General features: G+C 46.0%; 2 protein-coding genes across 2 annotated transcripts in view; one reads left to right on the plus strand and one right to left on the minus strand.

Annotated features, from left to right (window-relative positions):
* Nucleotides 1–4,909, plus strand: part of LOC139402710 (nucleoporin NUP42-like) — a 5,018-nt gene extending 109 nt beyond the window's left edge. Inside the window, exons 1-6 of the mRNA XM_071146608.1 lie at nucleotides 1–56; nucleotides 199–287; nucleotides 1,092–1,168; nucleotides 1,732–1,818; nucleotides 2,850–2,952; nucleotides 3,858–4,909. The exon at nucleotides 1–56 is cut by the window's left edge and continues 109 nt beyond it. Coding sequence (XP_071002709.1) covers nucleotides 218–287; nucleotides 1,092–1,168; nucleotides 1,732–1,818; nucleotides 2,850–2,952; nucleotides 3,858–4,426 — 906 coding nt within the window. The 5' untranslated portion in view covers nucleotides 1–56; nucleotides 199–217 and the 3' untranslated portion in view covers nucleotides 4,427–4,909. The remainder of the gene's footprint in view (nucleotides 57–198; nucleotides 288–1,091; nucleotides 1,169–1,731; nucleotides 1,819–2,849; nucleotides 2,953–3,857) is intronic.
* Nucleotides 4,910–21,067: 16,158 nt separating this feature from the next.
* On the minus strand, nucleotides 21,068–31,619 carry LOC139402709 (sodium-dependent neutral amino acid transporter B(0)AT1-like). Its single transcript, XM_071146607.1, has 12 exons — nucleotides 31,302–31,619; nucleotides 29,573–29,713; nucleotides 27,743–27,880; nucleotides 26,661–26,842; nucleotides 26,251–26,361; nucleotides 26,054–26,166; nucleotides 25,751–25,879; nucleotides 25,009–25,165; nucleotides 24,716–24,917; nucleotides 24,304–24,463; nucleotides 22,813–22,975; nucleotides 21,068–21,280 (listed from the first exon to the last, which is right to left on the minus strand). The coding sequence occupies exons 1-12, from the start codon at nucleotides 31,501–31,503 to the stop codon at nucleotides 21,068–21,070; spliced, it is 1,911 nt and encodes a 636-aa protein (XP_071002708.1). The 5' UTR covers nucleotides 31,504–31,619.
* Nucleotides 31,620–70,840: the final 39,221 nt, after the last annotated feature.

Genomic DNA, 70,840 nt, shown 5'->3' on the forward strand with positions numbered 1-70,840 from the left:
ACACAGAGCAGCTTCGACAGGGGGGGGAGTGAAGGGGAGGACAATGAAAAACACTTGTAAGTCCAGTGATTGGTTGTGTGGATACAGTTTTCATTATGCTATTCAGAATTCACACACACACACACACACACACACACACACACACACTGTACAAAGTAGTCTGTAAATGTAATATCCATTGTCTTCTATCCTCACCAGAGAGACCATCCAGAAAGATATGGAGATCTGGGAGACTTCAGGCCAATGGCTTTTTTCCTGTTACTCTGTCCTCAAAGAAAGCATCTCAGGTAAGACAAACAGCTTAGCTTCGGTGTGTCCCACTATAGGATCGTCTGGTTGGAACAGATTGATTGTTGCAACCACACACTCACACATGAGGGTTGGATACAGCTGTTAACTATTACCCACTAGTCAGGGGAGGATTTAGAGGAAGTGGTTTTGGACAGACGAGTGGAGGGTTTGGGGGTTTGTTAGCAGGGACAGGGGTGACTGGGGGGGGGGGGGGGGGGGGCAGCAGACAGTCTCTTCTCCCCCCAGAGCCAGCTGAGTGAAGAGGAACTGAAGGAGTTTGGAGGGAAGAGGTTCACCCTGGGACAGATACCACTCAGACCTCCCCTTGTTGATATGCTGGTGGTCTGATCCCACCACTCAGACCCCCCCCCCTGTTAATATGCTGGTGGTCTGATCCCACCACTCAGACCTCCCCCTGTTGATATGCTGGTGGTCTGATCCCACCACTCAGATCCCACCCCCCCCCCCCCCCTGTTGATATGCTGGTGGTCTGATCCCACCATGGACATCTGCAAAATGGCTTGTCTCCTTTTCCCGTGTGTGTGTATGTGTGTGTGTATGCGTGTGTGTCTTACAGTCCCTACTGTTCCATGAGATGTTGTTTATTCGTTTGTTTTAAAAGGTAATTTTGCTGTTTGCTTGAGTAGTTGGGCATGGAAAGGAGTTTCTATGCGATCATGGCTCTCTGTATATTACTGTACGTTGTCATGAATTAGTTTTGGACTTGGGGGGGGTGATGTTAACTCCAGCATATTGAATGGATGTGGACGGCATTGAACCGGGTCTCCTCCTCTGTGCAGGGTTCACAGAGCTCTCTCCAGAGGAGCTGAGACTGGAGTACTACAACACCAAGCCGTCTGGAGACCTGCAGGGATATGTGAGTAGAATCACATGCATGTGTCCCTTTATCTGCAGCAACACTGTATAACGTGAAGCCATCTGTGCACTGGGATTCAATGTCATGAACACAGTATAACGTGAAGGTATCTGCACTGGGATTCAATGTCATGAACACAGTATAACGTGAAGGCGTCTCTGCACTAGGATTCAATGTCATGAACACAGTATAACGTGAAGGCGTCTGCACTAGGATTCAATGTCATGAACACAGTATAACGTGAAGGCGTCTGCACTGGGATTCAATGTCATGAACACAATATGTTATTGATCCATACGAGACAGACATTTGTCTCCTGCTTTTTTTTACGAACCATTCCGATACACACACACACACACACACACACACACACACACACACACACACCTTATGTAGAGGTGGCCGTAGTGCAGCGTCCAAGGAGCAGTTTAGGGGCGTTAACTTCCTTCGAACTTTAAGGACAGCGATTCCAGAGTGTACCGCCATTGGAGTACAATTTGATTTGATTTGATTTGATATGTGTCTGTATCGTCCAATCAATGCTACCTTCTGTGTGTCTGCAGGCTGACATCATCAATCAGCTGCTCAACCAATGGAGATGCAGAGTACAGGAGCTGAGGGCTATGAGCGGCAACACCAGAGTCGCTATGGTAACACACACACACTCACTACTTTCTGTAGTAATACGACAAGACAAAATAGGAAGTCTTATACACTAACTGTTCAAAAGGTCAAAAGGTCGGGTTCACTTAGAAATGTCCTTGTTTTTGAAAGAAATGCTCATTTTTTTTGTCCATTTTTAAAATAACAACAAATTGATCAGAAATGCAGTGTAGACATTGTTAATGTTGTAAATGACTATTGTAGCTGGAAACGGCTGATTTTTTATGGAATATCTACATAGGTGAACAGAGGTCCATTATCAGCAACCATCACTCCTGTGTTCCAATGGCACCTTGTGTTAGCTAATCCAAGTTTATCATTTTAAAAGGCTAATTGATCATTATAAAACCCTTTAGCAATTATGTTAGCACAGCTGAAAACTGTTGTCCTGATTTAAAGAAGCAATAAAACAGGCCTTCTTTAGACTTGTTGAGTATCTGGAGCATCAGTATTTGTGGGTTCGATTACAGGCTCAAAATAGACAGAAACAAAGAATTTTCTTCTGAAACTCGTCAGTCTATTCTTGTTCTGAGAAATGAAGGCTATTCCATGTGAGAAATTTCCTAGAAACTGAAGATCTCGTACAAAGCTGTGTAGTACTCCCTTCACAGAACAGCACAAACTGGCTCTAACCAGAATAGAAAGATAAGTGGGAGGCCCCAGTGCACAACTGAGCAATAGGACAAGTACATTAGAGTGTCTAGTTTGAGAAACAGACGCCTCACAAGTCCTCAACTGGCAGCTTCATTAAATAGTACCCGCAAAACACCAGTCTCAATGTCAATAGTGAAGATGCAACTCTGGGATGTTGGCCTTCTAGGCAGAGTTACAAAGAAAAAGCCATATCAGACTGGCCTATAAAAATAAAAGATTAAGATGGGCAAAAGAACACAGACACTGGACAGAGGAACTCTGCCTAGATGGACAGCATCCCGGAGTCGCCTCTTCACTGTTGACGTTGAGCCTGGTGAACGGTAGTGAATGTACAGGGTGAGTAATACTGTCTCTTCTCTCCCAGCTTGCAGAGCTAGGCAACCCAGCACCACGGGCAGCGTCTGGAGGTTTTGGGTCGACACCAGTGACCGGCTTTGGGTCCTCAGCACCATCTGGCTTCGGAACAGGTAAGATCTGCTGTAGCCTGTGTTCTTCATAGGAAGACAATACAAATGGAATACAGGCGTGGGGGCCTTCTGTAACTCCTAGGTTGACTGGCTAAGACCCTCTAACTCCTAGGTTGATTGGCTAAGACCCTCTAACTCCTATGTTGACTGGCTAAGACCCTCTAACTCCTATGTTGACTGGCTAAGACCCCCTTTGACTCCTATGTTGACTGGCTAAGACCCTCTGTAACTCCTATGTTGACTGGCTAAGACCCTCTGTAACTCCTATGTTGACTGGCCAATACCCTCTGTAACTCCTAGGTTGACTGGCCAATACCCTCTGTAACTCCTAGGTTGACTGGCCAAGACCCTCTGTAACTCCTATGTTGACTGGTCAAGACCCTCTGTAACTCCTATGTTGACTGGCTAAGACCCTCTGTAACTCCTATGTTGACTGGCCAAGACCCTCTGTAACTCCTATGTTGACTGGCGAAGACCCTGTAACTCCTATGTTGACTGGCTAAGACCCCCTCTAACTCCTATGTTGACTGGCTAAGACCCTGTAACTCCTAGGTTGACTGGCTAAGACCCTCTGTAACTCCTAGGTTGACTGGCTAAGACCCTCTAACTCCTATGTTGACTGGCTAAGACCCTCTAACTCCTATGTTGACTGGCTAAGACCCCCTCTAACTCCTATGTTGACTGGCTAAGACCCCCTCTAACTCCTATGTTGACTGGCTAAGAGCCTCTAACTCCTATGTTGACTGGCTAAGACCCTCTAACTCCTAGGTTGACTGGCCAAGACCCTCTGTAACTCCTATGTTGACTGGCTAAGACCCTCTAACTCCTATGTTGACTGGCTAAGACCCCCTGTAGGATGATATCTCTCTGGTACGTCTCTCAATCTAAAGCTCGACTCTCTCTAGGTTTTGGAGTGCCAGCCCAGGCTCCAGTCCAGGACACCGCAGGTGTCAGCAGTTTCAGCTTTGCTGCGCCGAGTGCAGGAGGCTTTGGTTCGGCTGCTCCAAAGCCTGCAGCGTCTGGTTTTGGCAGTGCTGTGGTAGGTGCCGCACCATCTCCCGCTGGGATCGGCTCTACGGCCGCCTCTGCTCCCTCGGCAGCCGGTTTCTCCTTTACCGCCCCTGCTGCCAACAAAGACCTAACTACTGCCGCTTTCGGAGCTTCTGCTTCAGGGTTTGGAGCTGCTGCCTCTGCTTCCGGGTTTAGCTTCACCTCGACGACCACTAGTGGAGGAGGGTTTAGAGGAAGTGGTTTCGGGAGTGCAGTCCCGGGGGCTGCAAGTGGTTTTGGACAGGCGAGTGGAGGGTTTGGGGGTTTGGTAGCAGGGGCAGGGGCGACTGGGGGGGCAGCAAACAGTCTCTTCTCCCCCCAGAGCCAGCTGAGTGAAGAGGAACTGAAGGAGTTTGGAGGGAAGAGGTTCACCCTGGGACAGATACCACTCAGACCTCCCCCTGTTGATATGCTGGTGGTCTGATCCCACCACTCAGACCTCCCCCTGTTGATATGCTGGTGGTCTGATCCCACCACTCAGACCTCCCCCTGTTGATATGCTGGTGGTCTGATCCCACCACTCAGACCTCCCCCTGTTGATATGCTGGTGGTCTGATCCCACCACTCAGACCTCCCCCCTGTTGATATGCTGGTGGTCTGATCTCACCATGGACATCTGCAAAATGGCTTGTCTCCTTTTCTTTAACTGACCTGATGGGGAAAGAGCTGGACAGAATGAGTAAAAACCCTTGATCTGACTAGATTCTACTGATCACATGGATTCTGAATGATGTCATGTTTCAACCAAGAGGGTGTTCCTGGTAATAGTGCCTTGCCAGTTGGTTGAAATGTTTTCTTTTTAAAATGAAGGTGGAGCAGAATGTAATGCAGATATCATTATCACAGGCTACTTACTGGTTGTCTGCAGGGACTTAATGTTTCAACATTAAATTCACTTTTAATTATGGTTGGTGGTATTTGTTTTCCTTTACATAGATGTATTTTTCAAACCAAATTGTTGTGTGCTTTCATCTAAGCCCCCCCCCCCCCCCCCCCCGCCCCCCAGGTGTATGTTGTATGAACGATACTTTTTGACAAGTAACAAAACGCGGACAGTCACACACACATTTAAAATACCATGTACAAATAATACAACAGAAACCAACTGTGGCGTGTGTGTGTATGTGTGTATGTGTGTGTGTGTGTGTGTGTGTGTGTGTGTGTGTGTGTGTGTGTGTGTGTGTGTGTGTGTGTGTGTGTGTGTGTGTGTGTCCTCTTGCAGTCCCAGCACTTCCATGAGATGTTGTTTGTTTTGTTCATTTTGCTGTTTGCTTGTAGTTGTTGGAGATGTGCGATCATGACTCTGTATATTACTGCGTTGCCGTAAATTATTTTTGGAGCCCTGTTGGCTTGTCTTGTGGGGTGTGTATTGGGTGTCTGAAGAGACCCATGGTGGCTTGTCTTGTGGGGTGTGTATTGGGTGTCTGAAGAGACCCCTGGTGGCTTGTCTTGTGGGGTGTGTATTGGGTGTCTGAAGAGACCCCTGGTGGCTTGTCTTGTGGGGTGTGTATTGGGTGTCTGAAGAGACCCATGGTGGCTTGTCTTGTGGGGTGTGTATTGGGTGTCTGAAGAGACCCCTGGTGGCTGGTCTTGTGGGGTGTGTATTGGGTGTCTGAAGAGACCCCTGGTGGCTTGTCTTGTGGGGTGTGTATTGGGTGTCTGAAGAGACCCATGGTGGCTTGTCTTGTGGGGTGTGTATTGGGTGTCTGAAGAGACCCCTGGTGGCTTGTCTTGTGGGGTGTGTATTGGGTGTCTGAAGAGACCCATGGTGGCTTGTCTTGTGGGGTGTGTATTGGGTGTCTGAAGAGACCCCTGGTGGCTGGTCTTGTGGGGTATGTATTGGGTGCCTGAAGAGACCCCTGGTGGCTTGTCTTGTGGGGTGTGTATTGGGTGTCTGAAGAGACCCCTGGTGGCTGGTCTTGTGGGGTATGTATTGGGTGTCTGAAGAGACCCATGGTGGCTGGTCTTGTGGGGCGTGTATTGGGTGTCTGAAGAGACCCCTGGTGGCTGGTCTTGTGTGGTATGTATTGGGTGTCTGAAAAGACCCCTGGTGGCTTGTCTTGTTGGGTGTGTATTGGGTGTCCGAACTGAATGTTATTTGATTATGCAAACAATCTGGTATATATTACAGTAAATATTCCCATAACTAGTAGAGAAGGAGCTAATCTCTCGTCAACATGAAGGACTGTCACGCGTGTTGTTGATGTTTTAGTTCTGTATGTGCAGTTAACGGGAAAGGCTTCCTGCTCTGTTCTGTGCTGCAGCTTTTCCAGGTCTTTATTTAGCTACACTTGACCATATTACCGGACAGTAATCAACATTGGACCACAGTCTGATACTACTGCTACTGTTGATTTATGTGTAAAAAAAATAAATAATTTAAACACAAAAAACAATACAGAACATGTTTTAATAACAGACCTTCCCGTCTTCACAGCAACTTAGTCAATATGTCGTGACGTTGTATTAGTTAATGTGACGACTGTTGTTTATCGAATTATAAAAAAATTCTAATTGCGTGATTAACTGAATCAAGCAATTTTTAACTCCTTAACCTGTTAACCAATTATTAACTCATTAACCTGTTAACCAATTATTAAGTCATTAACCTGTTAACCAATTATTAAGTCATTAACCTGTTAACCAATTATTAACTCATTAACCTGTTAACTCATTAACCTGTTAACCAATTATTAACTCATTAACCTGTTAACTCATTAACCTGGGGCACCATGGGAAAACTAGTTTTTATTGAGTTTCTATTTCCAAAATTAACTCAAAGAATATCAGAATATCGATTTTACAACAGCCGCTAATTAACCAGTTTCCTCTACCAATCTGGTTCTGAACGTCGTGTAGCCCGTGAATCTGCACAGACCCGGGTCTCACCAATGAGTTCGGACCCGGGTCTCACCAATGAGTTCGGACCCGGGTCTCACCAATGAGTTCGGACCCGGGTCTCACCAATGAGTTCGTACCACACCAATCTTAGTTTACTATTTATTTACTAAAAAGCTAAAATGATGAAAAAAGGTACACATAGACAAAACACATAGGCTATTGATTAGAACATAGGCTATTGATTAGATGTTACAATGTTTTTGTAATAACATCATCTATTAACCTCTAATAACAAAACAAAAATGACATACATGTTCATATTCCATCTATCGTCATGACCACCATTGTGGCTGACGGAAACCATTGTCCCAAAGTCCCTTCATTTCATGTTTAATGTTCTGAGGCTGATTTTTCATAGTAACAGGACAAAGGAATGTGTCTGTGGCCTGAGATTTACAAGGGGCGTGAGGGGTCATAAAACCCCCAGATCTCTCCTCCTCTGTTGGGGTTGAGAGATAATCTGTAGGGTTGTGGTCTCCTGTAACCTGACCTGATCAGGACAGTCATGACAGTCTTAACCATGATAACTGACCCTCCAATGTTAAACCAAGGAGATTAATTTCCTCAACAGGCTCAGTGGTCACATTCTTTATGTTCTCCAATTGAGGTCTTAGAGAGTGTTTTTAATCAAATGAAATACTTTTAGTTGCAGATGTATTTCAGACCTGTTTGTTATTAATCGCCCATTCTGTAACTAACTCATTATTTAGAGGTTCAGTGAGCTCAAACTGGCTTTGGAATCATCTGAATCATTCTAGCTTTGTGTTTAAGACCAGTGGCAAATAACTTGTACAAATAGAGAAGAGTAATGGCCCAAGGCAACTGCCCTGAGGGCCACCCCCATTACACATCTGATGTTAGAGAATCTTCCATTGAAGAACACACTCTGGGTTCTATTGGTTAAGTAACTCTCCAACCAACCATATGATGGCAGGTGATGTAAAATCATATATAGTGAGTTTCTTCAATTTATAATCAATAACATTAAAGGCTGCACTGAAATCTAACAACACAGTTCCAACTATCATCTTATCCTTGTCTTTTAACCAATCATCCTTTATCTGAGTTAGTTGTGAAGAGAGCACGACAAAGCCTATTCCCCCTCAGGAAACTAAAAAGATTTGGCATGGGTTCTGAGATCCTCAAAAGGTTCTACAGCTGCCTGGTATGGCAACTGCTCGGTCTCCGACCGCAAGGCACTACAGAGGGTAGTGAGGCTAAGCTTCCTGCCATCCAGGACCTCTATACCAGGCGGTGTCAGAGGAAGGCCCTAAAAATGGTCAAAGACCACAGCCACCCCAGTCATAGACTGTTCTCTCTGCTCTCTGCCACGGACAAAAAGGCTTCTCAACAGCTTTTACCCCCAAGCCGTAAGACTCCTGAACAAGTAATCAAATGGCTACCCGGACTATTTGCATTGTGCCCCCCCTCCCTTTTACGCTGCTGCTACTCTCTTTTCATCATAAATGCACAGTCACTTTAACTACACCTACATGTACATATTACCTCAATTAGCATGACTAACCAGTGCTTGTATATAGCCTCTCTACTGTATATAGCCTCTCTACTGTATATAGCCTCTACTGTATATAACCTCTACTGCATATAGCCTCTCTACTGTATATAACTTCTCTACTGTATATAGTATCTCTACTGTATATAGCCTCGCTACTGTATATATCCTCTACTGTATATAGCCTCTACTGTATATAGCCTCTCTACTGTATATAACCTCTCTACTGTATATAGCCTCTCTACTGTATATAGTCTCTACTGTATATAGCCTCTACTGTATATAGCCTCGCTACTGTATATAGTCTCTACTGTATATAGCCTCTACTGTTTATAGCCTCTCTACTGTATATAACCTCTCTACTGTATATAGCCTCTCTACTGTATATAGCCTCTCTACTGTATATAGCCTCTCTACTGTATATAGCCTCTCTACTGTATATAGCCTCTCTACTGTTATATAGCCTCTCCACTGTTATATAGCCTCTACTGTATATAGCCTCTACTGTCTATACCCTCTCTACTGTATATAGCCTCTCTACTGTATATAGCCTCTACTGTCTATACCCTCTCTACTGTATATAGCCTCTCTACTGTATATAGCCTCTCTACTGTATAAAGCCTCTCTACTGTATATAGCCTCTCTACTGTATATAGCCTCTCCACTGTATATAGCCTCTACTGTATATAGCCTCTACTGTCTATACCCTCTCTACTGTATATAGCCTCTCTACTGTATATAGCCTCTCTACTGTATATAGCCTCTACTGTATATAACCTCTACTGCATATAGCCTCTCTACTGTATATAACTTCTCTACTGTATATAGTATCTCTACTGTATATAGCCTCGCTACTGTATATATCCTCTACTGTATATAGCCTCTACTGTATATAGCCTCTCTACTGTATATAACCTCTCTACTGTATATAGCCTCTCTACTGTATATAGTCTCTACTGTATATAGCCTCTACTGTATATAGCCTCGCTACTGTATATAGTCTCTACTGTATATAGCCTCTACTGTTTATAGCCTCTCTACTGTATATAACCTCTCTACTGTATATAGCCTCTCTACTGTATATAGCCTCTCTACTGTATATAGCCTCTCTACTGTATATAGCCTCTCTACTGTATATAGCCTCTCTACTGTTATATAGCCTCTCCACTGTTATATAGCCTCTACTGTATATAGCCTCTACTGTCTATACCCTCTCTACTGTATATAGCCTCTCTACTGTATATAGCCTCTACTGTCTATACCCTCTCTACTGTATATAGCCTCTCTACTGTATATAGCCTCTCTACTGTATAAAGCCTCTCTACTGTATATAGCCTCTCTACTGTATATAGCCTCTCCACTGTATATAGCCTCTACTGTATATAGCCTCTACTGTCTATACCCTCTCTACTGTATATAGCCTCTCTACTGTATATAGCCTCTCTACTGTATATAGCCTCTCTACTGTATAAAGCCTCTCTACTGTATATAGCCTCTCTACTGTATATAGCCTCTCTACTGTATATAGCCTTTACTGTATATAGCCTCTCTACTGTAAATAACCTCTCTACTGTATATAGCCTCTCTACTGTACATAGCCTCTCTACTGTATAGCCTCTCTACTGTATATAGCCTCTCTACTGTATATAGCCTCTACTGTATAAAGCCTCTCTACTGTATATAGCCTCGCTACTATATATAGCCTCTCTACTGTATATAGCCTCTCTACTGTATATAGCCTCTCTACTGTATATAGCCTCTCTACTGTATATAGCCTCTACTGTATATAGCCTCTCTACTGAATATAACCTCTCTACTGTATATAGCCTCTCTACTGAATATAACCTCTCTACTGTATATAGCCTCTCTACTGTATATAGCCTCTCTACTGTATATAACCTCTCTACTGTATATAGCCTCTCTACTGTATATAGCCTCTCTACTGTATATAGCCTCTCTACTGTATATAGCCTCTCTACTGTATATAGGCTCTATACTGTATATAGCCTCTCTACTGTATATAGCCCCTCTACTGTATATAGCCTCTCTACTGTATATAGCCTCTACTGTATATAGCCTCTCTACTGTATATAGCCTCTCTACTGTATATAGCCTCTACTGTATAAAGCCTCTACTGTATAAAGCCTCTCTACTGTATATAGCCTCTCTACTGTATATAGCCTCTCTACTGTATATAGCCTCTACTGTATATAGCCTCACTACTGTATATAGCCTCTCTACTGTATATAGCCTCTCTACTGTATATAGCCTCTCTACTGTATAAAGCCTCTACTGTATATAGCCTCTCTACTGTATAAAGCCTCTACTGTATATAGCCTCTCTACTGTATATAGCCTCTCTACTGTATATAGGCTCTATACTGTATATAGCCTCTCTACTGTATATAGCCTCTACTGTATATAGCCTCTCTACTGTATATAGCCTCTCTACTGTATATAGCCTCTCTACTGTTATATAGCCTCTCCACTGTTATATAGCCTCTACTGTATATAGCCTCTACTGTCTATACCCTCTCTACTGTATATAGCCTCTCTACTGTATATAGCCTCTACTGTCTATACCCTCTCTACTGTATATAGCCTCTCTACTGTATATAGCCTCTCTACTGTATAAAGCCTCTCTACTGTATATAGCCTCTCTACTGTATATAGCCTCTCCACTGTATATAGCCTCTACTGTATATAGCCTCTACTGTATATAGCCTCTCTACTGTATATAGCCTCTCTACTGTATATAGCCTCTCTACTGTATATAGCCTCTCTACTGTATAAAGCCTCTCTACTGTATATAGCCTCTCTACTGTATATAGCCTCTCTACTGTAAATAACCTCTCTACTGTAAATAACCTCTCTACTGTATATAGCCTCTCTACTGTATAAAGCCTCTCTACTGTATAAAGCCTCTCTACTGTATATAGCCTCTCTACTGTATATAGCCTCTCTACTGTATAAAGCCTCTCTACTGTATATAGCCTCTCTACTGTATATAGCCTCTCCACTGTATATAGCCTCTACTGTATATAGCCTCTACTGTCTATACCCTCTCTACTGTATATAGCCTCTCTACTGTATATAGCCTCTCTACTGTATATAGCCTCTCTACTGTATAAAGCCTCTCTACTGTATATAGCCTCTCTACTGTATATAGCCTCTCTACTGTAAATAACCTCTCTACTGTATATAGCCTCTCTACTGTATATAGCCTCTCTACTGTATAAAGCCTCTCTACTGTATATAGCCTCTCTACTGTATATAGCCTCTCTACTGTATAAAGCCTCTCTACTGTATAAAGCCTCTCTACTGTATAGAGCCTCTCTACTGTATATAGCCTCTCTACTGTATATAGCCTCTACTGTATATAGCCTCTCTACTGTATATAGCCTCTCTACTGTATATACCCTCTCTACTGTATATAGCCTCTCTACTGTATATAGCCTCTCTACTGTATATAGCCTCTCTACTGTATATAACCTCTCTACTGTATATAGCCTCTCTACTGTATATAGCCTCTCTACTGTATATAGCCTCTCTACTGTATATAGCCTCTCTACTGTATATAGCCTCTCTACTGTATATAGCCTCTCTACTGTATAGAGCCTCTCTACTGTATATAGCCTCTCTACTGTATATAGCCTCTCTACTGTATAAAGCCTCTCTACTGTATATAGCCTCTCTACTGTATATAGCCTCTCTACTGTATATAGCCTCTCTACTGTATAAAGCCTCTCTACTGTATATACCCTCTCTACTGTATATAGCCTCTCTACTGTATAAAGCCTCTCTACTGTATAGCCTCTCTACTGTATAGAGCCTCTCTACTGTATATAGCCTCTCTACTGTATATAGCCTCTCTACTGTATAAAGCCTCTCTACTGTATATAGCCTCTCTACTGTATATAGCCTCTCTACTGTATATAGCCTCTCTACTGTATAGAGCCTCTCTACTGTATAAAGCCTCTCTACTGTATAGAGCCTCTCTACTGTATAGAGCCTCTCTACTGTATAAAGCCTCTCTACTGTATATAGCCTCTCTACTGTATAAAGCCTCTACTGTATATAGCCTCTCTACTGTATAAAGCCTCTCTACTGTATAGAGCCTCTCTACTGTATAAAGCCTCTCTACTGTATATAGCCTCTCTACTGTATAAAGCCTCTCTACTGTATAAAGCCTCTCTACTGTATATAGCCTCTCTACTGTATATAGCCTCTCTACTGTATATAGCCTCTCTACTGTATATAGCCTCTCTACTGTATATAGCCTCTCTACTGTATATAGCCTCTCTACTGTATATAGCCTCTCTACTGTATAGAGCCTCTCTACTGTATATAGCCTCTCTACTGTATAAAGCCTCTCTACTGTATAAAGCCTCTCTACTGTATATAGCCTCTCTACTGTATATAGCCTCTCTACTGTATATAGCCTCTCTACTGTATATAGCCTCTCTACTGTATATAGCCTCTCTACTGTATATAGCCTCTCTACTGTATATAGCCTCTCTACTGTTATATAGCCTCTCCACTGTTATATAGCCTCTACTGTATATAGCCTCTACTGTCTATACCCTCTCTACTGTATATAGCCTCTCTACTGTATATAGCCTCTACTGTCTATACCCTCTCTACTGTATATAGCCTCTCTACTGTATATAGCCTCTCTACTGTATAAAGCCTCTCTACTGTATATAGCCTCTCTACTGTATATAGCCTCTCCACTGTATATAGCCTCTACTGTATATAGCCTCTACTGTATATAGCCTCTCTACTGTATATAGCCTCTCTACTGTATATAGCCTCTCTACTGTATATAGCCTCTCTACTGTATAAAGCCTCTCTACTGTATATAGCCTCTCTACTGTATATAGCCTCTCTACTGTAAATAACCTCTCTACTGTAAATAACCTCTCTACTGTATATAGCCTCTCTACTGTATAAAGCCTCTCTACTGTATAAAGCCTCTCTACTGTATATAGCCTCTCTACTGTATATAGCCTCTCTACTGTATAAAGCCTCTCTACTGTATATAGCCTCTCTACTGTATATAGCCTCTCCACTGTATATAGCCTCTACTGTATATAGCCTCTACTGTCTATACCCTCTCTACTGTATATAGCCTCTCTACTGTATATAGCCTCTCTACTGTATATAGCCTCTCTACTGTATAAAGCCTCTCTACTGTATATAGCCTCTCTACTGTATATAGCCTCTCTACTGTAAATAACCTCTCTACTGTATATAGCCTCTCTACTGTATATAGCCTCTCTACTGTATAAAGCCTCTCTACTGTATATAGCCTCTCTACTGTATATAGCCTCTCTACTGTATAAAGCCTCTCTACTGTATAAAGCCTCTCTACTGTATAGAGCCTCTCTACTGTATATAGCCTCTCTACTGTATATAGCCTCTACTGTATATAGCCTCTCTACTGTATATAGCCTCTCTACTGTATATACCCTCTCTACTGTATATAGCCTCTCTACTGTATATAGCCTCTCTACTGTATATAGCCTCTCTACTGTATATAACCTCTCTACTGTATATAGCCTCTCTACTGTATATAGCCTCTCTACTGTATATAGCCTCTCTACTGTATATAGCCTCTCTACTGTATATAGCCTCTCTACTGTATATAGCCTCTCTACTGTATAGAGCCTCTCTACTGTATATAGCCTCTCTACTGTATATAGCCTCTCTACTGTATAAAGCCTCTCTACTGTATATAGCCTCTCTACTGTATATAGCCTCTCTACTGTATATAGCCTCTCTACTGTATAAAGCCTCTCTACTGTATATACCCTCTCTACTGTATATAGCCTCTCTACTGTATAAAGCCTCTCTACTGTATAGCCTCTCTACTGTATAGAGCCTCTCTACTGTATATAGCCTCTCTACTGTATATAGCCTCTCTACTGTATAAAGCCTCTCTACTGTATATAGCCTCTCTACTGTATATAGCCTCTCTACTGTATATAGCCTCTCTACTGTATAGAGCCTCTCTACTGTATAAAGCCTCTCTACTGTATAGAGCCTCTCTACTGTATAGAGCCTCTCTACTGTATAAAGCCTCTCTACTGTATATAGCCTCTCTACTGTATAAAGCCTCTACTGTATATAGCCTCTCTACTGTATAAAGCCTCTCTACTGTATATAGCCTCTCTACTGTATATAGCCTCTCTACTGTATAGAGCCTCTCTACTGTATAAAGCCTCTCTACTGTATAGAGCCTCTCTACTGTATAGAGCCTCTCTACTGTATAAAGCCTCTCTACTGTATATACCCTCTCTACTGTATATAGCCTCTCTACTGTATAAAGCCTCTCTACTGTATAGCCTCTCTACTGTATAGAGCCTCTCTACTGTATATAGCCTCTCTACTGTATATAGCCTCTCTACTGTATAAAGCCTCTCTACTGTATATAGCCTCTCTACTGTATATAGCCTCTCTACTGTATAGAGCCTCTCTACTGTATAAAGCCTCTCTACTGTATAGAGCCTCTCTACTGTATAAAGCCTCTCTACTGTATAAAGCCTCTCTACTGTATATAGCCTCTCTACTGTATATAGCCTCTCTACTGTATATAGCCTCTCTACTGTATATAGCCTCTCTACTGTATATAGCCTCTCTACTGTATATAGCCTCTCTACTGTATATAGCCTCTCTACTGTATATAACCTCTCTACTGTATATAGCCTCTCTACTGTATATAACCTCTCTACTGTATATAACCTCTCTACTGTATAAAGCCTCTACTGTATAAAGCCTCTCTACTGTATATAGCCTCTCTACTGTATAGAGCCTCTCTACTGTATATAGCCTCTCTACTGTATATAGCCTCTACTGTATATAACCTCTACTGTATAAAGCCTCTCTACTGTATATAGCCTCTACTGTATATAACCTCTCTACTGTATAAAGCCTCTACTGTATAAAGCCTCTCTACTGTATATAGCCTCTCTACTGTATAGAGCCTCTCTACTGTATATAGCCTCTCTACTGTATATAGCCTCTACTGTTTTTCACTGTCTTTTTACAGTTGTATTTATTTCTTTACTAATCTATTTTTCACCTACTACCTTTTTTTTTTTTTACTTAAAAATGATGCTGTTGATTAGGTCCTGTCAGTAAGCATTTCACTGTAAGGTCCACCTACACCTGTTGTATTCGGCACACGCGACATTAATGTTGATTTGATTTGCAGTAGAAGTTGAGTGTCTCTATATGCTGAAAGTCTCTAGTTTAAGACGTACAGTGCAGAAATCGCTCTGCCATTTCCTGGTCACTCTGCCATTTCCCGGTCGCTCTGCCATTTCCCGGTCGCTCTGCCATTTCCCGGTCGCTCTGCCATTTACCTGGTCGCTCTGCCATTTCCTGGTTGCTCTGCCATTTCCCTGGTCGCTCTGCCATTTACCTGGTCGCTCTGCCATTTACCTGGTCGCTCTGCCATTTACCTGGTCGCTCTGCCATTTACCTGGTCGCTCTGCCATTTCCTGGTTGCTCTGCCATTTCCTGGTCGCTCTGCCATTTCCTGGTCGCTCTGCCATTTCCTGGTTGCTCTGCCATTTCCTGGTTGCTCTGCCATTTCCTGGTTGCTCTGCCATTTCCTGGTTGCTCTGCCATTTCCTGGTCGCTCTGCCATTTCCTGGTCGCTCTGCCATTTCCTGGTCGCTCTGCCATTTCCTGGTCGCTCTGCCATTTCCTGGTTGCTCTGCCATTTACCTGGTCGCTCTGCCATTTACCTGGTTGCTCTGCCATTTCCTGGTCGCTCTGCCATTTCCTGGTCGCTCTGCCATTTCCTGGTCGCTCTGCCATTTACCTGGTCGCTCTGCCATTTCCTGGTCGCTCTGCCATTTCCTGGTCGCTCTGCCATTTCCTGGTTGCTCTGCCATTTACCTGGTCGCTCTGCCATTTACCTGGTCGCTCTGCCATTTCCTGGTCGCTCTGCCATTTCCTGGTCGCTCTGCCATTTCCTGGTTGCTCTGCCATTTACCTGGTCGCTCTGCCATTTACCTGGTTGCTCTGCCATTTCCTGGTCGCTCTGCCATTTCCTGGTCGCTCTGCCATTTACCTGGTTGCTCTGCCATTTCCTGGTCGCTCTGCCATTTACCTGGTCGCTCTGCCATTTCCTGGTCCCTCTGCCATTTCCTGGTTGCTCTGCCATTTCCTGGTTGCTCTGCCATTTACCTGGTCGCTCTGCCATTTCCTGGTTGCTCTGCCATTTCCTGGTCGCTCTGCCATTTACCTGGTTGCTCTGCCATTTACCTGGTTGCTCTGCCATTTCCTGGTTGCTCTGCCATTTCCTGGTTGCTCTGCCATTTCCTGGTTGCTCTGCCATTTCCTGGTTGCTCTGCCATTTCCTGGTTGCTCTGCCATTTCCTGGTTGCTCTGCCATTTCCTGGTTGCTCTGCCATTTCCTGGTCGCTCTGCCATTTCCTGGTCGCTCTGCCATTTCCCGGTCGCTCTGCCATTTCCTGGTTGCTCTGCCATTTCCTGGTTGCTGCATTTTTATATATTTTTTCGTTCTTACTAATTTCAGTTTATGACAAAACAAGTCGTTTAAAGAATCATTGTATCTATTCTATTATTATATATATATATATATTATATAACCATCTAATCTAATGTGAAATATGTTTTCCATAAAGAAATATTAAATAATTAAATACTTTCAGCTGTTGGAAGTTGGTGAACAAAACCGAAAGTAAAAAAAGACGCATTAACAACATTTTAAAGAACGGAATGCGTAGAATTAGCGCACATAGAACATATCTACTACTGCTTCTTAGACTTGTTTTCAATGAAAATGACAGATCTGTAACCCACATTTCTATGTTAATTTGGTCACGGTCTCCCAAAAACGTTACATATTGCAGCTTTGAAATCAAAATCAAAAATCAGATCAAATGTATTTATATAGCCCTTCGTACATCAGCTGATATCTCAAAGTGCTGTACAGAAACCCAGCCTAAAACCCCAAACAGCAAGCAATGCAGGTGTAGAAGCACGATGGCTAGGAAAAACTCCCTAGAAAGACCAGAACCTAGGAAGAAACCTAGAGAGGAACCAGGCTATGAGGGGTGGCCAGTCCTCTTCTGGCAATGCCGGGTGGAGATTATAACAGAACATGGCCAAGATGTTCAAATGTTCATAAATAACCAGCATGGTCAAATAATAATAATCACAGGCAGAACAGTTGAAACTGGAGCAGCAGCACGGCCAGGTGGACTGGGGACAGCAAAGGCACGCTGACTGCAGAAATATCCACGTGAGCCGTTGTGTTGTTGTCTGTCGAACTGCTTTGCTTTATCTTGGCCAGGTCGCAGTTGTAAATGAGAACTGGTTCTCACCTGGCCTACCTGGTTATATATAGGTGAAATAACTAAATAAATCCCTGAGCTACAGTCTGACTCTAGGCTCCGCCCACTGTGACGCGCAGCAAATGATGAGGAAGCTCATGTCCATCCTCGGACTCAAGTGCCACGCCCTCTTCCTGGACTTTAAAGTCAGTCGGGCTCTGCTATTGGCTATGACCACCTGTCAATCAACTGTCTGTCCACTCTCTCCACGGCCTACATGAAATGTGTGACCACAAACAGCCACAGTAAACAAAGGAGAGGGACTTTAGCCTCTCTGTCTGAAAGAAACCCAGATAGACACACCAGCAGATTGATGGTTAACTAGCTAACCACTAACATAGTTTATAGATACTGTAATAAATCTTAGCAGCTATGATATAGTAATGGTCATTTCTCTATGGTTAATGTTTTCCTGGGTTTTATGAATGAATTTTTGTAGGGATTACATTTTATCTGTAACGGAATCAATCATTTATTTTCTTGTTCACCTTTATTCCAAGAGTGGACACATTCCATTTCATTCAGTAACCTCCTTTACTTCTAATCAGCGATACTTTCTGTGGTTTTGGGGCATTAGGTTCCATGCCTATGCCCAGAGTTTGCCCTTTGGTCAGAATGTGGACTGAAACCACGCTTACTTCCTCAATCTGATCTGGGACATGTCAGAGTACACCAACCTACTAGTCAAACTCTGAAACAAAGGCAAGCCTGAGCTTTTTGTTACATAATATAGGACTCTCCATACTTCTGTCGTTTTAGCTTCCATCTGCCTTTCACATCCTCCATCTCTATCCACTCATTGTCACTGTTGTCTTCATTAGCTAAATGTGCTGATGACTGTGCTGATAATGAAAGTATCTTTCTCACTGGTGCCCCTTGCCCAGGTCTGTCTTTAGGCTGTGAAAGGCTCTCCATCGTGATTTCACAGTCTACGCCAACTCATCTACAGAGCTCCGTTTGCGTTTTGCGTTCCCATATTTCAGCTGCACAAATACGTCTCCTTTGAGTAGAACCTAACAGGTGTTCCCTCCAGTATGAGACAGTAGAACTAATGTACTGGTTGAATTCACTTCTCAATTCATTTTACACATACAGTGGCAATGCAGAAGGATTCATAGCCCTTGGCGGTTTTTCTATTTTGTTGCATCGCAACCTATAATTTAAATAGATTTTCATTTGGATTTCATGTAATGGACATACACAAAAAAATTACAAATTGGTGAAGTGAAATGAAATAAATAATTTGTTTCAGAAAATTGTAAATAATTAAAAAAGGAAATGTGGTGTGTGTATATGTATTCACCCCCTTTGCTGTGAAGCCCCTAAATAATATCTGGTGCAACCAATTACCTTCAGGAGTCACATAATTGGTTAAATAAAGTCCACCTGTGTGCAATCTAAGTGTCACATGATCTGTCACATGATCTGTCACATGATCTCAGTATATATACACCTGTTCTGAAAGGCCCCAGAGTCTGCAACACCACTAAGCAAGGGGCACCATGAAGACCAAGGAGCTCTCCAAACAAGTCAGGGACAAAGTTGTGGAGAAGTACAGATCAGGGTTGGGGTATAAAAAAGTATCTGAAACTTTGAAAATCCCACAGAGCACCATTAAATCCATTATTAAAAAATGGAAAGAATATGGCACCACAACAAACCTGCCAAAAGATGGCCCCCGAAACTCACAGACCAGGCAAGGAGGGCGTTAATCATAGAAGCAACAAGGAGATCAAAGATAACTCTGAAGGAGCTGCAAAGGTCCACAGCAGAGATTGGAGTATGTGTCCATAGGACCATTTTAAGCCACACACTCCACAGAGCTGGGCTTTACGGAAGAGTGGTCAGAAAAAAAGCAAACACATTTGGTGTTCGCCAAAAGGCATGTGGGAGACTCCCCAATCATATGGAAGAAGGTATTCTGGTCAGATGTAGTTTTTTGGAAGATGCTTTGTCTGTCACAAACCCAACACCTCTCATCACCCAAATAACACCATCCCCACAGTGAAGCATGGTGGTGGCAGCATCATGCTATGGGGGACGTTCTTCATCGGCCGGAACTGGGGAAATGGTCTGAATTGAAGGAATGATGGATGGTGCTAAATACAGGGAAATTATTGAGGGAAAACTGTTTCAGTCTTCCTGAGATTTGAGACTGGGACGGAGGTTCACCTTCCAGCAGGACAATGACCCTAAGCATACTGCTAAAGCAACACTCAAGTGGTTTAAGGGGAAACATTTAAATGTCTTGGAATGGCCTAGTCAAAGCCCAGACCTCAATCCAATTGAGAATCTGTGGTATGACCTAAAGATTGATGTACACCACCAGAACCCAACCAACTTGAAAGAGCTGGATCAGTTTTGCATTGAAGGATGGGCAAAAGTCCCTGTGGCTAGATGTGCCAAGCTTATAGAGACATACCCCAAGAGACTTGCAAAAGATGTCTCTACAAAGTATTGACTTTGGGGGGGGGGGGGGGGCGGGGGGGGGGGACGACAGTTATGCATGCTCAAGTTGTCAGTTTTTTTGTCTTATTTCTTGTTTGCTTCACAATAAAAAAGTATTTTACATCTTCAAAGTGGTAGGCATGTTGTGTAAATCAAATGATACAAACCACCAAAATATCAATTTTAATTCCAGGTTGTAAAGGCAACAAAATAGGAAAAAAGCCAAGGGGGGTGAATACTTTCGCAAGCCACTGTATGTTTACATTGCCAAAGCAAGTAAAATGCAGAGCATTCGGAAAGTATTCAGACCCCTTGACTTTTTCCACATTTTGTTAAGTTACAGCTGTCAGAGTCTATCTAAAAGATAGCGAAGGAGTCAGGTGCAGGACACACATAAGAGTAACAATCACTGATTTACTCAATCCAAAACGTAACAAAATCCCGTTCCAAACAAGGACAAAACAGGACTCAAAATACATCACACCGGAATACAACGAAAGACAATCACACACAAAACAGAAAGGGAAACCAGAGGGTTAAATAAGGAACATAATTTTGAGATGGGAACCAGGTGTGTAAAGAGACAAAACAAAAGGAAAAATGAAACATGGATCGGTGGCGGCTAGAAAGCCGGTGACGTCGACCGCCGAACGCCGCCCGAACAAGGAGAGGGAACAACTTCGGTGGAAGTCGTGAAAGTAACCACCCCCCCACCCCGTTGACACGCGGCTCCAGCAGCGTGCCGACACCGACCTCGGGGACGAATCCCCCGAGCTGACAAGGTAAAAACAACTTTTCATTGAAAACCAGAACTGAAGGTGAACCTGTTACTTTTAGTCCATCGGTTTTTCTATCATCTGTATTTTAGCAGAGACAGAGTTGATGGTGTCTTCTCTGAAGCCGTTGTCTTTCTGGCAGCAGCGGTTGTAGGTGAATTTGAATATGGCGACTCCAGGGACAGCCAGACTGGGAATGCCAGCCAAAATAAATATGATGAAGTAGATCCAGTCGGGATACTGACGGTCTGCCAGAGTAGGGAACTCCTCCTAGAACCAGATGAAGGAAATCAGGGAACAACAAAATAACGTATTATTTTATTAAATTAACTTGGTTTATCCTCAATAGTGTTTTCATTTGTTGATAATTGATTCATCTTGGATAATCCAGAACTAAAGTTTTGCGTAATTAGTTTAGATTCTGGATTAAGTTCCGGGTCCATACTGTGTTAAGAGAACCGGAACGAACTCTTCAATACGGGCCATTCTACTGCCATTGCTTGTCTATGGAGATCGCATGACGGCGGGCTCGATTTTATACACCCGTCAGCAATGGGTGTGGCTGAAATGGACGAATCCACTCATTTGATTGGGTGTCCACATACGGCTATATATCCTGTATAATGTATCAACTTCAAAAAACTGTTGACAACTTTAGATACATTTCCAATCTAGATACTAAAGAGTTGTTGTGGCATAAGAGCAACAAATGGTTTAAACTTCAACAAGTGAAAGTCTTTACTTAGAATAAGGGAGAAAATGCATACAAGTCCATGTCTGCATCATCTATGGGCCCTGGTCTAAAGTAGTGCACTACTACCCTATAGACCCTGGTCTAAAGTAGGGCACTACTACCCTATAGACCCTGGTCTAAAGTAGGGCACTACTACCCTATAGACCCTGGTCTAAAGTAGGGCACTACTACCCTATAGACCCTGGTCTAAAGTAGGGCACTACTACCCTATAGACCCTGGTCTAAAGTAGGGCACTACTACCCTATAGACCCTGGTCTAAAGTAGTGCACTACTACCCTATAGACCCTGGTCTAAAGTAGTGCACTACTACCCTATAGACCCTGGTCTAAAGTAGGGCACTACTACCCTATAGACCCTGGTCTAAAGTAGTGAACTACAACCCTATAGACCCTGGTCTAAAGTAGGGCACTACTACCCTATAGACCCTGGTCTAAAGTAGTGCACTACTACCCTATAGACCCTGGTCTAAAGTAGTGCACTACTACCCTATAGACCCTGGTCTAAAGTAGGGCACTACTACCCTATAGACCCTGGTCTAAAGTAGGGCACTACTACCCTATAGACCCTGGTCTAAAGTAGTGCACTACTACCCTATAGACCCTGGTCTAAAGTAGTGCACTACTACCCTATAGACCCTGGTCTAAAGTAGGGCACTACTACCCTATAGACCCTGGTCTAAAGTAGGGCACTACTACCCTATAGACCCTGGTCTAAAGTAGGGCACTACTACCCTATAGACCCTGGTCTAAAGTAGTGCACTACTACCCTATAGACCCTGGTCTAAAGTAGTGCACTACTACCCTATAGACCCTGGTCTAAAGTAGTGCACTACTACCCTATAGACCCTGGTCTAAAGTAGTGCACTACTACCCTATAGTGGTCTAAAGTAGTGCACTACTACCCTATAGACCTTGGTCTAAAGTAGTGCACTACTACCCTATAGACCCTGGTCTAAAGTAGTGCCCTACACAGCGAATATGGTGCCATTTGGGATGCAGATATGATATCAACAACATTCATGAACTATTTCCTGTCAACAAGGCTTACCGCTTCCTGGTCCCATACGAGGTAGGTCAGCTCTCCGCTGACCTGGGTGACGAAGTAGAAGATGAAAATCACCAGCATGATGACTGGACTGACGAACCTCCAGGTCACCTGCCAGAACAGGTTGGGCTTGTGTCCAATCATGAACTCTATGTCTGCGTTAAACCTGTCGGAGAAGGAGAGTGAATTAACTGGGATTTCGATGTTCCAATGGCTGGTTATCAGAGTGAAAGTTCCCCATGATATCCAATGAAGAGGAATATGCACACTGTGATACATGTTTGATGTAACCCAACAGGTCTAATGAAGACCTAAGGTGTACTCAGGCGCGCAACATTCACTGGGGACATGTCCCCCCCACATCCTGAAATTGCATTTTTGAGGCTTCTAATGTTAATATGCATGAAACCAAGGCTTTTACGGTTACAGAAGTTAACAAATGAGAGCACCTGGGGAGTGGGAGTGGAGCTAGGCACTGCAGGGCCTGGATTAACCTCTACATCACCAGAGGAACAGAGAGTAAAAGGAGCAGGTTTCTGGGCACGAAAGCATAGGTTCAAGGCATAGTGTACAGACAAAGATAAGGTAGGATGTGAGTACATTGGAGGTAAACTTAGGCATTGAGTAATGAAGAGAGAGATATAGTCTCTAGAGACTTTTAAACCAGGTGATGTCATCGCATATGTAGGAGGTGGAACAACATGGTTGGTTAAGGCAAATTGAGCAGGGCTAGAGGCTCTACAGTGAAATAAGACAGTAAAATAAACCCACTACAATAAGACAGTATTAGGTCCAGTGAGTGGTTGGGCTGACTGGGGACAAGGCGATTCAGACAGTTAGCAGGCCGATGCTAACACGCTAACAGTTAGTAGGCCGGGGCTAAACAAGCTAGCAGTTAGCAGACCGGGGCTGGCAAGCTTGCAGTTAGTAGACCAGGGCTAGCAAGTTAGCCTTTGGGGGACGTTGCGATGGCGGTAAGTCTGTTTTTGCCTCTTCGTAAGGTGACGTCGTTACACCAGTTGTGGAATTAGTAGGGTTCCAAGTAGCTCTAGGTAGCTAGCAGGCCTAGCAGGTTAGCAGAATGGGCCTTCAGCGGGCGTCGCGCCTGAGGGGCCTGTTGGAATCCTCGGGCAGATTATGTCAGTATTCCAGTCGTAGAGGATCGGTGGGGTTCTGTGCCCCGTACCGGCAGTAGAAGGGGACCGGATATTGTAGCCCAGGAGTGAGCCGGAAGATGGGTCTAGCATGGGCTAGCCCCAGGCTAGTTGGTGCTAGCTCCGGGACGAAAACGTTAGCCAGGAGTAGTCAACCCGGGTTGCGGTTAGCTAGCTATGATGATCCAGATGAAAAAATATTAAGAATACCCCTTGAATGAGTAGGTGTGTCCAAACGTTTGACATCTACAGTACATCTCCATGTAAGCTTTGACAATTAGGTATTTTCTATTCTATTCAGTTCTATTTTATTTCGTGGTGTTTCAGTATCTGGACTCACCTGTCGATCCCGTAGATGTAAACAACAGACACCATTTCACAGAAGGCGATGACTAGGAGAGGGATGGAGCCGGCAAAGCCGTCGAACAGAGCCAGCCAGTAGTTACCAGACCGCTGGGTGAATATGAGAGCGACCGTGAAGCAAACGATACAAGTGACGCCTGAAAGAAGACGAAACAAAGACATTTGTTTAAACGGCGACAGCCAAGGTTCTTTCATTGGTGCTCAACCTCATTGGATGTTCAGAGGGATACTCCCTTAAAGGTGCGTGCGCAGAGAGGTTAAAGGTCAACAACAAGCTTGTGATCTCAACCCCTGAACAACTGGGATGTTGGAGACAATGCCTTGGTTTGAAGACATTTTGATTTAGTGCTGTTTAGAAGAAGAAATGTCAGCTTCTGTGTGTCACTAACCTGTTAAGACTTCTTTGGGCCACTTGGGGAAGATGTTGAGATCCTGAAGGGGCACCACGACCCCCTCTATGTTCCCAAACATGGTGGACAGTCCCAGACAGAAGAGCATAATGAAGAACAGGATGGACCAGAGAGGAGAGACAGGCATCTTGGTGATGGCTTCTGTGAACACGATGAAGGCCAGACCAGTTCCCTCCACACCCTACAGGGAACACAGTACGGGCATAAGAAAGTTCTGGTGTCCCTTAGAGTAAATGATGTGTCTTGGATTGGACATGGTGTAATTTCACTACCTGACTGAGAAACTGCTGTAGATCACAGGTCTTCAGGTTTAATCCCTGGATGATATCTGGCGATGTGCTGTTGAAATGTTGAAGAACTTCCTCATAGTTGTTCTCAGTGAGGAAGTGCTCAGGGAGATCAAATGCATTCACAAGGGCCATGGTGTTACTAGGAAGAGAACACATTCAGCAGGGCCATGATGTCACAAGGAAGAGAACACATTCAGCAGGGCCATGATGTCACAAGGAAGAGAACACATTCAGCAGGGCCATGATGTCACAAGGAAGAGAACACATTCAGCAGGGCCATGATGTCACAAGGAAGAGAACACATTCAGCAGGGCCATGATGTCACAAGGAAGAGAACACATTCAGCAGGGCCATGATGTCACAAGGAAGAGAACACATTCAGCAGGGTCATGATGTCACAAGGAAGAGAACACATTCTGCAGGGCCATGATGTCACAAGGAAGAGAACACATTCAGCAGGGCCATGATGTCCACAAGGAAGAGAACACATTCAGCAGGGCCATGATGTCACAAGGAAGAGAACACATTTAGCAGGGCCATGATGTCACAAGGAAGAGAACATATAGAAGTAAACACCAAACTCATTAGATTATCTTCCTGTAATCCCTAATTATTAAATCCAATTTTGACATAAACTTGACAGTGTTGTCAACAAATATGAGTTCAATCTACATTGAATTTGATTGAAAATATGGATTCAACCAAGACGGAACTAGGAATTTACCCATCCGAGCAGTCGTCAAACTTCTCCGTGGCCCTGAAGCCTATGATGGAGTAGATGACGGTAGCAGAGTAGACGGAGGTGGCTCCGTTGATGATGGAGATGATGACAGCATCCTGTTCACAGTTGTTGCTGGAGAAACAGACAATGGAAGAAAATGACTGAAATTATTTGAAGAGATTAAAAGACAAGATCCTAATAATGTCTATGAGCATCTGTGATTTACTCTCTGCACGGATGAGGATTCAGTCGCAATAAAAGTAAAAATTTTTTTAAAAAAAAACATTTTAATAAGGAGTTGCTTACTGTACAGAGTTGTAGCTGGAGAATGAGATGAGACCTCCGAAGGCCAAGGAGAAAGAGTAGAACACCTGTGCCCCTGCATCCAGCCAGGTAGACGGGTTCATCAACTCATTCACCTGGAGAAATAGAAAACAGTTAGACCTAAAGAAATCAGCCTTTGTGTTGATTTTAGTGGCACGACAACGTTAATGCGTACGTACGTCGGGCGTGAAGAGGAACTTGACTCCATCCAGAGAACCTTTGAGAGTCAGTCCTCGGATCAGGAAGATGGTGAGCACCAAGTAGGGCAGAGTGGATGTTATGTACACAGCCTGACGAGAAGGAGAGAGAGATTCTAAAACTGTTACACAAACTGAATCCAGAACCACTTATGAAATGAGACAGAGAGAGAAAGAGAAAGAGAGACAGAGAGAGAGAGAGAGAGAGACAGAGAGAAAGAGACAGAGAGAAAGAGACAGAGAGAGAGACAGAGAGAGAAAGAGAGAGAGAGAGAGATACAGAGAAACATCAGCAATAAGACAACTGGCACCCATTCCCAAGGCAAGCCATTATTTTTTACTGAAATTTGACCTCCCTCATAAACAGGGAGAGAGTGAATCTGAGCTGGTACCTTGCCAGTAGTCTCAATCCCCCTGATACAGCAGACATAGAGTAAGGTCCAGGCAGACACCAGGGCTAGCACCATCCACCACTGAAGGCCTCCAGATAAATCTATGGCCGTAGAGGTGTTCAGTGTCTCTCTGTACCAGAAGTAATCCACTGAGGAGCTCCGTGCGCATTCTGACACCAGACCTGCAGGGGGCCGATATTCAAACTGTTTCTGTCTGGATCTAAGAATGATAACAGCTAAGATGAAAATGAGATAGAAGTTGGGTCGGTCTAAATTCTCAATGTTTGTCTAGCTAGCGATCTTACTGCCAATGTATTCAGCATGATACAGAATGAAAAAGCATGATTCAGCATAGATGAGACGAGTCAAAAACACCTCAAAACAACATGGTATTAATAACAGCTACCTACGATTCCCCCTCAAGGCAGCTTCTTGTCATTGTTGCTAGCTTAGTTATACGTAGCTATATATATATCATATATATTTATTCATATAGTTATAAGCTAGTTGCTAGCTATCCATCTTAAATAATAACACACAGACACATCTTCCCCATGGACGTGTGTGCATCGTTTTCGTGACGACGTCAGTTAACCCGTGAGCTGAGCCTGCTTGCTATCATGCTGTTATTAGGCTAGCTAGCTAAGTTTAGATATCTTTTTTGGGGTCCAGGTTTTGATGATACTGTAGTGAATTCACGGGGGGGTCGCCCTGACCGGGACTCTGTCAAGCCAACACCTCAAACCTTTACGCCTAGAGGTCTGAACATCGTAACCGAGGTAGCTGGGTAACCGAGGTAGCTAGGTAACTGAGGTAGCTAGGTAACTGAGGTAGCTGGGTAACTGAGGTAGCTAGGTAAACGAGGTAGCTGGGTAACTGAGGTATCTAGGTAACCGAGGTAGCTGGGTAACCGAGGTAGCTGGGTAACTGAGGTAGCTAGGTAACCGAGGTAGCTAGGTAACCGAGGTAGCTGGGTAACCGAGGTAGCTGGGTAACCGAGGTAGCTAGGTAACCGAGGTAGCTACGTATTGAGTTAAGGTCGCTACCAATACCAACTGTTACTCATGAAGGAAATTCTGTACCTGTCTTGTTTGCATTGAGGGGACACTGACTCCAAGGCAAGGGGTCCTGGAAGGAGTTGAAGAGGTACCACATGATCCAGGCCATGATGGTGTTGTAGTACATCCCAACCAGGAATGATACCAACATGGAGGCAATACCTGTTTCAGAACCAATGTTATTTACATTCCCTGTACATTCCAGTGAATTATAAGCATATTAAAGTGTATTCAAGTATGCTATGTCTAAGTATATACAGTATACAGAGTATCAGTCAAAAGTTTGGACACACATACTCATTCAAGGGTTTTTCTTTATTACAACAAAAAAACTGTTTTGTACATTGTAGAATAATAGTGAATACATCAAGACTATAAAATAACACAGATGGAATCATGTAGTAACCAAAAAAGTGTTGAACAAATCAAAATATATTTTTGATTTTTCAAAGTAGCCACCCTTTGCCTTGATGACAGCTTTGCACACTCTTGGCATTCTCTCAACCAGCTTCATGAGGAATGCTTTTCCAAAACTATGGAAAGTGTTTCCACATATGCAGAACACTTGTTGGCTGCTTTTCCTTCACTCTGCGGTTCAACTCATCCCAAACCATCTCAAGTGGGTTGAGGTCGGGTGATTGTGGAGGCAGCACTCCATCACTCTCCTTCTTGATCAAACAACTCTTAAGGAGCCTGGAGGTGTGTTTTGGGTCATTGTTAAAAAAATGAATGATAGTTCCACTATGCGCAAACCAGATGGGATGGCATATCGCTGCAGAATGCTTTGGTAGCCATGCTGGTTAAGTGCGCCTTGAATTCAAAATAAATCACAGACAGTGTCACCAGCAAAGCACCCCCACACCATCACACCTCCTCCTCCATGCTTCACAGTGGGAACCACACATGCGGAGATCATCCGTTCACCTACTCTGCATCTCACAAAGGCACGGCGGTTCGAACCAAAACTCTCAAATTTGGACTCATCAGACCAAAGGACAGATTTCTACCGGTCTAATGTCCATTGCTCTTGTTTCTTGGCCCAAGCAAGTCTCTTTTTGTTATTGGTGCCCTTTAATAGTGGTTTCTTTGCAGCAATTATGGCGGTCCTCATGAGAGCCAGTTTCATCATAGGACTTCATGGTTTTTGTGACTGCACTTGAAGAAACTTTCACATTTCTTGGAACTTTCCGGATTGACTGACCTTCATGTCCTAAAGTAATAATGGACTGTCATTTCTCTTTGCTTATTTGAGCTGTTCTTGCCATAATATGGACTTGGTCTTTTACCATATAGGGCTATCTTCTGTATACCACACCTACCTTTTCACCACACAACTGATTGGCTCAAAGCATTAAGAAGGAAAGAAATTCTACAAATGGAATTCTACAACTTTGCACAGCTGTTAATTGAAATGCATTCCAGATGACTACCTCATTCAGCTGGTTGAGAGAATGCCAAGAGTGTGTAAAGTTGTCATCAAGGCAAATGGTGGCTACTTTGAAGATTCTCAAATAAACTTTGATTTGATTTGAAATGTAAAATATACGTTGATTTGTTTATCACTTTTTTGGTTACTACATGATTCCATATGTGTTATTTCATAGTTTGGATAGCTTCACTATTATTCTACAATATAGAAAATAGTACAAATATAGCAAAACTCTTGAACGAGTCGCTGTTTCCAAACTTTTGACTGGTACTGTATGTTTAAGTATGCTATACATAATACATAATATGGCAAAACATAAAAACATAGCTACTTATAACCATATTCCTGAAGCCACAAGGGTTTTGTCAGACATGATCACAGGAATTCCACACAGATAGCGTAATCAGGAATGGTCTGTCACCCACCAATGCCAGTGAGGTAAGGGTTGACAGAGCCCCACACCCCGACACTGCCGCTCCTGAGGCGCTGTCCAATGGCAAACTCCAGGTGCAGCAGTGGAATCCCCTCCAGAACCAGCAGGATCAGGAACGGGATCATAAACGCTCCTGGGAACACAGGATCAGGAATGGCATCATAAACGCTCCTGGGAACACAGGATCAGGAATGGAATCATAAAATGCTCCTGGGAACACAGGATCAGGAATGGAATCATAAACGCTCCTGGGAACACAGGATCAGGAATGGAATCACAAAACGCTCCTGGGAACACAGGATCAGGAATGGGATCATAAACGCTCTTGGGAACACAGGATCAGGAATGGGATCATAAACGCTCTTGGGAACACAGGATCAGGAATGGGATAATAAAACGCTCCTGGGAACACAAGATCAGGAATGGAATCATAAAACGCTCTTGGGAACACAGGATCAGGAATGGAATCATAAACGCTCCTGGGAACACAGGATCAAGAATGGAATCATAAACGCTCCTGGGAACACAGGATCAGGAATGGAATCATAAACGCTCCTGGGAACACAGGATCAGGAATGGAATCATAAACGCTCCTGGGAACACAAGATCAGGAATGGAATCATAAAACGCTCCTGGGAACACAAGATCAGGAATGGAATCATAAAACGCTCCTGGGAACACAAGATCAGGAATGGGATCATAAAACGCTCCTGGGAACACAAGATCAGGAATGGGATCATTAAACGCTCCTGGGAACACAAGATCAGGAATGGGATCATTAAACGCTCCTGGGAACACAAGATCAGGAATGGGATCATAAAACGCTCCTGGGAACACAAGATCAGGAATGGGATCATAAAACGCTCCTGGGAACACAAGATCAGGAATGGGATAATTAAATGCTCCTGGGAACACAAGATCAGGAATGGGATCATAAAACGCTCCTGGGAACACAAGATCAGGAATGGAATCATAAAACGCTCCTGGGAACACAAGATCAGGAATGGGATCATTAAACGCTCCTGGGAACACAAGATCAGGAATGGGATCATAAATGCTCCTGAGAACACAAGATTGGAATTGGAATCTCTTGTTGGTTGTTTTGATCAGTTGACAAATCAACAATAGTCTACTGAACACATTTCCAATATTGCAACAGTAGCAGGTGTATTATTGTGTTATACAAGTCTTAGTGTTGAAGATGTTCAGATAATCACAATTTCAAATTAACTCTCCAGTGAAAAATCCCTCTTTTAAAGTTCTCATATATCTTATTTTTTTTAACCTTTATTTAACTAAGCAGGTCAGTTAAGAACAAATTCTTATTTTCAACGACGGCCTAGGAACAGTGGGTTAACTGCCTGTTCAGGGGCAGAACGACAGATTTGTACCTTGTCCAGCTCGGGGGTTTGAACTTGCAACCTTCCGGTTACTAGTCCAACCACTAGGCTACCCTGCTGCCCCAGTTACTTTAAAGTGTTATTACCCAAATAATGTTGTTGACTCGTCCTACATTTGACATTTTAGTTATTTAGTAGACGCTCTCATCCAGAGCAACTAGGTTTAAGTGCCTTGCTCAATGTAATGTTTTGCAATCTCACTGTAGTTTGTAGTTTTCCCTATTTAATTTCTACTGTGAAAAAATACGTATCTCAAAATCCTTTTCATTAATTTACAAAAATGTTGCATACAATCAAACCCACTCCCTCTTTCTCCCCTACCTCCTCCATGGCTCTGACACAGGTAAGGGAACCTCCACACGTTCCCCAGCCCCACACAGAAGCCCACACAGGTCAGCATGTACTGGGTCTTGTTGTCCCATTTGGGCCTGTCCCCAGCCTCCTCTTTCTCCATCCTCTCCAGCTCCTTATGAGACGGGATCCGGTCATCCAGACCTGGGTTGGGCAGCTTGGGGAATCTCATGGCAACCGGCTGGATAGTGAAGTCTTCCTCACCCAATGAAGATACAGTTCTCCGTCTCTCTCTCTCTCTTGTTCTCCGTCTCTCTCTCTAGTTCTCTTTCTCTTTCAGCTGCTGGCTTTTTTGTTCACCCAGAAAGGGTCTCAGGATGGTTGTAAACAACAAAAGGAACTGAATGGCCTCTCTACTGTCAGCTGGTTGACTGCCGAGTGTATCTAGCCTCTCTACTGTCAGCTGGTTGACTGTTGCGTGTGTCCTGCCTACCTTGTGTGGCCTTTACCCTCTAAATGTCTTATTTCAAGGGGGACTGTCACAGCAATTCTGCTGAACTTTGGTTTCACAGTGGCTTCAGTTATCTGAGGATTGATCTGAGCCAGTGAGATATTATACACATCGTCAGCAGGTTGTGTCGGCTAAAAGGTCAGCCATCTTTATAATGGTTAAAACATCACGGGAAGAGCAGTCGCGTAATTGGCATTGTTTTTCCAGACGGAAGCGAGGGTCCACATCCAAAATGGCAGCCTATTCCTTATTGGAACGCTCTAGAACAATAGAACGCTCTAGAACAATAGAATGCTCTAGAACAATTGAACGCTCTAGAACAATAGAATGCTCTAGAACAATAGAACGCAGAAAGGAATGTGGTCTAGCTCAGAACGCTCTAGAACAATAGTACGCTCTAGAACAATAGAACGCAGAAAGGAATGTGGTCTAGCTCAGAACGTTCTAGAACAATAGTACGCTCTAGAACAATAGAACGCTCTAGAACAATAGAACGCAGAAAGGAATGTGGTCTACCTCAGAACGCTCTAGAACAATAGAACACAGAAAGGAATGTGGTCTAGCTCAGAACGCTCTAGAACAATAGAACGCAGAAAGGAATTGGTCTAGCTCAGAACGCTCTAGAACAATAGAACGCTCTAGAACAATAGAACGCAGAAAGGAATGTGGTCTAGCTCACCCGCGACTTAAAGGTCACTGATGCTGTGTTCTCATTTACCAACGTGTTGACACATTCTTCCCATCAACACTCATCTTTCCATGTACATAGTAGTACGGAGTGGCAAATGTGGACTAATGAAGCCTGTTCTATTTACACGATCTGTACAGTCTACTTCTAGTTTAAAGGTCCCGGACAGTCATTTTGATTCCCATGTAAAATAGCCTTTTGAGTAACTAAAATATCACCTGTAATATAGAGGGGGTGGGGGGGAGTTTGAACATTTTTGAAAAAGTACATTTTCTCTCAGGACTAACTACCAGGAAGTTTGAAAAGACAGGCTGAGTGGGCAGGGAGCTTCATGAGCTCGTCTTTGACTGACAGCTCTTTGAAACACCTACGTCAAGAAACTTGGATGCAGTTAGCAGCGTTGCAGTTAGCAGTTAGCAGCGTTGCAGTTAGCAGCGTTGCAGTTAGCAGCGATGCAGTTAGCAGCGTTGCAGTTAGCAGCGATGCCGTTAGCAGCGTTGCAGTTAGCAGCGTTGCAGTTAGCAGCGTTGCAGTTAGCAGCGATGCAGTTAGCAGCGTTGCAGTTAGCAGCGATGCCGTTAGCAGCGTTGCAGTTAGCAGCGTTGCAGTTAGCAGCGATGCAGTTAGCAGCGTTGCAATTAGCAGCGATGCAGTTAGCAGCGATGCAGTTAGCAGCGATGCCGTTAGCAGCGTTGCCGTTAGCAGCCTTGCAGTTAGCAGCTTTGCAGTTATCCGCGTTGCAGTTAGCAGCGATGCAGTTAGCAGCGATGCAGTTAGCAGCGTTGCAGTTAGCAGCGTTGCAGTTAGCAGCGATGCAGTTAGCAGCGATGCAGTTAGCAGCGTTGCAGTTAGCAGCGATGCCGTTAGCAGCGATGCCGTTAGCAGCGATGCAGTTAGCAGCATTGCAGTTAGCAGCGATGCAGTTAGCAGCGTTGCAGTTAGCAGCGTTGCAGTTAGCAGCGTTGCATTAAAACCATCTCAAGATAATTTGGTGAAACACAAATCAACTCAAACAACATTGAAATTGCATCAATGATGTCCATTTTTAAAAAATATATATATCTCTCCCGTCTGGCATGTCTCTTGTGATGCGGTTCACAGCAGCACTGACAGATGTGTTGACATGACAACTGTGTCAAGGGTTTTGAACAACCCCCCCCCCCTCATGCGGGTTGAAGACCTAGCTAGCCAGTAAGTAGCTAACACCCAGACAGATGAAAGGGGAAAGATATCTAAGTATCTTTGACATAGTGTAAATAGTATAGATGTTTTATTATCTTTTGCTAACACCCGACAGTAAAATGTTGGCACCAATAGAGTAGATATCTAGCAATATAAACCACACCCCTCTGCAAACACACCTTCTCTGATGTTGGTTACAAGATGTTCTTATTTAAATTAGGTAAGACAATATAATGTTACCATTGGTGTATTAAAATGAGAGCTAGGGTGATGTTAACCTATCCGCTTAATAATCCCGCCTCCTGAATCCAAGTGTTTGACACAGGGGAGGGGACCAGTGCCTGTGATCTGGTTTCATTCAAATGATCATCCAATTTCATGAAAAACATGATTTTGAGTGTTTCATGACCTTTAACATAAATTAATTTGTACAGTCTAGTTCTGCTCTGTGGCTGGAAGCCCACTGATGTCATATGTTCCATACTCTATATGACTTAATATAGTCCATTATATGAATGTATAGATAGTCTGTATGGATCGTATGAAAAGGCTGTGTTTCAAAGAAGGAGGAACCCAATAGAAAAGTTGTTTGGTGAAAACTCCCATACGACTTGAGTAGGACAATAAAAGGTTGAGTTTGGAAGGTTCTTACAACTGAGATATATTTGCTCAATTTACTAAAACCAATAAATGTAAATCAATAACCTCTTTATGAAGTTGAATCCTTCTGCCTATTGTTTATTAAAGACTATAGAGTTGATCAAAAATCAATTAATCAAGTGAGAATGAAATCCACTGGGCACACTACGTCATTTCAACGTGGAGAAATTGGATACTATTTGGTAGATTCGTTGATCAATGAGATTCCAACTGATTTTCAACCAATCAAAAACAGAGACAGCCAAAACGTTTGTTGAATTCCCAACCAAATTTCAATTGGAAGATCAATGTCAGATTTTTGGATTAGTTGTCACCTAAATGTGTTATCAACTGCGCTTTAAAAATAAATGTGTTAAAAGCACACTAAAGTTCAAATGGGAATACAATGTCAGCTATTTGGTTTATTTCTACAACAATTTAATGTGTTATCACTGTGTTTGATCTAATAGCACAACTACATGGCCTGGATTGCAGTTAGTTGAGATTACATTACAGTACATTACAGTTGAGATTACATTACAGTACATTACAGTTGAGATTACATTACAGTTGAGATTACATTACAGTACATTACAGTTGAGATTACATTGCAGTTGAGATTACATTACAGTACATTACAGTTGAGATTACATTACAGTTGAGATTACATTACAGTTGAGATTACATTACAGTTGAGATTACATTACAGTACATTACAGTTGAGATTACATTAAAGTGCATTACAGTTGAGATTACATTACAGTACATTACAGTTGAGATTACATTACAGTTGAGATTACATTACAGTACATTACAGTTGAGATTACATTACAGTTGAGATTACATTACAGTTGAGATTACATTACAGTACATTACAGATGAGATTACATTACAGTTGAGATTACATTACAGTACATTACAGTTGAGATTACATTACAGTACATTACAGTTGAGATTACATTACAGTTGAGATTACATTACAGTTGAGATTACATTACAGTACATTACAGTTGAGATTACATTACAGTTGAGATTACATTACAGTTGAGATTACATTACAGTACATTACAGATGAGATTACATTACAGTTGAGATTACATTACAGTACATTACAGATGAGATTACATTACAGTTGAGATTACATTACAGTTGAGATTACATTAAAGTGCATTACAGTTGAGATTACATTACAGTACATTACAGTTGAGATTACAGATTACATTACAGTACATGGTGTAAGTGATCAACGCCATGTGAGATTCTCTGTAGATTAGTGTAGATTTCTACAGACCTGTGACCTTGAACGCTTCCTAGGATTACATACGAAGACATTTATAGTCACAGTAACCTCTAAATGTGACCTTGAACGCTTCCTAGGATTACATACGAAGACATTTATAGTCACAGTAACCTCTAAATGTGACCTTGAACGCTTCCTAGGATTACATACGAAGACATTTATAGTCACAGTAACCTCTCTAAATGTGACCTTGAACGCTTCCTAGGATTACATAGGAAGACATTTATAGTCACAGTAACCTCTCTAAATGTGACCATGGAAGTGTTACTCATTTTAAGGTTGATTGAATTAAAAACCTATTATAACTTTAACATTACTGTCTTACAAAAGTAATATCTAATTGTTTGTTTGACAACACAACCAAAATATCAACATTTAAACATGTGGGTCGTCATTGTAAATAAGAATTTGTTCTTTAACTGACTTGCCAAGTTAAATAAAGGTGAGAGAGAGAAACAGATGGATTTTGATGGGGGAGTTTTTACATTATGCAAACATGGACTCTTAAGTTGTTAACTTATCGAGATGTGAATCAAACATATGTATTATTACCTCTTAGATTCCATTTGAAATCAACCAAAGCTTGAAACCCAAGGACTAAATATGTATTGTCTATTTTCCTGGCTCTGAATTTAATGCTTAGCTGTTGATGACTTCTGAAACGCTTTATAGGCCTAAATAGCATCATTGATCGTACAGTTTATGATTGGTAACATAAAGTTACTTTTCATTGGCTCTGTGGAACCTTTGGAAGGACTTTGATAGCACCAGTAAATCTATTATGTGGAGATTTCACAACAATCATCCTCACGATAGCACATTGGTAATAGTCAGAGGCACATATCAAAGCTAAGCAGGGTTGGGCTTGGTTAAAACCCTGGATGGGATACTAGAGGGATAAAACCCTGGATGGGATACTAGAGGGGTAGCTGTTAAAACCCTGGATGGGATACTAGAGGGATAAAACCCTGGATGGGATACTAGAGGGATACAACCCTGGATGGGATACTAGAGGGGTAGCTGTTAAAACCCTGGAAGGGATACTAGAGGGGTAGCTGTTAAAACCCTGGATGGGATACTAGAGGGTTAGCTGTTAAAACCCTGGATGGGATACTAGAGGGGTAGCTGTTAGAACCCTGGATGGGATACTAGAAGGGTAGCTATTAAAACCCTGGATGGGATACTAGAGGGATAAAACCCTGGATGGGATACTAGAGGGGTAGCTGTTAGAACCCTGGATGGGATACTAGAAGGGTAGCTATTAAAACCCTGGATGGGATACTAGAGGGATAAAACCCTGGATGGGATACTAGAGGGGTAGTTGTAGATAGATCAACTCTCTAGTAGGAGGTGCTGCCCAGCCAATTGTATTCTTATCGTAGACATATTATGTTGAAGATCTGACGCTGTTTCAAAGGTTTGACCGTGTTGAAAATTGGCGACCGTGATTTTGATAATCCTGTGTTTGAAATTTTACCCCCAAAACACCCGTTTGTATCGATAACTTTTTCAAAATCCACTTTTTTTTTCCATATGCAGATTCCACATCACAATACTTTAAACAAAATAGGTTGAAACAACGTTGATTTAACCGTTTTGTACCCAGTGGGAAGCCTTGTCCTGAGACAGAACCACTCATGGAATCAGTGGTTCTGGACCAGAACAACTGGTTCAAATCAAATTTGTTTGGGTTTGGTACAAAGTGCTCAAAATCCTCCTCATTTACCAACATGGTGACACATCTTTCCCATCCACGCTTATCTTAACAATCAGTGCAAGACGTTCCCATGAACATAATGAAGATACTCTGAGCAGCACAGTAATTAATTAAAGGCGGGCCAAAGGTGAACTAATTGATTGATCAATGTCCCAAATGTCACCCCATGTCCTACGTAGTACCCAACTTTTTTTACCCATAGGGAATAAGGTTCTGTTAAGGACGTGACCTTTGAACTCATAGTGTGGAAAATGTTTTCCCTGTTTTGTTATGGAGTAAAAGGCCTCCCTTTGATTCTCTATACATCTTATCAGTGTACCCTTCTGATACAATTATTAACCCAGGCACTGTTGCAAATATACTGTTTTTATTGACTTGTAGTTGTAATATCTTGCAATAGAACTAGAGGTCGACCGATTGTGATTTTTCAACGCCGATACCGATACCGATTATTGGAGGACCAAAAAAGCCGATACAGATTAATCAGACAATTAAAAAAAATATAATAATAATAATAATAAAATAAAGAAAATTTATTTGTAATAATGACAATTACAACAATACTGAATTAACACTTATTTTAACTTAATATAATATATCAATAAAATCTATTTAGCCTCAAATAAATAATGAAACATGTTCAATTTGTTTTAAATAATGCAAAAACAAAGTGTTGGAGAAGAAAGTAATAAGTGCCATGTAGGTGCCATGTAAAAAAGCTAACGTTTCAGTTCCTTGCTCAGAACATGAGAACAGATGAAAGCTGGTGGTTCCTTTTTGAGTCTTCAATATTCCAAGGTAAGAAGTTTTAGGTTGTAGTTATTATAGGAATTATAGGACTATTTCTCTCTATACCATTTGTATTTCACATACCTTTGACTATTGGATGTTCTTATAGGCACTTTAGTATTGCCAGTGTAACAGTATGCTTCCATCCCTCTCCTCGCCCCTACCTGGGCTCGAACTTGCCATTCCGATTAATCGGTCGACCTCTAGAAGACAGATTTATAAATAATGTCATCAAAGCTATTTGATTGTATGTAAAATATGGTACATTTCTATATTCTATATATCTATATTCCCTGAAATGACATTTTATAGTATTTGAATTATTTCATTTGTATTGAGTTATTTTTACCAAGTGATTGATGGCAACATTGGTCTCCAAATCCTCAAACAGAGTAAGCCAAAGCGAGAGTAAAATCTTCCTTAGGTTCATTCCTCTAAAGAACCGTCATCCTCTGGTTGGTCAGGGTCATTCCTCTAAAGACACATCGTCCTCTGGTTGGTCAGGTTCATTCCTCTAAAGACCAGTCATCCTCTGGTTGGTCAGGTTCATTCCTCTAAAGACCCGTCGTCCTCTGGTTGGTCAGGTGGTCAGGTTCATTCCTCTAAAGACCCGTCGTCCTCTGGTTGGTCAGGTTTGTTCCTCTAAAGACCCGTCGTCCTCTGGTTGGTCAGGTTAATTCCTCTAAAGACACATCGTCCTCTGGTTGGTCAGGTTCATTCCTCTAAAGACCCGTCATCCTCTGGTTGGTCAGGTTCATTCCTCTAAAGACCCGTCGTCCTCTGGTTGGTCAGGTTCGTTCCTCTAAAGACCCGTTGTCCTCTGGTTGGTCAGGTTCGTTCCTCTAAAGAACCGTCGTCCTCTGGTTGGTCAGGTTCATTCCTCTAAAGACCCGTCCTCCTCTGGTTGGTCAGGTTCATTCCTCTAAAGACCCGTCGTCCTCTGGTTGGTCAGGTTCATTCCTCTAAAGACCCGTCGTCCTCTGGTTGGTCAGGTTCATTCCTCTAAAGACCCGTCATCCTCTGGTTGGTCAGGTTCATTCCTCTAAAGACCCGTCATCCTCTGGTTGGTCAGGTGGTCAGGTTCATTCCTCTAAAGACCCGTCATCCTCTGGTTGGTCAGGTTCATTCCTCTAAAGACCCATCATTCTCTCGTTGGTCAGGTTCATTCCTCTAAAGACCAGTCATCCTCTGGTTGGTCAGATGGTCAGGTTCGTTCCTCTAAAGACCCATCATCCTCTGGTTGGTCAGGTGGTCAGGTTCATTCCTCTAAAGACCTGTCATCCTCTGGTTGGTCAGGTGGTCAGGTTCATTCCTCTAAAGACCCATCATCCTCTGGTTGGTCAGGTGGTCAGGTTCATTCCTCTAAAGACCCGTCATCCTCTGGTTGGTCAGGTTCATTCCTCTAAAGACCCGTCGTCCTCTGGTTGGTCAGGTTCATTCCTCTAAAGACCCGTCGTCCTCTGGTTGGTCAGGTGGTCAGGTTCATTCCTCTAAAGACCCGTCATCCTCTGGTTGGTCAGGTTCATTCCTCTAAAGACCCGTCGTCCTCTGGTTGGTCAGGTTCATTCCTCTAAAGACCCGTCATCCTCTGGTTGGTCAGGTTCATTCCTCTAAAGACCCGTCATCCTCTGGTTGGTCAGGTTCATTCCTCTAAAGACCCGTTATCCTCTGGTTGGTCAGGTGGTCAGGTTCATTCCTCTAAAGACCCGTCATCCTCTGGTTGGTCAGGTTCATTCCTCTAAAGACGCGTCGTCCTCTGGTTGGTCAGGTTCATTCCTCTAAAGACCCTGTCGTCCTCTGGTTGGTCAGGTGGCCAGGTTCATTCCTCTAAAGGCCCATCATCCTCTGGTTGGTCAGGTTCATTCCTCTAAAGACCCGTCATCCTCTGGTTGGTCAGGTTCATTCCTCTAAAGACCCGTTATCCTCTGGTTGGTCAGGTGGTCAGGTTCATTCCTCTAAAGACCCGTCGTCCTCTGGTTGGTCAGGTTTGTTCCTCTAAAGAACCGTCGTCCTCTGGTTGGTCAGGTTCATTCCTCTAAAGACCCGTCCTCCTCTGGTTGGTCAGGTTCATTCCTCTAAAGACCCGTCGTCCTCTGGTTGGTCAGGTTCAATCCTCTAAAGACCCGTCGTCCTCTGGTTGGTCAGGTTCATTCCTCTAAAGACCCGTCATCCTCTGGTTGGTCAGGTTCATTCCTCTAAAGACCCGTCATCCTCTGGTTGGTCAGGTGGTCAGGTTCATTCCTCTAAAGACCCGTCATCCTCTGGTTGGTCAGGTTCATTCCTCTAAAGACCCATCATTCTCTCGTTGGTCAGGTTCATTCCTCTAAAGACCAGTCATCCTCTGGTTGGTCAGATGGTCAGGTTCGTTCCTCTAAAGACCCATCATCCTCTGGTTGGTCAGGTGGTCAGGTTCATTCCTCTAAAGACCCGTCATCCTCTGGTTGGTCAGGTGGTCAGGTTCATTCCTCTAAAGACCCATCATCCTCTGGTTGGTCAGGTGGTCAGGTTCATTCCTCTAAAGACCCGTCATCCTCTGGTTGGTCAGGTTCATTCCTCTAAAGACCCGTCGTCCTCTGGTTGGTCAGGTTCATTCCTCTAAAGACCCGTCGTCCTCTGGTTGGTCAGGTGGTCAGGTTCATTCCTCTAAAGACCCGTCATCCTCTGGTTGGTCAGGTTCATTCCTCTAAAGACCCGTCGTCCTCTGGTTGGTCAGGTTCATTCCTCTAAAGACCCGTCATCCTCTGGTTGGTCAGGTTCATTCCTCTAAAGACCCGTCATCCTCTGGTTGGTCAGGTTCATTCCTCTAAAGACCCGTTATCCTCTGGTTGGTCAGGTGGTCAGGTTCATTCCTCTAAAGACCCGTCATCCTCTGGTTGGTCAGGTGGCCAGGTTCATTCCTCTAAAGACCCATCATCCTCTGGTTGGTCAGGTTCATTCCTCTAAAGACCCGTCATCCTCTGGTTGGTCAGGTTCATTCCTCTAAAGACCCGTTATCCTCTGGTTGGTCAGGTGGTCAGGTTCATTCCTCTAAAGACCCATCATCCTCTGGTTGGTCAGGTGGTCAGGTTCATTCCTCTAAAGACCCGTCATCCTCTGGTTGGTCAGGTTCATTCCTCTAAAGACCCGTCGTCCTCTGGTTGGTCAGGTTCATCCCTCTAAAGACCCGTCGTCCTCTGGTTGGTCAGGTGGTCAGGTTCATTCCTCTAAAGACCCGTCATCCTCTGGTTGGTCAGGTTCATTCCTCTAAAGACCCGTCGTCCTCTGGTTGGTCAGGTTCATTCCTCTAAAGACCCGTCGTCCTCTGGTTGGTCAGGTGGTCAGGTTCATTCCTCTAAAGACCCGTCATCCTCTGGTTGGTCAGGTTCATTCCTCTAAAGACCCGTCATCCTCTGGTTGGTCAGGTTCATTCCTCTAAAGACCTGTCATCCTCTGGTTGGTCAGGTTCATTCCTCTAAAGACCCGTCGTCCTCTGGTTGGTCAGGTTCATTCCTCTAAAGACCCGTCGTCCTCTGGTTGGTCAGGTGGTCAGGTTCATTCCTCTAAAGACCCGTCATCCTCTGGTTGGTCAGGTTCATTCCTCTAAAGACCCGTCATCCTCTGGTTGGTCAGGTTCATTCCTCTAAAGACCCGTTATCCTCTGGTTGGTCAGGTGGTCAGGTTCATTCCTCTAAAGACCCATCATCCTCTGGTTGGTCAGGTGGTCAGGTTCATTCCTCTAAAGAAACGTCATCCTCTGGTTGGTCAGGTTCATTCCTCTAAAGACCCGTCGTCCTCTGGTTGGTCAGGTTCATTCCTCTAAAGACCCGTCGTCCTCTGGTTGGTCAGGTGGTCAGGTTCATTCCTCTAAAGACCTGTCATCCTCTGGTTGGTCAGGTTCATTCCTCTAAAGACCCGTCATCCTCTGGTTGGTCAGGTTCATTCCTCTAAAGACCTGTCATCCTCTGGTTGGTCAGGTTCATTCCTCTAAAGACCCGTCGTCCTCTGGTTGGTCAGGTTCATTCCTCTAAAGCCCCTTCGTCGTCTGGTTAGTCAGGATCATTCCTCTAAAGACCCGTCATCCTCTGGTTGGTCAGTTGGTAAGGTTCATTCCTCTAAAGACCCGTCATCCTCTGGTTGGTCAGGTTCATTCCTCTAAAGACCCGTCATCCTCTGGTTGGTAAGGTTCATTCCTCCAAAGACCCGTCGTCCTCTGGTTGGTCAGGTTAATTCCTCTAAAGCCCCTTCGTCGTCTGGTTAGTCAGGATCATTCCTCTAAAGACCCGTCATCCTCTGGTTGGTCAGTTGGTAAGGTTCATTCCTCTAAAGACCCGTCATCCTCTGGTTGGTCAGGTTCATTCCTCTAAAGACCCGTCATCCTCTGGTTGGTCAGGTTCATTCCTCTAAAGACCCGTCGTCCTCTGGTTGGTCAGGTTAATTCCTCTAAAGACCCGTCATCCTCTGGTTGGTCAGGTTCATTCCTCTAAAGACCCGTCGTCCTCTGGTTGGTCAGGTTCATTCCTCTAAAGACCTGTCGTCCTCTGGTTGGTCAGGTGGCCAGGTTCATTCCTCTAAAGACCCGTCATCCTCTGGTTGGTCAGGTTCATTCCTCTAAAGACCCGTCATCCTCTGGTTGGTCAGGTTCATTCCTCTAAAGACCCGTTATCCTCTGGTTGGTCAGGTGGTCAGGTTCATTCCTCTAAAGACCCATCATCCTCTGGTTGGTCAGGTGGTCAGGTTCATTCCTCTAAAGACCCGTCATCCTCTGGTTGGTCAGGTTCATTCCTCTAAAGACCCGTCGTCCTCTGGTTGGTCAGGTTCATTCCTCTAAAGACCCGTCGTCCTCTGGTTGGTCAGGTGGTCAGGTTCATTCCTCTAAAGACCCGTCATCCTCTGGTTGGTCAGGTTCATTCCTCTAAAGACCCGTCGTCCTCTGTTTGGTCAGGTTCATTCCTCTAAAGACCCGTCGTCCTCTGGTTGGTCAGGTGGTCAGGTTCATTCCTCTAAAGACCCGTCATCCTCTGGTTGGTCAGGTTCATTCCTCTAAAGACCCGTCATCCTCTGGTTGGTCAGGTTCATTCCTCTAAAGACCTGTCATCCTCTGGTTGGTCAGGTTCATTCCTCTAAAGACCCGTCGTCCTCTGGTTGGTCAGGTTCATTCCTCTAAAGACCCGTCGTCCTCTGGTTGGTCAGGTGGTCAGGTTCATTCCTCTAAAGACCCGTCATCCTCTGGTTGGTCAGGTTCATTCCTCTAAAGACCCGTCATCCTCTGGTTGGTCAGGTTCATTCCTCTAAAGACCCGTTATCCTCTGGTTGGTCAGGTGGTCAGGTTCATTCCTCTAAAGACCCATCATCCTCTGGTTGGTCAGGTGGTCAGGTTCATTCCTCTAAAGACCCGTCATCCTCTGGTTGGTCAGGTTCATTCCTCTAAAGACCCGTCGTCCTCTGGTTGGTCAGGTTCATTCCTCTAAAGACCCGTCGTCCTCTGGTTGGTCAGGTGGTCAGGTTCATTCCTCTAAAGACCCGTCATCCTCTGGTTGGTCAGGTTCATTCCTCTAAAGACCCGTCGTCCTCTGGTTGGTCAGGTTCATTCCTCTAAAGACCCGTCGTCCTCTGGTTGGTCAGGTTCATTCCTCTAAAGACCCATCATCCTCTGGTTGGTCAGGTTCATTCCTCTAAACCCCCTTCGTCGTCTGGTTAGTCAGGATCATTCCTCTAAAGACCCGTCATCCTCTGGTTGGTCAGGTTCATTCCTCTAAAGACCCGTCGTCCTCTGGTTGGTCAAGTTCATTCCTCTAAAGACCCGTCGTCCTCTGGTTGGTCAGGTTAATTCCTCTAAAGACCCGTCATCCTCTGGTTGGTCAGGTTCATTCCTCTAAAGACCCGTCATCCTCTGGTTGGTCAGGTTCATTCCTCTAAATACCCGTCGTCCTCTGGTTGGTCAGGTTCGTTCCTCTAAAGACCCGTCATCCTCTGGTTCGTCAGGTTCATTCCTCTAAAGACCCGTCATCCTCTGGTTGGTCAGATGGTCAGGTTCGTTCCTCTAAAGACCCATCATCCTCTGGTTGGTCAGGTGGTCAGGTTCATTCCTCTAAAGACCCGTCATCCTCTGGTTGGTCAGGTGGTCAGGTTCATTCCTCTAAAGACCCATCATCCTCTGGTTGGTCAGGTGGTCAGGTTCATTCCTCTAAAGACCCGTCATCCTCTGGTTGGTCAGGTTCATTCCTCTAAAGACCCGTCGTCCTCTGGTTGGTCAGGTTCATTCCTCTAAAGACCTGTCGTCCTCTGGTTGGTCAGGTGGCCAGGTTCATTCCTCTAAAGACCCGTCATCCTCTGGTTGGTCAGGTTCATTCCTCTAAAGACCCGTCATCCTCTGGTTGGTCAGGTTCATTCCTCTAAAGACCTGTTATCCTCTGGTTGGTCAGGTGGTCAGGTTCATTCCTCTAAAGACCCATCATCCTCTGGTTGGTCAGGTGGTCAGGTTCATTCCTCTAAAGACCCGTCATCCTCTGGTTGGTCAGGTTCATTCCTCTAAAGACCCGTCGTCCTCTGGTTGGTCAGGTTCATTCCTCTAAAGACCCGTCGTCCTCTGGTTGGTCAGGTGGTCAGGTTCATTCCTCTAAAGACCCGTCGTCCTCTGGTTGGTCAGGTTAATTCCTCTAAAGCCCCTTCGTCGTCTGGTTAGTCAGGATCATTCCTCTAAAGACCCGTCATCCTCTGGTTGGTCAGTTGGTAAGGTTCATTCCTCTAAAGACCCGTCATCCTCTGGTTGGTCAGGTTCATTCCTCTAAAGACCCGTCATCCTCTGGTTGGTCAGGTTCATTCCTCTAAAGACCCGTCGTCCTCTGGTTGGTCAGGTTAATTCCTCTAAAGACCCGTCATCCTCTGGTTGGTCAGGTTCATTCCTCTAAAGACCCGTCGTCCTCTGGTTGGTCAGGTTCATTCCTCTAAAGACCTGTCGTCCTCTGGTTGGTCAGGTGGCCAGGTTCATTCCTCTAAAGACCCGTCATCCTCTGGTTGGTCAGGTTCATTCCTCTAAAGACCCGTCATCCTCTGGTTGGTCAGGTTCATTCCTCTAAAGACCCGTTATCCTCTGGTTGGTCAGGTGGTCAGGTTCATTCCTCTAAAGACCCATCATCCTCTGGTTGGTCAGGTGGTCAGGTTCATTCCTCTAAAGACCCGTCATCCTCTGGTTGGTAAGGTTCATTCCTCTAAAGACCCGTCATCCTCTGGTTGGTCAGGTTCATTCCTCTAAAGACCCGTCGTCCTCTGGTTGGTCAGGTGGTCAGGTTCATTCCTCTAAAGACCCGTCATCCTCTGGTTGGTCAGGTTCATTCCTCTAAAGACCCGTCGTCCTCTGTTTGGTCAGGTTCATTCCTCTAAAGACCCGTCGTCCTCTGGTTGGTCAGGTGGTCAGGTTCATTCCTCTAAAGACCCGTCATCCTCTGGTTGGTCAGGTTCATTCCTCTAAAGACCTGTCATCCTCTGGTTGGTCAGGTTCATTCCTCTAAAGACCCGTCGTCCTCTGGTTGGTCAGGTTCATTCCTCTAAAGACCCGTCGTCCTCTGGTTGGTCAGGTGGTCAGGTTCGTTCCACTGAAGACCCGTTATCCTCTGGTTGGTCAGGTTCGTTCCTCTAAAGACCCGTCATCCTCTGGTTCGTCAGGTTCATTCCTCTAAAGACCCGTTATCCTCTGGTTGGTCAGGTGGTCAGGTTCATTCCTCTAAAGACCCATCATCCTCTGGTTGGTCAGGTGGTCAGGTTCATTCCTCTAAAGACCCGTCATCCTCTGGTTGGTCAGGTTCATTCCTCTAAAGACCCGTCATCCTCTGGTTGGTCAGGTTCGTTCCTCTAAAGACCCATCATCCTCTAGTTGGTCAGGTTCATTCCTCTAAAGACCTTTCATCCTCTGGTTGGTCAGGTTCGTTCCTCTAAAGACCCGTCATCCTCTGGTTGGTCATGTTCATTCCTCTAAAGACCCATTATCCTCTGGTTGGTCATGTGGTCAGGTTCATTCCTCTAAAGACCCGTCAACCTCTGGTTGGTCGGATGCTCAGGTTCATTCCTCTAAAGACCCGTCATCCTCTGGTTGGTCAGGTTCATTCCTCTAAAGACCCATCGTCCTCTGGTTGGTCAGGTTCATTCCTCTAAAGTCCCGTCATCCTCTGGTTGGTCAGGTTCATTCCTCTAAAGACCCATTATCCTCTGGTTGGTCAGGTGGTCAGGTTCATTCCTCTAAAGACCCGTCATCCTCTGGTTGGTCAGGTGCTCAGGTTCATTCCTCTAAAGACCCGTCATCCTCTGGTTGGTCAGGTTCATTCCTCTAAAGACCCATCGTCCTCTGGTTGGTCAGGTTCATTCCTCTAAAGACCCGTCATCCTCTGGTTGGTCAGGTTCATTCCTCTAAAGACCCGTCATCCTCTGGTTGGTCAGGTTCATTCCTCTAAAGACTCGTCATCTTCTTGTTGGTCAGGTTCATTCCTCTAAAGACCCATCGTTCTCTGGTTGGTCAGGTTCATTCCTCTAAAAACCCGTCGTCCTCTCGTTGGTCAGATCCATTCCTCTAAAGACCCGTCATCCTCTGGTTGGTCAGGTGGTCAGGTTCATTCCTCTAAAGACCCATCGTCCTCTGGTTGGTCAGGTTCATTCCTCTAAAGACCCGTCGTCCTCTGGTTGGTCAGGTTCATTCCTGTAAAGACCCGTCATCCTCTGTTTGGTCAGGTTCATTCCTCTAAAGACCCGTCATCCTCTGGTTGGTCAGTTTCATTCCTCTAAAGACCTGTCATCCTCTGGTTGGTCAAGTTCATTCCTTTAAAGACCCGTCATCCTCTGGTTGGTCAGGTTCATTCCTCTAAAGACCCGTCATCCTCTGGTTGGTCAGGTTCATTCCTCTAAAGAACCGTCGTCCTCTGTTTGGTCAGGTTCATTCCTCTAAAGACCCGTCATCCTCTGGTTGGTCAGGTTCATTCCTCTAAAGACCCGTTATCCTCTGGTTGGTCAGGTGGTCAGGTTCATTCCTCTAAAGACCCATCATCCTCTGGTTGGTCAGGTGGTCAGGTTCATTCCTCTAAAGACCCGTCATCCTCTGGTTGGTCAGGTTCATTCCTCTAAAGACCCGTCATCCTCTGGTTGGTCAGGTTCGTTCCTCTAAAGACCCATCATCCTCTAGTTGGTCAGGTTCATTCCTCTAAAGACCTGTCATCCTCTGGTTGGTCAGGTTCGTTCCTCTAAAGACCCGTCATCCTCGGGTTGGTCATGTTCATTCCTCTAAAGACCCATTATCCTCTGGTTGGTCATGTGGTCAGGTTCATTCCTCTAAAGACCCGTCAACCTCTGGTTGGTCGGATGCTCAGGTTCATTCCTCTAAAGACCCGTCATCCTCTGGTTGGTCAGGTTCATTCCTCTAAAGACCCATCGTCCTCTGGTTGGTCAGGTTCATTCCTCTAAAGTCCCGTCATCCTCTGGTTGGTCAGGTTCATTCCTCTAAAGACCCATTATCCTCTGGTTGGTCAGGTGGTCAGGTTCATTCCTCTAAAGACCCGTCATCCTCTGGTTGGTCAGGTGCTCAGGTTCATTCCTCTAAAGACCCGTCATCCTCTGGTTGGTCAGGTTCATTCCTCTAAAGACCCATCGTCCTCTGGTTGGTCAGGTTCATTCCTCTAAAGACCCGTCATCCTCTGGTTGGTCAGGTTCATTCCTCTAAAGACCCGTCATCCTCTGGTTGGTCAGGTTCATTCCTCTAAAGACTCGTCATCTTCTTGTTGGTCAGGTTCATTCCTCTAAAGACCCATCGTTCTCTGGTTGGTCAGGTTCATTCCTCTAAAAACCCGTCGTCCTCTCGTTGGTCAGATCCATTCCTCTAAAGACCCGTCATCCTCTGGTTGGTCAGGTGGTCAGGTTCATTCCTCTAAAGACCCATCGTCCTCTGGTTGGTCAGGTTCATTCCTCTAAAGACCCGTCGTCCTCTGGTTGGTCAGGTTCATTCCTGTAAAGACCCGTCATCCTCTGTTTGGTCAGGTTCATTCCTCTAAAGACCCGTCATCCTCTGGTTGGTCAGTTTCATTCCTCTAAAGACCTGTCATCCTCTGGTTGGTCAAGTTCATTCCTTTAAAGACCCGTCATCCTCTGGTTGGTCAGGTTCATTCCTCTAAAGACCCGTCATCCTCTGGTTGGTCAGGTTCATTCCTCTAAAGAACCGTCGTCCTCTGTTTGGTCAGGTTCATTCCTCTAAAGACCCGTCATCCTCTGGTTGGTCAGGTTCATTCCTCTAAAGACCCGTCATCCTCTGGTTGGTCAGGTTCATAACTCTAAAAACCCGTCATCCTCTGGTTGGTCAGGTTCATTCCTCTAAAGAGCCGTCATCCTCTGGTTGGTCAGGTGGTAAGGTTCATTCCTCTAAAGACCCGTCATCCTCTGGTTGGTCAGCTTCATTCCTCTAAAGACCCGTCCTCCTCTGTTTGGTCAGGTTCATTCCTCTAAAGACCCGTCATCCTCTGGTTGGTCAGGTTCATTCCTCTAAAGACCCGTCATCCTCTGGTTGGTCAGGTTCGTTCCTCTAAAGACCCATCATCCTCTAGTTGGTCAGGTTCATTCCTCTAAAGACCTTTCATCCTCTGGTTGGTCAGGTTCGTTCCTCTAAAGACCTGTCATCCTCTGGTTGGTCATGTTCATTCCTCTAAAGACCCATTATCCTCTGGTTGGTCATGTGGTCAGGTTCATTCCTCTAAAGACCCGTCAACCTCTGGTTGGTCGGATGCTCAGGTTCATTCCTCTAAAGACCCGTCATCCTCTGGTTGGTCAGGTTCATTCCTCTAAAGACCCATCGTCCTCTGGTTGGTCAGGTTCATTCCTCTAAAGTCCCGTCATCCTCTGGTTGGTCAGGTTCATTCCTCTAAAGACCCATTATCCTCTGGTTGGTCAGGTGGTCAGGTTCATTCCTCTAAAGACCCGTCATCCTCTGGTTGGTCAGGTGCTCAGGTTCATTCCTCTAAAGACCCGTCATCCTCTGGTTGGTCAGGTTCATTCCTCTAAAGACCCATCGTCCTCTGGTTGGTCAGGTTCATTCCTCTAAAGACCCGTCATCCTCTGGTTGGTCAGGTTCATTCCTCTAAAGACCCGTCATCCTCTGGTTGGTCAGGTTCATTCCTCTAAAGACTCGTCATCTTCTTGTTGGTCAGGTTCATTCCTCTAAAGACCCATCGTTCTCTGGTTGGTCAGGTTCATTCCTCTAAAAACCCGTCGTCCTCTCGTTGGTCAGATCCATTCCTCTAAAGACCCGTCATCCTCTGGTTGGTCAGGTGGTCAGGTTCATTCCTCTAAAGACCCATCGTCCTCTGGTTGGTCAGGTTCATTCCTCTAAAGACCCGTCGTCCTCTGGTTGGTCAGGTTCATTCCTGTTAAGACCCGTCATCCTCTGTTTGGTCAGGTTCATTCCTCTAAAGACCCGTCATCCTCTGGTTGGTCAGGTTCATTCCTCTAAAGACCCATCATTCCTCTGGTTGGTCAGGTGGTCAGGTTCATTCCTCTAAAGACCCGTCATCCTCTGGTTGGTCAGTTTCATTCCTCTAAAGACCTGTCATCCTCTGGTTGGTCAAGTTCATTCCTCTAAAGACCCGTCATCCTCTGGTTGGTCAGGTTCATTCCTCTAAAGACCCGTCATCCTCTGGTTGGTCAGGTTCATTCCTCTAAAGAACCGTCGTCCTCTGTTTGGTCAGGTTCATTCCTCTAAAGACCCGTCATCGTCTGGTTGGTCAGGTTCATTCCTCTAAAGACCCGTCATCCTCTGGTTGGTCAGGTTCATTACTCTAAAAACCCGTCATCCTCTGGTTGGTCAGGTTCATTCCTCTAAAGAGCCGTCATCCTCTGGTTGGTCAGGTGGTAAGGTTCATTCCTCTAAAGACCCGTCATCCTCTGGTTGGTCAGCTTCATTCCTCTAAAGACCCGTCCTCCTCTTGTTGGTCAGGTTCATTCCTCTAAAGACCCGTCATCCTCTGTTTGGTCAGGTTCATTCCTCTAAAGACCCGTCATCCTCTGGTTGGTCAGGTTCATTCCTCTAAAGACCCGTCATCCTCTGGTTGGTCAGGTTCGTTCCTCTAAAGACCCATCATCCTCTAGTTGGTCAGGTTCATTCCTCTAAAGACCTTTCATCCTCTGGTTGGTCAGGTTCGTTCCTCTAAAGACCCGTCATCCTCTGGTTGGTCATGTTCATTCCTCTAAAGACCCATTATCCTCTGGTTGGTCATGTGGTCAGGTTCATTCCTCTAAAGACCCGTCAACCTCTGGTTGGTCAGGTGCTCAGGTTCATTCCTCTAAAGACCCGTCATCCTCTGGTTGGTCAGGTTCATTCCTCTAAAGACCCATCGTCCTCTGGTTGGTCAGGTTCATTCCTCTAAAGTCCCGTCATCCTCTGGTTGGTCAGGTTCATTCCTCTAAAGACCCATCGTCCTCTGGTTGGTCAGGTTCATTCCTCTAAAGACCCGTCATCCTCTGGTTGGTCAGGTTCATTCCTCTAAAGACTCGTCATCTTCTTGTTGGTCAGGTTCATTCCTCTAAAGACCCGTCGTCCTCTGGTTGGTCAGGTTCGTTCCTCTAATGAGCCATCATCCTCTGGTTTTACAGGTTCGTTACTCAAAAGACCCGTCATCCTCTGGTTGGTCAGGTTCATTCCTCTAAAGACCCATCATCCTCTGGTTGGTCAGGTGTTCAGGTTCATTCCTCTATAGACCCGTCATCCTCTGGTTGGTCAGCTTCATTCCTCTAAAGACCCGTCATCCTCTGGTTGGTCAGCTTCATTCCTCTAAAGACCCGTCATCCTCTGGTTGGTCAGGTTCATTCCTCTAAAGACCCGTCATCCTCTGGTTGGTCAGGTTCGTTCCTCTAAAGACCCATCATCCTCTGGTTGGTCAGGTTCATTCCTCTAAAGACCCATTATCCTCTGGTTGGTCAGGTGGTCAGGTTCATTCCTCTAAAGACCCGTCATCCTCTGGTTGGTCAGGTTCATTCCTCTAAAGACCCATCGTCCTCTGGTTGGTCAGGTTCATTCCTCTAAAGACCCATCGTCCTATGGTTGGTCAGGTTCATTCCTCTAAAGACCCGTCATCCTCTGGTTGGTCAGGTTCATTCCTCTAAAGACCCGTCATCCTCTGGTTGTTCAGGTTCATTCCTCTAAAGACTCGTCATCTTCTTGTTGGTCAGGTTCATTCCTCTAAAGTCCCATCGTTCTCTGGTTGGTCAGGTTCATTCCTCTAAAAACCCGTCGTCCTCTCGTTGGTCAGATTCATTCCTCTAAAGACCCGTCATCCTCTGGTTGGTCAGGTGGTCAGGTTCATTCCTCTAAAGACCCATCGTCCTCTGGTTGGTCAGGTTCATTCCTCTAAAGACCCGTCGTCCTCTGGTTGGTCAGGTTCATTCCTGTAAAGACCCGTCATCCTCTGTTTGGTCAGGTTCATTCCTCTAAAGACCTGTCATCCTCTGGTTGGTCAGGTTCATTCCTCTAAAGACCCATCATCCTCTGGTTGGTCAGGTGGTCAGGTTCATTCCTCTAAAGACCCGTCATCCTCTGGTTGGTCAGGTTCATTCCTCTAAAGACCCGTCATCCTCTGATTGGTCAAGTTCATTCCTCTTAAGACCCGTCATCCTCTGGTTGGTCAGGTTCATTCCTCTAAAGACCCGTCATCCTCTGGTTGGTCAGGTTCATTCCTCTAAAGACCCGTCGTCCTCTGTTTGGTCAGGTTCATTCCTCTAAAGACCCGTCATCCTCTGGTTGGTCAGGTTCATTCCTCTAAAGACCCGTCATCCTCTGGTTGGTCAGGTTCATTACTCTAAAAACCCGTCATCCTCTGGTTGGTCAGGTTCATTCCTCTAAAGAGCCGTCATCCTCTGGTTGGTCAGGTGGTAAGGTTCATTCCTCTAAAGACCCGTCATCCTCTGGTTGGTCAGCTTCATTCCTCTAATGACCCGTCCTCCTCTGGTTGGTCAGGTTCATTCCTCTAAAGACCCGTCATCCTCTGTTTGGTCAGGTTCATTCCTCTAAAGACCCGTCATCCTCTGGTTGGTCAGGTTCATTCCTCTAAAGACCCGTCATCCTCTGGTTGGTCAGGTTCGTTCCTCTAAAGACCCATCATCCTCTAGTTGGTCAGGTTCATTCCTCTAAAGACCCGTCATCCTCTGGTTGGTCAGGTTCGTTCCTCTAAAGACCCGTCATCCTCTGGTTGGTCAGGTTCATTCCTCTAAAGAGCCGTCATCCTCTGGTTGGTCAGGTGGTAAGGTTCATTCCTCTAAAGACCCGTCATCCTCTGGTTGGTCAGCTTCATTCCTCTAAAGACCCGTCCTCCTCTGGTTGGTCAGGTTCATTCCTCTAAAGACCCGTCATCCTCTGGTTGGTCAGGTTCATTCCTCTAAAGACCCGTCATCCTCTGGTTGGTCAGGTTCGTTCCTCTAAAGACCCATCATCCTCTAGTTGGTCAGGTTCATTCCTCTAAAGACCTTTCATCCTCTGGTTGGTCAGGTTCGTTCCTCTAAAGACCCGTCATCCTCTGGTTGGTCATGTTCATTCCTCTAAAGACCCATTATCCTCTGGTTGGTCATGTGGTCAGGTTCATTCCTCTAAAGACCCTTCAACCTCTGGTTGGTCGGATGCTCAGGTTCATTCCTCTAAAGACCCGTCATCCTCTGGTTGGTCAGGTTCATTCCTCTAAAGACCCATCGTCCTCTGGTTGGTCAGGTTCATTCCTCTAAAGTCCCGTCATCCTCTGGTTGGTCAGGTTCATTCCTCTAAAGACCCATTATCCTCTGGTTGGTCAGGTGGTCAGGTTCATTCCTCTAAAGACCCGTCATCCTCTGGTTGGTCAGGTGCTCAGGTTCATTCCTCTAAAGACCCGTCATCCTCTGGTTGGTCAGGTTCATTCCTCTAAAGACCCATCGTCCTCTGGTTGGTCAGGTTCATTCCTCTAAAGACCCGTCATCCTCTGGTTGGTCAGGTTCATTCCTCTAAAGACCCGTCATCCTCTGGTTGGTCAGGTTCATTCCTCTAAAGACTCGTCATCTTCTTGTTGGTCAGGTTCATTCCTCTAAAGACCCATCGTTCTCTGGTTGGTCAGGTTCATTCCTCTAAAAACCCGTCGTCCTCTCGTTGGTCAGATCCATTCCTCTAAAGACCCGTCATCCTCTGGTTGGTCAGGTGGTCAGGTTCATTCCTCTAAAGACCCATCGTCCTCTGGTTGGTCAGGTTCATTCCTCTAAAGACCCGTCGTCCTCTGGTTGGTCAGGTTCATTCCTGTAAGGACCCGTCATCCTCTGTTTGGTCAGGTTCATTCCTCTAAAGACCCGTCATCCTCTGGTTGGTCAGGTTCATTCCTCTAAAGACCCATCATTCCTCTGGTTGGTCAGGTGGTCAGGTTCATTCCTCTAAAGACCCGTCATCCTCTGGTTGGTCAGTTTCATTCCTCTAAAGACCTGTCATCCTCTGGTTGGTCAAGTTCATTCCTCTAAAGACCCGTCATCCTCTGGTTGGTCAGGTTCATTCCTCTAAAGACCCGTCATCCTCTGGTTGGTCAGGTTCATTCCTCTAAAGAACCGTCGTCCTCTGTTTGGTCAGGTTCATTCCTCTAAAGACCCGTCATCCTCTGGTTGGTCAGGTTCATTCCTCTAAAGACCCGTCATCCTCTGGTTGGTCAGGTTCATTACTCTAAAAACCCGTCATCCTCTGGTTGGTCAGGTTCATTCCTCTAAAGAGCCGTCATCCTCTGGTTGGTCAGGTGGTAAGGTTCATTCCTCTAAAGACCCGTCATCCTCTGGTTGGTCAGCTTCATTCCTCTAAAGACCCGTCCTCCTCTTGTTGGTCAGGTTCATTCCTCTAAAGACCCGTCATCCTCTGTTTGGTCAGGTTCATTCCTCTAAAGACCCGTCATCCTCTGGTTGGTCAGGTTCATTCCTCTAAAGACCCGTCATCCTCTGGTTGGTCAGGTTCGTTCCTCTAAAGACCCATCATCCTCTAGTTGGTCAGGTTCATTCCTCTAAAGACCTTTCATCCTCTGGTTGGTCAGGTTCGTTCCTCTAAAGACCCGTCATCCTCTGGTTGGTCATGTTCATTCCTCTAAAGACCCATTATCCTCTGGTTGGTCATGTGGTCAGGTTCATTCCTCTAAAGACCCGTCAACCTCTGGTTGGTCAGGTGCTCAGGTTCATTCCTCTAAAGACCCGTCATCCTCTGGTTGGTCAGGTTCATTCCTCTAAAGACCCATCGTCCTCTGGTTGGTCAGGTTCATTCCTCTAAAGACCCATCGTCCTCTGGTTGGTCAGGTTCATTCCTCTAAAGACCCGTCATCCTCTGGTTGGTCAGGTTCATTCCTCTAAAGACTCGTCATCTTCTTGTTGGTCAGGTTCATTCCTCTAAAGAACCGTCGTCCTCTGGTTGGTCAGGTTCGTTCCTCTAATGAGCCATCATCCTCTGGTTTTACAGGTTCGTTACTCAAAAGACCCGTCATCCTCTGGTTGGTCAGGTTCATTCCTCTAAAGACCCATCATCCTCTGGTTGGTCAGGTGTTCAGGTTCATTCCTCTATAGACCCGTCATCCTCTGGTTGGTCAGCTTCATTCCTCTAAAGACCCGTCATCCTCTGGTTGGTCAGCTTCATTCCTCTAAAGACCCGTCATCCTCTGGTTGGTCAGGTTCATTCCTCTAAAGACCCGTCATCCTCTGGTTGGTCAGGTTCGTTCCTCTAAAGACCCATCATCCTCTGGTTGGTCAGGTTCATTCCTCTAAAGACCCATTATCCTCTGGTTGGTCAGGTGGTCAGGTTCATTCCTCTAAAGACCCGTCATCCTCTGGTTGGTCAGGTTCATTCCTCTAAAGACCTGTCATCCTCTGGTTGGTCAGGTTCATTCCTCTAAAGACCCGTCGTCCTCTGGTTGGTCAGGTTCATTCCTCTAAAGCCCCTTCGTCGTCTGGTTAGTCAGGATCATTCCTCTAAAGACCCGTCATCCTCTGGTTGGTCAGTTGGTAAGGTTCATTCCTCTAAAGACCCGTCATCCTCTGGTTGGTCAGGTTCATTCCTCTAAAGACCCGTCATCCTCTGGTTGGTCAGGTTCATTCCTCTAAAGACCCGTCGTCCTCTGGTTGGTCAGGTTAATTCCTCTAAAGCCCCTTCGTCGTCTGGTTAGTCAGGATCATTCCTCTAAAGACCCGTCATCCTCTGGTTGGTCAGTTGGTAAGGTTCATTCCTCTAAAGACCCGTCATCCTCTGGTTGGTCAGGTTCATTCCTCTAAAGACCCGTCATCCTCTGGTTGGTCAGGTTCATTCCTCTAAAGACCCGTCGTCCTCTGGTTGGTCAGGTTCATTCCTCTAAAGACCTGTCGTCCTCTGGTTGGTCAGGTGGCCAGGTTCATTCCTCTAAAGACCCGTCATCCTCTGGTTGGTCAGGTTCATTCCTCTAAAGACCCGTCATCCTCTGGTTGGTCAGGTTCATTCCTCTAAAGACCCGTTATCCTCTGGTTGGTCAGGTGGTCAGGTTCATTCCTCTAAAGACCCATCATCCTCTGGTTGGTCAGGTGGTCAGGGTCATTCCTCTAAAGACCCGTCATCCTCTGGTTGGTCAGGTTCATTCCTCTAAAGACCCGTCGTCCTCTGGTTGGTCAGGTTCATTCCTCTAAAGACCCGTCGTCCTCTGGTTGGTCAGGTGGTCAGGTTCATTCCTCTAAAGACCCGTCATCCTCTGGTTGGTCAGGTTCATTCCTCTAAAGACCCGTCGTCCTCTGGTTGGTCAGGTTCATTCCTCTAAAGACCCGTCGTCCTCTGGTTGGTCAGGTGGTCAGGTTCATTCATCTAAAGACCCGTCATCCTCTGGTTGGTCAGGTTCATTCCTCTAAAGACCCGTCATCCTCTGGTTGGTCAGGTTCATTCCTCTAAAGACCTGTCATCCTCTGGTTGGTCAGGTTCATTCCTCTAAAGACCCGTCGTCCTCTGGTTGGTCAGGTTCATTCCTCTAAAGACCCGTCGTCCTCTGGTTGGTCAGGTGGTCAGGTTCATTCCTCTAAAGACCCGTCATCCTCTGGTTGGTCAGGTTCATTCCTCTAAAGACCCGTCATCCTCTGGTTGGTCAGGTTCATTCCTCTAAAGACCCGTTATCCTCTGGTTGGTCAGGTGGTCAGGTTCATTCCTCTAAAGACCCATCATCCTCTGGTTGGTCAGGTGGTCAGGTTCATTCCTCTAAAGACCCGTCATCCTCTGGTTGGTCAGGTTCATTCCTCTAAAGACCCGTCATCCTCTGGTTGGTCAGGTTCATTCCTCTAAAGACCCGTCGTCCTCTGGTTGGTCAGGTGGTCAGGTTCATTCCTCTAAAGACCCGTCATCCTCTGGTTGGTCAGGTTCATTCCTCTAAAGACCCGTCATCCTCTGGTTGGTCAGGTTCATTCCTCTAAAGACCTGTCATCCTCTGGTTGGTCAGGTTCATTCCTCTAAAGACCCGTCGTCCTCTGGTTGGTCAGGTTCATTCCTCTAAAGACCCATCATCCTCTGGTTGGTCAGGTTAATTCCTGTAAACTCCCATCATCCTCTGGTTGGCCAGGTGGTCAGGTTCATTCCTCTAAAGACCCGTCATCCTCTGGTTGGTCAGGTGGTCATGTTCATTCCTCTAAAGACCTGCCATCCTCCGGTTGGTCAGGTTAATTCCTCTAAAGACCTGCCATCCTCTGGTTGGTCAGGTTCATTCCTCTAAAGACCCATCATCCTCTGGTTGGCCAGGTGGTCAGGTTCATTCCTCTAAAGACCCGTCATCCTCTGGTTGGTCAGGTGGTCAGGATCATTCCTCTAAAGACCCGCCATCCTCTGGTTGCTCAGGTGGTCAGGTTTGTTCCTCTAAAGACCCGTCATCCTCTGTTTGGTCAGGTTCATTCCTCTAAAGACCCGTCATCCTCTGGTTGGTCAGGTTCATTCCTCTAAAGACCCGTCATCCTCTGGTTGGTCAGGTTCGTTCCTCTAAAGACCCATCATCCTCTAGTTGGTCAGGTTCATTCCTCTAAAGACCTTTCATCCTCTGGTTGGTCAGGTTCGTTCCTCTAAAGACCCGTCATCCTCTGGTTGGTCATGTTCATTCCTCTAAAGACCCATTATCCTCTGGTTGGTCATGTGGTCAGGTTCATTCCTCTAAAGACCCGTCAACCTCTGGTTGGTCAGGTGCTCAGGTTCATTCCTCTAAAGACCCGTCATCCTCTGGTTGGTCAGGTTCATTCCTCTAAAGACCCATCGTCCTCTGGTTGGTCAGGTTCATTCCTCTAAAGACCCATCGTCCTCTGGTTGGTCAGGTTCATTCCTCTAAAGACCCGTCATCCTCTGGTTGGTCAGGTTCATTCCTCTAAAGACTCGTCATCTTCTTGTTGGTCAGGTTCATTCCTCTAAAGACCCGTCGTCCTCTGGTTGGTCAGGTTCGTTCCTCTAATGAGCCATCATCCTCTGGTTTTACAGGTTCGTTACTCAAAAGACCCGTCATCCTCTGGTTGGTCAGGTTCATTCCTCTAAAGACCCATCATCCTCTGGTTGGTCAGGTGTTCAGGTTCATTCCTCTATAGACCCGTCATCCTCTGGTTGGTCAGCTTCATTCCTCTAAAGACCCGTCATCCTCTGGTTGGTCAGCTTCATTCCTCTAAAGACCCGTCATCCTCTGGTTGGTCAGGTTCATTCCTCTAAAGACCCGTCATCCTCTGGTTGGTCAGGTTCGTTCCTCTAAAGACCCATCATCCTCTGGTTGGTCAGGTTCATTCCTCTAAAGACCCATTATCCTCTGGTTGGTCAGGTGGTCAGGTTCATTCCTCTAAAGACCCGTCATCCTCTGGTTGGTCAGGTTCATTCCTCTAAAGACCTGTCATCCTCTGGTTGGTCAGGTTCATTCCTCTAAAGACCCGTCGTCCTCTGGTTGGTCAGGTTCATTCCTCTAAAGCCCCTTCGTCGTCTGGTTAGTCAGGATCATTCCTCTAAAGACCCGTCATCCTCTGGTTGGTCAGTTGGTAAGGTTCATTCCTCTAAAGACCCGTCATCCTCTGGTTGGTCAGGTTCATTCCTCTAAAGACCCGTCATCCTCTGGTTGGTCAGGTTCATTCCTCTAAAGACCCGTCGTCCTCTGGTTGGTCAGGTTAATTCCTCTAAAGCCCCTTCGTCGTCTGGTTAGTCAGGATCATTCCTCTAAAGACCCGTCATCCTCTGGTTGGTCAGTTGGTAAGGTTCATTCCTCTAAAGACCCGTCATCCTCTGGTTGGTCAGGTTCATTCCTCTAAAGACCCGTCATCCTCTGGTTGGTCAGGTTCATTCCTCTAAAGACCCGTCGTCCTCTGGTTGGTCAGGTTCATTCCTCTAAAGACCTGTCGTCCTCTGGTTGGTCAGGTGGCCAGGTTCATTCCTCTAAAGACCCGTCATCCTCTGGTTGGTCAGGTTCATTCCTCTAAAGACCCGTCATCCTCTGGTTGGTCAGGTTCATTCCTCTAAAGACCCGTTATCCTCTGGTTGGTCAGGTGGTCAGGTTCATTCCTCTAAAGACCCATCATCCTCTGGTTGGTCAGGTGGTCAGGGTCATTCCTCTAAAGACCCGTCATCCTCTGGTTGGTCAGGTTCATTCCTCTAAAGACCCGTCGTCCTCTGGTTGGTCAGGTTCATTCCTCTAAAGACCCGTCGTCCTCTGGTTGGTCAGGTGGTCAGGTTCATTCCTCTAAAGACCCGTCATCCTCTGGTTGGTCAGGTTCATTCCTCTAAAGACCCGTCGTCCTCTGGTTGGTCAGGTTCATTCCTCTAAAGACCCGTCGTCCTCTGGTTGGTCAGGTGGTCAGGTTCATTCATCTAAAGACCCGTCATCCTCTGGTTGGTCAGGTTCATTCCTCTAAAGACCCGTCATCCTCTGGTTGGTCAGGTTCATTCCTCTAAAGACCTGTCATCCTCTGGTTGGTCAGGTTCATTCCTCTAAAGACCCGTCGTCCTCTGGTTGGTCAGGTTCATTCCTCTAAAGACCCGTCGTCCTCTGGTTGGTCAGGTGGTCAGGTTCATTCCTCTAAAGACCCGTCATCCTCTGGTTGGTCAGGTTCATTCCTCTAAAGACCCGTCATCCTCTGGTTGGTCAGGTTCATTCCTCTAAAGACCCGTTATCCTCTGGTTGGTCAGGTGGTCAGGTTCATTCCTCTAAAGACCCATCATCCTCTGGTTGGTCAGGTGGTCAGGTTCATTCCTCTAAAGACCCGTCATCCTCTGGTTGGTCAGGTTCATTCCTCTAAAGACCCGTCATCCTCTGGTTGGTCAGGTTCATTCCTCTAAAGACCCGTCGTCCTCTGGTTGGTCAGGTGGTCAGGTTCATTCCTCTAAAGACCCGTCATCCTCTGGTTGGTCAGGTTCATTCCTCTAAAGACCCGTCATCCTCTGGTTGGTCAGGTTCATTCCTCTAAAGACCTGTCATCCTCTGGTTGGTCAGGTTCATTCCTCTAAAGACCCGTCGTCCTCTGGTTGGTCAGGTTCATTCCTCTAAAGACCCATCATCCTCTGGTTGGTCAGGTTAATTCCTGTAAACTCCCATCATCCTCTGGTTGGCCAGGTGGTCAGGTTCATTCCTCTAAAGACCCGTCATCCTCTGGTTGGTCAGGTGGTCATGTTCATTCCTCTAAAGACCTGCCATCCTCCGGTTGGTCAGGTTAATTCCTCTAAAGACCTGCCATCCTCTGGTTGGTCAGGTTCATTCCTCTAAAGACCCATCATCCTCTGGTTGGCCAGGTGGTCAGGTTCATTCCTCTAAAGACCCGTCATCCTCTGGTTGGTCAGGTGGTCAGGATCATTCCTCTAAAGACCCGCCATCCTCTGGTTGCTCAGGTGGTCAGGTTTGTTCCTCTAAAGACCCGTCATCCTCTGGTTGGTCAGGTTCATTCCTCTAAAGACCCATCATCCTATGGTTGGTCAGGTTCATTCCTCTAAAGACCCATCGTCCTCTGGTTGGTCAGGTTCATTCCTCTAAAGACCCGTCATCCTCTGGTTGGTCAGGTTCATTACTCTAAAGAACTGTCATCCTCTGGTTGGTCAGGTTCATTCCTCTAAAGACCCGTCATCCTCTGGTTGGTCAGGTTAATTCCTCTAAAGACCCTTCGTCCTCTGGTTGGTCAGGTTCACTCCACTAAAGACCTGTCATCCTCTGGTTGGTCAGGTTCATTCCTCTAAAGACCAGTCATCCTCTGGTTGGTCAGGTTCATTACTCTAAAAACCCGTCATCCTCTGGTTGGTCAGGTTCATTCCTCTAAAGAGCCGTCATCCTCTGGTTGGTCAGGTGGTAAGGTTCATTCCTCTAAAGACCCGTCATCCTCTGGTTGGTCAGCTTCATTCCTCTAAAGACCCGTCCTCCTCTTGTTGGTCAGGTTCATTCCTCTAAAGACCCGTCATCCTCTGTTTGGTCAGGTTCATTCCTCTAAAGACCCGTCATCCTCTGGTTGGTCAGGTTCATTCCTCTAAAGACCCGTCATCCTCTGGTTGGTCAGGTTCGTTCCTCTAAAGACCCATCATCCTCTAGTTGGTCAGGTTCATTCCTCTAAAGACCTTTCATCCTCTGGTTGGTCAGGTTCGTTCCTCTAAAGACCCGTCATCCTCTGGTTGGTCATGTTCATTCCTCTAAAGACCCATTATCCTCTGGTTGGTCATGTGGTCAGGTTCATTCCTCTAAAGACCCGTCAACCTCTGGTTGGTCAGGTGCTCAGGTTCATTCCTCTAAAGACCCGTCATCCTCTGGTTGGTCAGGTTCATTCCTCTAAAGACCCATCGTCCTCTGGTTGGTCAGGTTCATTCCTCTAAAGACCCATCGTCCTCTGGTTGGTCAGGTTCATTCCTCTAAAGACCCGTCATCCTCTGGTTGGTCAGGTTCATTCCTCTAAAGACTCGTCATCTTCTTGTTGGTCAGGTTCATTCCTCTAAAGACCCGTCGTCCTCTGGTTGGTCAGGTTCGTTCCTCTAATGAGCCATCATCCTCTGGTTTTACAGGTTCGTTACTCAAAAGACCCGTCATCCTCTGGTTGGTCAGGTTCATTCCTCTAAAGACCCATCATCCTCTGGTTGGTCAGGTGTTCAGGTTCATTCCTCTATAGACCCGTCATCCTCTGGTTGGTCAGCTTCATTCCTCTAAAGACCCGTCATCCTCTGGTTGGTCAGCTTCATTCCTCTAAAGACCCGTCATCCTCTGGTTGGTCAGGTTCATTCCTCTAAAGACCCGTCATCCTCTGGTTGGTCAGGTTCGTTCCTCTAAAGACCCATCATCCTCTGGTTGGTCAGGTTCATTCCTCTAAAGACCCATTATCCTCTGGTTGGTCAGGTGGTCAGGTTCATTCCTCTAAAGACCCGTCATCCTCTGGTTGGTCAGGTTCATTCCTCTAAAGACCTGTCATCCTCTGGTTGGTCAGGTTCATTCCTCTAAAGACCCGTCGTCCTCTGGTTGGTCAGGTTCATTCCTCTAAAGCCCCTTCGTCGTCTGGTTAGTCAGGATCATTCCTCTAAAGACCCGTCATCCTCTGGTTGGTCAGTTGGTAAGGTTCATTCCTCTAAAGACCCGTCATCCTCTGGTTGGTCAGGTTCATTCCTCTAAAGACCCGTCATCCTCTGGTTGGTCAGGTTCATTCCTCTAAAGACCCGTCGTCCTCTGGTTGGTCAGGTTAATTCCTCTAAAGCCCCTTCGTCGTCTGGTTAGTCAGGATCATTCCTCTAAAGACCCGTCATCCTCTGGTTGGTCAGTTGGTAAGGTTCATTCCTCTAAAGACCCGTCATCCTCTGGTTGGTCAGGTTCATTCCTCTAAAGACCCGTCATCCTCTGGTTGGTCAGGTTCATTCCTCTAAAGACCCGTCGTCCTCTGGTTGGTCAGGTTCATTCCTCTAAAGACCTGTCGTCCTCTGGTTGGTCAGGTGGCCAGGTTCATTCCTCTAAAGACCCGTCATCCTCTGGTTGGTCAGGTTCATTCCTCTAAAGACCCGTCATCCTCTGGTTGGTCAGGTTCATTCCTCTAAAGACCCGTTATCCTCTGGTTGGTCAGGTGGTCAGGTTCATTCCTCTAAAGACCCATCATCCTCTGGTTGGTCAGGTGGTCAGGGTCATTCCTCTAAAGACCCGTCATCCTCTGGTTGGTCAGGTTCATTCCTCTAAAGACCCGTCGTCCTCTGGTTGGTCAGGTTCATTCCTCTAAAGACCCGTCGTCCTCTGGTTGGTCAGGTGGTCAGGTTCATTCCTCTAAAGACCCGTCATCCTCTGGTTGGTCAGGTTCATTCCTCTAAAGACCCGTCGTCCTCTGGTTGGTCAGGTTCATTCCTCTAAAGACCCGTCGTCCTCTGGTTGGTCAGGTGGTCAGGTTCATTCATCTAAAGACCCGTCATCCTCTGGTTGGTCAGGTTCATTCCTCTAAAGACCCGTCATCCTCTGGTTGGTCAGGTTCATTCCTCTAAAGACCTGTCATCCTCTGGTTGGTCAGGTTCATTCCTCTAAAGACCCGTCGTCCTCTGGTTGGTCAGGTTCATTCCTCTAAAGACCCGTCGTCCTCTGGTTGGTCAGGTGGTCAGGTTCATTCCTCTAAAGACCCGTCATCCTCTGGTTGGTCAGGTTCATTCCTCTAAAGACCCGTCATCCTCTGGTTGGTCAGGTTCATTCCTCTAAAGACCCGTTATCCTCTGGTTGGTCAGGTGGTCAGGTTCATTCCTCTAAAGACCCATCATCCTCTGGTTGGTCAGGTGGTCAGGTTCATTCCTCTAAAGACCCGTCATCCTCTGGTTGGTCAGGTTCATTCCTCTAAAGACCCGTCATCCTCTGGTTGGTCAGGTTCATTCCTCTAAAGACCCGTCGTCCTCTGGTTGGTCAGGTGGTCAGGTTCATTCCTCTAAAGACCCGTCATCCTCTGGTTGGTCAGGTTCATTCCTCTAAAGACCCGTCATCCTCTGGTTGGTCAGGTTCATTCCTCTAAAGACCTGTCATCCTCTGGTTGGTCAGGTTCATTCCTCTAAAGACCCGTCGTCCTCTGGTTGGTCAGGTTCATTCCTCTAAAGACCCATCATCCTCTGGTTGGTCAGGTTAATTCCTGTAAACTCCCATCATCCTCTGGTTGGCCAGGTGGTCAGGTTCATTCCTCTAAAGACCCGTCATCCTCTGGTTGGTCAGGTGGTCATGTTCATTCCTCTAAAGACCTGCCATCCTCCGGTTGGTCAGGTTAATTCCTCTAAAGACCTGCCATCCTCTGGTTGGTCAGGTTCATTCCTCTAAAGACCCATCATCCTCTGGTTGGCCAGGTGGTCAGGTTCATTCCTCTAAAGACCCGTCATCCTCTGGTTGGTCAGGTGGTCAGGATCATTCCTCTAAAGACCCGCCATCCTCTGGTTGCTCAGGTGGTCAGGTTTGTTCCTCTAAAGACCCGTCATCCTCTGGTTGGTCAGGTTCATTCCTCTAAAGACCCATCATCCTTTGGTTGGTCAGGTTCATTCCTCTAAAGACCCATCGTCCTCTGGTTGGTCAGGTTCATTCCTCTAAAGACCCGTCATCCTCTGGTTGGTCAGGTTCATTACTCTAAAGAACTGTCATCCTCTGGTTGGTCAGGTTCATTCCTCTAAAGACCCGTCATCCTCTGGTTGGTCAGGTTAATTCCTCTAAAGACCCTTCGTCCTCTGGTTGGTCAGGTTCACTCCACTAAAGACCTGTCATCCTCTGGTTGGTCAGGTTCATTCCTCTAAAGACCAGTCATCCTCTTGTTGGTCAGGTTCATTCCTCTAAAGACCCGTCATCCTCTGGTTGGTCAGGTTCATTCCTCTAAAGACCCGTCATCCTCTGGTTGGTCAGGTTCATTACTCTAAAGAACTGTCATCCTCTGGTTGGTCAGGTTCATTCCTCTAAAGACCCGTCATCCTCTGGTTGGTCAGGTTCATTCCTCTAAAGACCCTTCGTCCTCTGGTTGGTCAGGTTCACTCCACTAAAGACCTGTCATCCTCTGGTTGGTCAGGTTCATTCCTCTAAAGACCAGTCATCCTCTGGTTGGTCAGGTTCGTTCCTCTAAAGACCCGTCATCCTCTGGTTGGTCAGGTTCGTTCCTCTAAAGACCTGTCATCCTCTGGTTGGTCAGGTTCATTCCTCTAAAGACCCGTCATCCTCTGGTTGGTAGGTGGTCAGGTTCATTCCTCTAAAGACCTGCCATCCTCTGGTTGGTCAGGTTAATTCCTGTAAAGACCCATCATCCTCTGGTTGGTCAGGTTCATTCCTCTAAAGACCCGTCATCCTCTGGTTGGTAGGTGGTCAGGTTCATTCCTCTAAAGACCCGTCATCCTCTGGTTGGTCAGGTGGTCAGGATCATTCCTCTAAAGAAACCGCCATCCTCTGGTTGGTCAGGTGGTCAGGTTTGTTCCTCTAAAGACCCGTCATCCTCTGGTTGGTCAGGTTCATTCCTCTAAAGACCCGTCATCCTCTGGTTGATCAGGTTCATTCCTCTAAAGAACCGTCATCCTCTGGTTGGTCAGATTCATTCCTCTAAAGACCCGTCATCCTCTGGTTGGTCAGGTTCATTCCTCTAAAGACCCGTCATCCTCTGGTTGGTCAGGTTCGTTCCTCTAAAGACCCGTCATCCTCTTGTTGGTCAGGTTCATTCCTCTAAAGACCCGTCATCCTCTGGTTGGTCAGGTTCGTTCCTCTAAAGACCTGTCATCCTCTGGTTGGTCAGGTTCGTTCCTCTAAAGACCCGTCATCCTCTGGTTGGTCAGGTTCATTCCTCTAAAGACCCGTCATCCTTTGTTTGGTCAGGTGGTCATGTTCATTCCTCTAAAGACCTGCCATCCTCTGGTTGGTCAGGTTAATTCCTCTAAAGACCTGCCATCCTCTGGTTGGTCAGGTTCATTCCTCTAAAGACCCATCATCCTCTGGTTGGCCAGGTGGTCAGGTTCATTCCTCTGTAGACCTGTCATCCTCTGGTTGGTCAGGTGGTCAGGATCATTCCTCTAAAGACCCGCCATCCTCTGGTTGCTCAGGTGGTCAGGTTTGTTCCTCTAAAGACCCGTCATCCTCTTGTTGGTCAAGTTCATTACTCTAAAGACCCATCATCCTCTGGTTGGTCAGGTTCATTCCTCTAAAGACCCGTCGTCCTCTGGTTGGTCAGGTTCGCTCCACTAAAGACCTGTCATCCTCTGGTTGGTCAGGTTCATTCCTCTAAAGACCCGTCATCCTCTGGTTGGTCAGGTTCATTCCTCTAAAGACCCGTCATCCTCTTGTTGGTCAGGTTCATTCCTCTAAAGACCCGTCATCCTCTGGTTGGTCAGGTTCGTTCCTCTAAAGACCTGTCATCCTCTGGTTGGTCAGGTTCATTCCTCTAAAGACCCGTCATCCTCTGGTTGGTCAGGTTCATTCCTCTAAAGACCCGTCATCCTCTGATTGGTCAGGTTCATTCCTCTAAAGACCCGTCGTCCTCTGGTTGGTCAGGTTCGCTCCACTAAAGACCTGTCATCCTCTGGTTGGTCAGGTGGTCAGGTTCATTCCTGTAAAGACCCATCATCCTCTGGTTGGCCAGGTGGTCAGGTTCATTCCTCTAAAGACCCGTCATCCTCTGGTTGGTCAGGTGGTCAGGATCATTCCTCTAAAGACCTGCCATCCTCTGGTTGGTCAGGTTAATTCCTGTAAAGACCCATCATCCTCTGGTTGGCCAGGTGGTCAGGTTCATTCCTCTAAAGACCCGTCATCCTCTGGTTTGTCAGGTGGTCAGGATCATTCCTCTAAAGACCCGCCATCCTCTGGTTGGTCAGGTGGTCAGGTTTGTTCCTCTAAAGACCCGTCATCCTCTGGTTGGTCAGGTTCATTCCTCTAAAGACCCATCATCCTCTGGTTGGTTAGGTTCATTCCTCGAAAGACCCATCGTCCTCTGGTTGGTCAGGTTCATTCCTCTAAAGACCCTTCATCCTCTGGTTGGTCAAGTTCATTACTCTAAAGACCCATCATCCTCTGGTTGGTCAGGTTCATTCCTCTAAAGACCCGTCATCCTCTGGTTGGTCATGTTCTCTCCACTAAAGACCTGTCATCCTCTGGTTGGTCAGGTTCATTCCTCTAAAGACCCGTCGTCCTCTGGTTGGTCAGGTTCATTCCTCTAAAGACCCGTCATCCTCTGGTTGGTCAGGTGGTCATGTTCATTCCTCTAACGACCTGCCATCCTCTGGTTGGTCAGGTTAATTCCTCTAAAGACCTGCCATCCTCTGGTTGGTCAGGTTCATTCCTCTAAAGACCCGTCATCCTCTGGTTGGTCAGGTTCATTCCTCTAAAGACCCGTCATCCTCTGATTGGTCAGGTTCATTCCTCTAAAGACCCGTCGTCCTCTGGTTGGTCAGGTTCGCTCCACTAAAGACCTGTCATCCTCTGGTTGGTCAGGTGGTCAGGTTCATTCCTGTAAAGACCCATCATCCTCTGGTTGGCCAGGTGGTCAGGTTCATTCCTCTAAAGACCCGTCATCCTCTGGTTGGTCAGGTGGTCAGGATCATTCCTCTAAAGACCTGCCATCCTCTGGTTGGTCAGGTTAATTCCTGTAAAGACCCATCATCCTCTGGTTGGCCAGGTGGTCAGGTTCATTCCTCTAAAGACCCGTCATCCTCTGGTTGGTCAGGTGGTCAGGATCATTCCTCTAAAACCCGCCATCCTCTGGTTGGTCAGGTGGTCAGGTTTGTTCCTCTAAAGACCCGTCATCCTCTGGTTGGTCAGGTTCATTCCTCTAAAGACCCATCATCCTCTGGTTGGTTAGGTTCATTCCTCGAAAGACCCATCGTCCTCTGGTTGGTCAGGTTCATTCCTCTAAAGACCCTTCATCCTCTGGTTGGTCAAGTTCATTACTCTAAAGACCCATCATCCTCTGGTTGGTCAGGTTCATTCCTCTAAAGACCCGTCATCCTCTGGTTGGTCATGTTCTCTCCACTAAAGACCTGTCATCCTCTGGTTGGTCAGGTTCATTCCTCTAAAGACCCGTCGTCCTCTGGTTGGTCAGGTTCATTCCTCTAAAGACCCGTCATCCTCTGGTTGGTCAGGTGGTCATGTTCATTCCTCTAACGACCTGCCATCCTCTGGTTGGTCAGGTTAATTCCTCTAAAGACCTGCCATCCTCTGGTTGGTCAGGTTCATTCCTCTAAAGACCCATCATCCTCTGGTTGGCCAGGTGGTCAGGTTCATTCCTCTAAAGACCCGTCATCCTCTGGTTGGTCAGGTGGTCAGGATCATTCCTCTAAAGACCCGCCATCCTCTGGTTGCTCAGGTGGTCAGGTTTGTTCCTCTAAAGACCCGTCATCCTCTGGTTGGTCAGGTTCATTCCTCTAAAGACCCATCATCCTCTGGTTGGTCAGGTTCATTGCTCTAAAGACCCATCGTCCTCTGGTTGGTCAGGTTCATTCCTCTAAAGACCCGTCATCCTCTGGTTGGTCAGGTTCATTCCTCTAAAGACCCGTCATCCTCTGGTTGGTCAGGTTCATTCCTCTAAAGACCCGTCATCCTCTGGTTGGTCAGGTTCATTCCTCTAAAGACCCGTCATCCTCTGGTTGGTCAGGTTCATTCCTCTAAAGACCCGTCATCCTCTGGTTGGTCAGGTTCATTCCTCTAAAGACCCATCGTCCTCTCGTTGGTCAGGTTCGTTCCTCTAAAGACCCGTCATCCTCTGGTTGGTCAGGTTCATTCCTCTAAAGACCCATCGTCCTCTGGTTGGTCAGGTTCATTCCTCTAAAGACCCGTCGTCCTCTGGTTGGTCAGGTTCATTCCTTTAAAGACCAGTCATCCTTTGATTGGTCAGGTTCATTCCTCTAAAGACCCATCGTCCTCTGGTTGGTCAGGTTCATTCCTCTAAAGACCCGTCAACCTCTGGTTGGTCAGGTGGTCAGGTTCATTCCTCTAAAGACCCGTCATCCTCTGGTTGGTCAGGTTCACTCCTGTAAAGACCCGTCATCCTCTGGTTTGTCAGATTCATTCCTCTAAAGACCCGTCATCCTCTGGTTGATCAGGTTCATTCCTCTAAAGAACCGTCATCCTCTGGTTGGTCAGGTTCATTCCTCTAAAGACCCGTCATCCTCTGGCTGGTCAGGTTCATTCCTCTAAAGACCCGTCATCCTCTGGTTGGTCAGGCTCGTTCCTCTAAAGACCCGTCATCCTCTTGTTGTTCAGGTTCATTCCTCTATAGACCCGTCATCCTCTGGTTGGTCAGGTTCGTTCCTCTAAAGACCTGTCATCCTCTGGTTGGTCAGGTTCGTTCCTCTAAAGACCCGTCATCCTCTGGTTGGTCAGGTTCATTCCTCTAAAGACCCGTCATCCTCTGGTTGGTCAGGTGATCAGGTTCATTCCTCTAAAGACCCGTCATCCTCTGGTTGGTCAGGTTCGTTCCTCTAAAGACCTGCCATCCTCTGGTTGGTCAGGTTCATTCCTGTAAAGACCCATCATCCTCTGGTTGGCCAGGTGGTCAGGTTCATTCCTCTAAAGACCCGTCATCCTCTGGTTGGTCAGGTGGTCAGGATCATTCCTCTAAAGACCCGCCATCCTCTGGTTGCTCAGGTGGTCAGGTTTGTTCCTCTAAAGACCCGTCATCCTCTGGTTGGTCAGGTTCATTCCTCTAAAGACCCGTCATCCTCTGGTTGGTCAAGTTCGTTCCTCTAAAGACCTGTCATCCTCTGGTTGGTCAGGTTCATTCCTCTAAAGACCCGTCGTCCTCTGGTTGGTCAGGTTCATTCCTCTAAAGACCCGTCATCCTCTGGTTGGTCAGGTGGTCATGTTCATTCCTCTAAAGACCCGCCATCCTCTGGTTGCTCAGGTGGTCAGGTTTGTTCCTCTAAAGACCCGTCATCCTCTGGTTGGTCAGGTTCATTCCTCTAAAGACCCATCATCCTCTGGTTGGTCAGGTTCATTGCTCTAAAGACCCATCGTCCTCTGGTTGGTCAGGTTCATTCCTCTAAAGACCCGTCATCCTCTGGTTGGTCAGGTTCGTTCCTCTAAAGACCCGTCATCCTCTTGTTGGTCAGGTTCATTCCTCTAAAGACCCGTCATCCTCTGGTTGGTCAGGTTCGTTCCTCTAAAGACCTGTCATCCTCTGGTTGGTCAGGTTCGTTCCTCTAAAGACCCGTCATCCTCTGGTTGGTCAGGTTCATTCCTCTAAAGACCCGTCATCCTCTGTTTGGTCAGGTGGTCAAGTTCATTCCTCTAAAGACCCGTCATCCTCTGGTTGGTCAGGTGGTCAGGATCATTCCTCTAAAGACCCGCCATCCTCTGGTTGCTCAGGTGGTCAGGTTTGTTCCTCTAAAGACCCGTCATCCTCTGGTTGGTCAGGTTCATTCCTCTAAAGACCCATCATCCTTTGGTTGGTCAGGTTCATTCCTCTAAAGACCCATCGTCCTCTGGTTGGTCAGGTTCATTCCTCTAAAGACCCGTCATCCTCTGGTTGGTCAGGTTCATTACTCTAAAGAACTGTCATCCTCTGGTTGGTCAGGTTCATTCCTCTAAAGACCCGTCATCCTCTGGTTGGTCAGGTTAATTCCTCTAAAGACCCTTCGTCCTCTGGTTGGTCAGGTTCACTCCACTAAAGACCTGTCATCCTCTGGTTGGTCAGGTTCATTCCTCTAAAGACCAGTCATCCTCTTGTTGGTCAGGTTCATTCCTCTAAAGACCCGTCATCCTCTGGTTGGTCAGGTTCATTCCTCTAAAGACCCGTCATCCTCTGGTTGGTCAGGTTCATTACTCTAAAGAACTGTCATCCTCTGGTTGGTCAGGTTCATTCCTCTAAAGACCCGTCATCCTCTGGTTGGTCAGGTTCATTCCTCTAAAGACCCTTCGTCCTCTGGTTGGTCAGGTTCACTCCACTAAAGACCTGTCATCCTCTGGTTGGTCAGGTTCATTCCTCTAAAGACCAGTCATCCTCTGGTTGGTCAGGTTCGTTCCTCTAAAGACCCGTCATCCTCTGGTTGGTCAGGTTCGTTCCTCTAAAGACCTGTCATCCTCTGGTTGGTCAGGTTCATTCCTCTAAAGACCCGTCGTCCTCTGGTTGGTCAGGTTCATTCCTCTAAAGACCCGTCATCCTCTGGTTGGTAGGTGGTCAGGTTCATTCCTCTAAAGACCTGCCATCCTCTGGTTGGTCAGGTTAATTCCTGTAAAGACCCATCATCCTCTGGTTGGTCAGGTTCATTCCTCTAAAGACCCGTCATCCTCTGGTTGGTAGGTGGTCAGGTTCATTCCTCTAATGACCTGCCATCCTCTGGTTGGTCAGGTTAATTCCTGTAAACTCCTATCATCCTCTGGTTGGCCAGGTGGTCAGGTTCATTCCTCTAAAGACCCGTCATCCTCTGGTTGGTCAGGTGGTCAGGATCATTCCTCTAAAGAAACCGCCATCCTCTGGTTGGTCAGGTGGTCAGGTTTGTTCCTCTAAAGACCCGTCATCCTCTGGTTGGTCAGGTTCATTCCTCTAAAGACCCGTCATCCTCTGGTTGATCAGGTTCATTCCTCTAAAGAACCGTCATCCTCTGGTTGGTCAGATTCATTCCTCTAAAGACCCGTCATCCTCTGGTTGGTCAGGTTCATTCCTCTAAAGACCCGTCATCCTCTGGTTGGTCAGGTTCGTTCCTCTAAAGACCCGTCATCCTCTTGTTGGTCAGGTTCATTCCTCTAAAGACCCGTCATCCTCTGGTTGGTCAGGTTCGTTCCTCTAAAGACCTGTCATCCTCTGGTTGGTCAGGTTCGTTCCTCTAAAGACCCGTCATCCTCTGGTTGGTCAGGTTCATTCCTCTAAAGACCCGTCATCCTCTGTTTGGTCA

Source organism: Oncorhynchus clarkii, unplaced genomic scaffold (assembly GCF_045791955.1).
Source record: "Oncorhynchus clarkii lewisi isolate Uvic-CL-2024 unplaced genomic scaffold, UVic_Ocla_1.0 unplaced_contig_11549_pilon_pilon, whole genome shotgun sequence".
Lineage (NCBI taxonomy): Eukaryota > Metazoa > Chordata > Actinopteri > Salmoniformes > Salmonidae > Oncorhynchus > Oncorhynchus clarkii.

Excerpts from the sequence above, each read along its gene's own strand:
- LOC139402709 (XM_071146607.1), bottom strand. The coding sequence starts at position 31,503 with ATGAGATTCCCCAAGCTGCCCAACCCAGGTCTGGATGACCGGATCCCG. Across the intron at positions 26,843-27,742 it reads CCTCAATGCAAACAAGACAG|GTCTGGTGTCAGAATGCGCA; the intron begins GTACAGAATTTC and ends GGCCCCCTGCAG. Across the intron at positions 21,281-22,812 it reads TCGTATGGGACCAGGAAGCG|GAGGAGTTCCCTACTCTGGC; the intron begins GTAAGCCTTGTT and ends ATCTGGTTCTAG.